The following is a 72,089-nucleotide window of genomic DNA, read 5'->3' as shown; positions in this document are numbered from 1 at the left end:
GTTAGTGTATGTTAGTGGTGAAAAGATCAGTAAAGCACAGGGTATGGAGAGGGATCTCATAAACAGTAAATGATAATATAAATAAGAATGAGAAGTAGTCATCAAAGGTAAAAATGATATAGTAATCTCTGCTGATTTTAGTAGGGTGTTTACTAACTTCCCAACGTTAGTGAAGGACTTGACTGTCCATTGTGAATATTATGTCATCCTCTCAACATCTAACTGCCTCTTCTTAGCTTATACTTACTGTGCAGTTTATAGATGGAAAAAATGTTTTCTAGGATATGTAATTCCTTTCTCTGTGCTAGGGTAAGCAGGTCTGAGCCAATCTGTGCAAGGAATTCCCTTGCCCCAGGCAGTATTTCAAGAATCGGACTTCATGAATGTGAATGGGAAGAGCCATTTCTCCTCGGAAGAGCCATTCACATCTAGACTACAGGCCATGAGAGGTTTGCTGATAATGGCTGGAAAAGTTCTCTCTCACTATTCCGGGAGAACTTTTTGAAGTGATAAATTTGTTCATTGCTTTGGATGAAGCCCAAGATAGCCCCTGTACCTGTGAGGGAAAGCAAGCCTGCTGACTTCAAGGAAGGCAGAACAGAGGGAGAAAAAAAGAAACCCGTTTCTTGATTCTGTGGCTTAGCCACTGAAATCAAACCCATCCTGAAGACTCTTTTCTCTGGACTTCGACATTAGTGAGCCAGTAATACACTTTTGCTGCTTATGCTAGTCTGAATTATGTTTTCTCTTACCTTCAACTAGTCTAAATTATACCCAGAAGTTGTCTCTTCAATCTTCATAATGATTCTGTGAAATAGATGTTATTACTGTTATTATTTTAGGAGTGAGGAGACTGAAGCCTAGAAAGATCACTTGTCCTGAACCACAGTGGCACAAAGTGGAAAAGCCAGGACTTTACATGCATAGTTGAATCCAACGACCACATTCCTAAACACTGTATTCTACAGCTTCATATGCTTTGTAGATCCAGAGACAATGTCAGTCAACCTAGAAATGTAGAAAACTTATCACTATGGTAGAAGCATCTGATCTGGCCTGTAGGTAGAACTTGAATCAACAAGAGATGGAGCTGAAGCAACAGCTTTAGAGTAGGGAAGGTAAAGTAGCTGAGGCTGGCATCTAATCTCTGTGTAGTTCCTTAAGAGGGTGATAGGGACCCATAGGAAAGCTTGGGGGTTCCACAGAGGTTAGAAGACAAAGATTGGGATCAGAAAGCCATGGCAAAATTAGATAGATGGGTTAATAAAAGGAGTCCCTGAAATGGTCAAACAGTGAAGGAAGGAGAAGCATTGAGGCTGGTACCCACTACCTGTAGTTCTTGAAATAATGGGATGGTGATGTAAAGGATGGGTTAGAAAAGTAAAAGGATCACCAGGATCTGCATACACTTAGAGTTAGTATCATCATAATCAGGGAAGAGCCATGTTTCAGTTTAGGAGAGAAGGTGGAGGGAGTATTGCTGGAAGAACTGAATCAGAATGTGTGTATAAAGGATCAGAAACACACAGTGAAGGATTGGTTACCAGGGGTATGGAGGAGAGATGTGTGAGGATAACTGTGCTGGGTGGAACACAATTGTGAGATGGCTAGTAGACTGGAAGCATGTGCGTTTTGGTCACTAATGAACAAAACTGGGAATTGCGGGAAGGAAAGAGGCTATTTCCAGCTTAAGCGGCTTCCGAGGTTGCATTTACATTCGTGGATTCCTTCACAGTTCGCTGGTGCATCATGTCCTGGCAGCAGAAGGGAACTGAGGTGGCTATGGCAACCTGAGAAACCTCAAACAGTATTAATATTCACAAACATATGGAGGCTGCAATCTTTTAAAAATAATAACATTAGCAGTGGCAGTGGCAACAGGAACAAGCATGGTAATTTGTAACTCTCACCTCTGGAGAAACACGGAGCTGCATATATTATTTTTTAATAATCAGTCACAAATTAACTAATTGCTGCAATCCTTAAACCAGCTTTTCCCTGTAACTTGTCATTATCTGCAGATGTCAAAACAAGTAAAATAAATGGACTAGATTTCCTTTAGATGTTTGTTGATAATAATTGTTTTCCTCAAAAAAATTAAAAATTGTATGTCTGGCAGCAAAAGCTTCTTCCTTGGTTATTACTTTAAAGTTTCCTTTTTATCTTTGAATATATGGTAGAGATTGTTACATTCTGCCTTCTTCCTTTTTTGAATCATCAAATTCAGTGGTTCATTTGAAGAACCACTGATTAAAATCTACTGTGTGGTTGCAATTAAAAATGCACATTCCTGGTTTCCCACCCTAGAGATGTAGATTCATTAAATCTAAAATAGGACCCAGGAATTGGTATTTTAAGTGAGCTCCCCAGGTAAGTCTGATGGAGAGACGATGAAAAAGAAAACTGTAGTCGTGGACTGCTGGTGGCTGAGGCTTATGATAGGGAGGTGTGCTTTTCTGTTTTGGAAGTTGATTTAGTTCTTTTTCTAGCCCCATTCTTTTTTCTTTATCATGAATCTTTGCCTCTGGAGACAGAGTGTTATGATGTAAAAAGCTCTGGAACCAGCCTGAGGTCTGGATCGGAGTCCCTGGTGTGGCATTTATAAAAGGTGAACCCTAGACTGGAACAAGTAAACTTATTCTGAGTCTCAGTTTCTCCATCTGTGAAAGGCCATAAGTCTTCCTCAGAGCTCTAGCAATGTTTAGAGAGTATCTTATCCCATACCTATTAGATAGATAATAAGTGCTTAAATAATACTGTTATTATGACCTTGATTTCTCTCTGGCACTAACTTGTTGCACCTGCCTCTGGAGTTGCCAGCACAGAAATGTCACCTTGTAGAGGATTACATGTGTCATGCACACACGAGGGGAATTTTTCTGTTCTTTTACTCTCCCCTCTTTCCTTTTCCTGAGGCTTAGAATAAAAGCCCATCAGTGAGGACCTGAGCCCAATGATGAGGTGAAGAAAGGGAATTGGTTCTGAAGAGAAAACAGCAGAGCAAGAGCATGCCTGCCATGAGATTCTCAGAAACCCCAAGCCTGCGCAGGGTGCTAAATGAAGTATGGTGTCTATCAGCATTTGTAGTGTCTGTTTGAGGCACTGGGTAGAGGAAGTAGATGCTATTATCTGTGTTATATCTGCCTTTTTGAAAGTTGACAAGCAGGGGTTGGTTGGGGACAGAAGTTAGAGAAGGATTCCGTTGTTAACATTATCTTTTCTGTGTTCTGCATCCCCTCTGTGTACTATAGACACAGAGAACTGGTGAAATGGTGGAGAGAGAAAGAATGCTTAAAGTTCTGTGTGTAGTGCTTGTGCATTCCACAAAACCTGTTACCCATCTGGTGTTTTGGCATGATAGAAGTTTCTAGTTTTAGAAATATCATTGAACAGGGCCTGACGGATAGGGGTAGATATTTAACTTTTGGCTTGGATCACAGATTCCATAAAGATAGAATTTCTTGAAAATTCTCAATATATTTCTTAATGCAGCAATGACAAAGGATTTTAATAGTTTTGACATAGATTGTAAATTGGTGGCTTATGGGCAAAATTTCTCTTTCAAAATATCTACATCTTATCAGTATTATATTTAAAAAATGAAATTTCTCCAACATAAACAAATAATTAAACAAAAGCAATCAAGAAATTTTGCATTTAAATTCAAATGTCTGGCTTTTTTTAAATAATCCAAACACGTGGCAATAATGGCTAAGGAGCAGGAATTGAATGTACCAGTTTGCCACAGGCCCCACCTGCTCATTATGTTTCTTGCCTGGCCTGCAGAGGCATTGGTAGCTCAAACTTGAGCACCTGCTCTAGACTCAGACTGCCCTGGTGTATAAGTCCCTGCTTTTCTAGTTATCCTATGTAACTCTGGGCAAGCTAGTTAATTTGTGTGTGTGTGTGTGCGTGCGTGCGTGTGTGTGTGTGTGCTTTGTCTGCAAAGTATGTGTGTTTTGTCTGCAAAATAGGAATGATGTCTTCATCAGTTTGGGCTGCTATAACAGAATATGATAGACTAGGAGACTTAAGCAACAAACATTTATTTCTTACAGTTCTGGAGTCTGGGAAGTCTAAGATCAAGGTGCCAGCAGATCCCATGTTTAATGGGGCACTCATCTTGCTATGCCGAAGGCCGTCTCCTCACATGGCAGAGAGAGACAGAAAGAAAAATATGGAGGAGAGACAGAGGGGAGAGGGGAGAAAGGAGAGAGAGAGGGGAGAGAGACACACACACACACACACACACAGAGAGAGAGAGAGAGAGAGAGAGAGAGAGAGAGAGAGAGAAAACACTCTGTTCACTTCGTTTATAAAGGGCACTCTCCTACTCCACTTTCATGTCCTAATTACCTCCCAGAGGCCCTACCTCCGATACCATCGCATTGGGGATTTAGGCTCCAATATACAAATTTGGGGGGTGGGGACACAAACATTCAGTTTGTAGAAGGTGATGATAATATTTACATTATAGGGTTATTAAGAGAGTTACATTAGGAAAGATGAGAGACTTAAAATACCTGGAAAAATGATAGAACATGGTGTCCATGGCAGCTAGCTGCTATTATCATGATTATTTTTGTTGTTAGATTAGTTGGGTTTTTTGCTCCTTGGGTAGCCTGGGCTGATGTATGTGGGGTGATCCTAAGCACTCAGAGAGAGAATAAATTTTCTCCAGTTAAATGAGTGAAGTTTTTTTTTTATTTTTATTTTTATTTTTATTTTTATTTTTATTTTTTTTATTTATTGCATTTTAGGTTTTGGGGTACATGTGAAAAACATGCAAGGTTGTTGCATAGGTGCATACGTGGCAGTGTGATTTGCTGCCTTCCTCCCCTTCACCCATATCTGGCATTTCTCCCCATGCTATCCCTCCCCAATTCCCCACCCCCCCGCTGTCCCCCCCCACTCCCCCACAACAGACCCCCATGTATAGTGCTCCCCTCCCTGTGTCCATATGATCTCCTTGTTCAACACCCGCCTATGAGTGAGAACATGTGGTGTTTGATTTTGTGTTCTTGTGTCAGTTTGCTGAGAATGATGGTTTCCAGGTTCATCCATGTCCCTACAAAGGACGCGAACTCCTCGTTTTTAATGGCTGCATAATATTCCATGGTGTATATGTGCCACATTTTTCCTGTCCAGTCTATCATCGATGGGCATTTGGGTTGGTTCCAGGTCTTTGCTATTGTAAACTGTGCTGCTATGAACATTCGTGTGCATGTGTCCTTATAGTAGAACGATTTATAATCCTTTGGATATATGCCCAGTAATGGGATTGCTGGGTCAAATGGAATTTCTATTTCTAGGTCCTTGAGGAATCGCCACACTGTTTTCCACAATGGTTGAACTAATTTACACTCCCACCAACAGTGTAAAAGTGTTCCTATTTCTCCACATCCTCTCCAGCATCTGTTGTCTCCAGATTTTTTAATGATTGCCATTCTAACTGGTGTGAGATGGTATCTCAATGTAGTTTTGATTTGCATTTCTCTAATGGCCAGTGATGATGAGCATTTTTTCATATGCTTGTTGGCCTCATGTATGTCTTCTTTTGTAAAGTATCTATTCATATCCTTCGCCCACTTTTGAATGGGCTTGTTTGTTTTTTTCTTGTAAATCTTTTTTAGCTCGTTGTAAATTCTGGATATCAGCCCTTTGTCAGATAAATGAGTGAAGTTTTGATGACTGTTGTTTTCTGTTAAACAGGAAGATATTTAAAACATATTCCTACTAATCTTACTGAATGAGGACAAGAGTACAATGAAAGAGAGTGAAATTGAGTGTGGATTCTTTTATTATAAAAGTTTCAAAAACACAAAACAATTTTTTAAAAGTTTAAAGGACATTTGTATGACTTCAAACCAGATTCAATAACTGACATTACATCAGATTTAATTTTTCTCTCTGTTTTTCTTGGATCCCATGATTTGCAGATTTCATAACTCTTCACCCTGAATCCTTCTGTGTACATTTCTTTAAAAAAAACTGGCCAGGCGGGTGGCTCACACCTGTAATCCCAGCCCTTTGGGAGGCTGAGGCAGGCGGATCACTTGAGGTCAGGAGTTTGAGACCAGCCTGGCCAACATGGTGAAACCCAGCCTCTACTAAAAATACAAAAATTAGCCAGGGGTAGTGACACACCCCTGTAATTCCAGCTACTTGGGAGGCTGAGGCAGGGAATCACTTGAACCTGGGAGGCAGAGGTTGCAGTGAGCCGAGATTGCACCACTGCACTCCGGCCTAGGTGACAGAGTGAGACTCAAAAAAAGAAAGAAAAAACTTCCCTACAATACTGTTGTTATATCTCAGAAGAAATAATCCCAGTACCATATTATTTGTGTAATTCATATGTAAGTTTCCTCAATTGTCCTGCAGTTATGTGATTTTTTTTTAAAGAGGGGTCCAATGTTCACGTTTAGATGAATTTTAATCTCTTTTAATCTAGAGAAGTCCCTCCATCTATTTTTTTCACGTTTTAAAGTGAGGTATAGTTGACATAAAACTGCATATATTTAAAGTGTATAGTTGACATAAAAATGGACATATTTAAAGTGTATAATTTGATAAGTTTAGACATGTACGGCAATCAAAGCAATGAACATGTACGTCACACCCCTAAAGTCTCTTGGTTCCTTTTTGTAAACTTTCTCTGTTGCCCCCACTCTACTTTCCTCCCTCATCTTCCGGCAACCACTGATCTTTCTGTCACTAGAGATAATTTGAATTTTCTAGACTTTCATGTAAAGAGAGTCATACAGTATGTACTGTTTTGTGTCTGGCTTCTTTTCCTCAGTGTAACTATTTTGAGATTCCTCCATGTTTTTGTATATGTCAATAGTTCATTCTTTTGTTGCTGCATAGAATTTCATCTTGTAGATCTATCACAGTGTGTTTATCTGTTTACCTGTTGATGCCCATCTGGGTTGTTTCCAGGATTTGGCTTTTACAAATAAAGTTGCTGTGACTATTTGTGGGCAAGTCTTTGTATAGACATATGCTTTTTTTTGTCTTGAGTCTATTTCTAGATTGGAATGGCTGAATCATATAGTAGGTATATGTTTAACATTTTAAGAAACTGCGAAACTGTTTTCCAAAGTGGTTGTAGCATTTTACATTTTTACCAGCAGTGCGAGAGAGTTCCAGTTCCTTCTTGCCAACATACTTGGTAAGGTACGTTTTTAAAAAAAATTAGCCATTATAATGGCTGTGCCTCAATCTTCCTTCTTTCTTTTTTTTCTTGCTTACTTTCTTGCTCTCTTGCTTGCTTATTTTTTTGGTGTGTGTCTATTTTTGGTTTTCATGATATTCACTTTCAAAGAGTTCGAGAAAGTCACCTTGTAGAACAACCTGTATTCAGGAGTTTTTGAAAGTGTTTTAAAGGACACTTTACTGGGCCCTTTTATTTTGCAGTCTTTGATAGATAGTCACTTTGTTGATTCTCTGGTTGTCAACTCTAGATGAGGATGGATACAAGGCAGGAGGCATCTGCCCATGGCATAATAGTGGGATTGTCTTGTGAAAATTTGTTCTGGAAAAAAAAAATCAGTATTAAATCTTAAAAAAAAAAATCTAATCCTATAAGAAAACTCAAATTTGACCCAGGTTTGGACTTCAATATAGAAGTAGAGCATCTGGAGTGGCATGCCAAAGTTCGTTGAATTGCACTTTTAAATGATATACTTCACTCTCTTAAGCTAATATGGCAACAATTTCTGAGTACAAATAGCTATTTCTGCTGTAAGTCCTCTCTCTTCTTTTTTTTTTTTTTTTTTTTTTTTTTTTTTGAGACGGAGTTTCGCTCTTGATACCCAGGCTGGAGCGCAATGGCGCGATCTCGGCTCACCGCAATCTCCGCCTCCTGGGTTCAGGCAATTCTCCTGCCTCAGCCTCCTGAGTAGCTAGGATTACAGGCACGCGCCACCGTGCCCAGCTAATTTTTTGTATTAGTAGAGACGGGGTTTCACCATGTTGACCAGGATGGTCTCGATCTCTTGACCTCGTGATCCACCCGCCTCGGCCTCCCAAAGTGCTGGGATTACAGGCTTGAGCCACCGCGCCCGGCCAAGTCCTCTCTCTTCTTTCTGAAGGAATTGACTAAACAAAAATATTTCAAAGGGCTACAGTTCCATTTGCCTAATTTCTTACATTTTGGGCCCTGACTGAGAGAAAACAATGGACCGTGAAATGTTTGACTCCATGAAAATGCCTTCCTTTTGAAACGGGGGTAATGATGACCAGCTATCTGACACGGATGCCCTTTAGAAATATTGCCATGTATGGTAGGATATTTGTAGATGAATTGATAATAAGGACATTTGGGATAATACCCCCTCCCCATTTTAAAAGCATACTTTGAGTCGTAAAAGAAGTTATAAAGGAAATGCCTATCAGAAAACTAAGAAACCTTAAAGCATGAGTAAGAACTTCTTTTCTTGTTTCCTTTTTCCGTTCTCTTTTTTAAAGGTTATAAATTCACAGTTAAAGTGAACTCTTGAAACAAATTAGTAGATATTTGAGTTTTAATATTTAAAACCTGGTCTTCTGAGGCTCTCAAGGCCACTTAGGATAAAGGTCACCTCATGAATTAGCATTCTGCAGAGGGACAGAACTAATAGGACATATGTATATATGAAAGGGAGTTTAAGAGAATTGGCTCACGTGATCACAAGGTGAAGTCCCATGATAGGCCATCTGCAAGCTGAGGAAGAAAGAAGCCAGTAGTGGCTTGGTCTGAGTCCGGAAGCCTCAAAAGAAGGGAAGTCGACAGTGCAGGCTTCGATCTGTTGGCAGAAGGCCCAAGAGCCTCTGGCAAACCACTGGTGTAAGTTCAAGAGCCCAAATGCCAAAGAACCTGGAGTCTGATGTCCAAGGGCAGGAGAAATGAACAAAAGCATGTAGCACGGAAGGAAGATGGAAGCCAGAATACTCAGCAAGCCAGCTTATTCCACCTTCTTCTGCATGCTTTGTTCTAGCCGTACTGGCAGCCAATTGGATGGTGCCCAACCACAATGAGTGTGAGTCTGCCTCTCCCAGTCCACTCACTCAAATGTCAATCTCATCTGGCAACACTCTCCCAGACATACCCAGAAACAATACTTTACCAGATAGCTATTGAAGGCATCCTTCAATCCAATCAACTTGACACCTAATATTAACCACACTTTATTTCTATTATATTCCATACTGCAGTGAACTGGAAATCAGAAAAAGCTGTTTGGCTAATTGGTATGGAATTATTTAACAAGCTAGTCATCTTCGTGAACATACCCCTATGGGATAGCCTTGACAACTGAAAACTGTCAAATCTTTTTGGGATGCAGATGATTAGAGGAAAGGCTTAAATTCTAAGAATAGATATATAACAAGAATAAACTCTTTCTATTGCAAGATGGATCAAATTTTCTAAATGGCAGAGAATCATAATATTTCATAGCTATAATGGATATCAGATACCACAATACTAAAACACCTAACAGTTATTATTTTCTTATATATCAGGTGCTATACTTTGCATGCCTTATTTTATTTCATTCTTTTCAGCAGCACTTGCCCTTTGCACTATTATTTCTCCCATCTTAATGAAGAGTCTAAAACTAAAGAGTTTAAAGAAGTTGATTAAGGTTATATAACTCATTTTCCTAACACTTTCATCTTGCAATTATGAGTTGATTAGGTACTTTCAAGGTCATTTGTAAGTAGCAATTTACTAGGAGTTATTTTTGGACATGGGATTTAGGAAGTAAAAATTTCTGGTTGTCTGACCACAATTGTTGGTCTTCAGATCTTTCATGATTTAATGTGCTTGGACAGAAGTTCTTTTTCCCATTGCAAAGGCTCATAATACATGGAGACTCCAGAGCCTAGTTTGACTTTCCTGTGAGATGCTTATTGACTGAGCCATAGAAAACACTGTGTTACTAAAGAAAAATTAAGTGATGTCTTGTGTGAATAAGTCTCATGTTAGTTGCTGAAGTAGGGGCTTACTGCTTGTTAGTTGTTTTCACCCTGTTCTGTAGGTCATGTCTACGTTTAATGTAGTGGCAGGCAAGAAAAAATGATGAAGAGAGATGTGCAGGCAGAACAAATAATTTGTCAAACAACTTTCTCTAAGCATTTAAAATTGATTAATTAAGATAAATGATATCAAGTGTCCTGCATTTAGTATGAGAACTTCATTAAAGATAATAAAGCTTTGATTAACTTTGCTGTGGAAGAGAATGTTCTGTAGGCAAAATGGGGATGCCTCCTGGTCTAAGCTCATGTTGCTTTTGGATCTTGTTGATGGGCACTTATCTATTCCCCTTAATGTAAAAGTCCCATAGGCTGTGATGGTTGTGAGAATTAGCACACATAGATATGCTCAGGTTTCGAGAAGCTTCCAGTAATAGCTATATCACAAAAAATAGAAATACCAAGAAAGTGTTTTTGGTATATGAGTAATAGTAACAGTGTTCTCTGCTCCAGGTTTTGAGCCGATACAACTCTGTAACTTGGTTATAAGGAAAATGATAATCTTTATTTGACAGGTAAGGAATAAGAGCATTAGAAAAGTTGAATAACGTGGCCAAATAACTTTGCTACAATGTACAGAGATGTGACTAAACCCCAGGTCTGCCTAAACCCAAGTCCTGTTCTCTGAATGATTATGCTGTATTTTGCCTTCCTCTTTATAGTGCCTTGAATAAAACATAAATGGTACATTTATTTAAACATTTCTCCCTTTTAAACAGAAGCTTGTTCTAATTTTCTAAGTCATAATTAAGCTGTCATGTATATAGGAAATTACAAGTTTGAGATAAATTATAGGTGCAAACAACAGAGAATTAAAAATACATATTGCATTAGTAACAATCTCAGCAGGAAAGAGATGGTATATTCATATTAGATAATTTGAGAAGAGTTTAATAAAGGTATTATTCTAAGAGTATAGGTAGGACAAATGTCTTAGTCTGCCCGGGCTGCCATAAGAAAATGCCAAAGACTGGGTGGCCTAAACAAAAGACATTTCTCACAGTTCTGAAAGTTGGAATTCTGAAGTCAGGGTGCCAACATGGCTAGATTCTTAATGAGGGTCATCTTCCTGACTTGTAGATGGCTGCCTTTTTACTCTGTTTTCAAACAGCAAGAAAAGAAATGGAAGGAGAGAGGGAGAATGAGAGAAAGTGAGAGAAGGAGAAAGAAAGAGAGAGTCAAGAGACAGAGTTGAGAGAGAGAAAAGAGAAGAAAGAGAGAGAGAGCGCACTCTGGTGTTTCTTCTTATAAGGGCACTAATTCTATAATGAAGATCCTACCCTCAAGACCTTTTCTAAACCTAATTATCCCCCAGAGGCCCCATTTGCTAATACCATCGCACTGTGGGGTAGGGCTTCAATATAGGAATGCTAAAAGGACACAATTCAGTCCACAACTATTAGGAAAACCACAGGGAAAACTTCAGTATCCTGAGACTAGAAACATTAGGAAGTTATTCTTAGATCTGAAAGAACTAGAGAGGGTTTGACCCCTACTCTGGAAAGACAGGAAATGGATGTGGTGTGGGCTACCTGAAAGGAATGTTAACCCTAGCTGGGGCATGCAGCCAGCCATCAGCAGCACCATCCTAAAAGGAGTGGGTCCCCCACAATTCTGCCTCCCTCTGATTTCCCCCTGTGTTTCTCAGTGGTGGATGCTAACTGGAAGCTAGAGAGAAAAGAAGCCCATTGCTGTTGTTGTGTTTACTGCTCTGGTTTTCATCTTATTTTCTTTTGGGTACCTGGAGAGATTATACTTCCTTCTTTTACTACGTTTGTGTGGGGTCACATAGTTTGTTTCAGCCAATGAGTTGTGAGAGAAGTGACAGTCATTTCTTCTAGACAGAAATAATCATTCATGCAATGCACTCTAAGACTATTTCTTCCCATTGTCATAATGACCAGCAATATTTAGGATGGTTGCTTGCTCTGTCCACTGGTACCAAGAGTAAAATGGTGGCCACGTGGGATGAGAAAGAAATAGAACTTTGTTTAAAAGTCTCTTTGAGATTTTGGGATGGTTTGTTACCAGAATATAACATGCCCATCCTGATGGTCCTGATTTGCAGGAAGAATGAACAAACTTGTCCCTTTCAATTTGGGCAGAACATTTGTAGAGCCTATGATTACCAAAGGAGCTAATTTACATAATTTTGAAACTTTAGCTAGTCATTGTGTCCTTATCATTACCTTAAAATTCAGAAGTTTAATATTCTATCTCACAGTAGAAGGATTTCTAAATATAACTCTTATTAATGCCAACACTTCTTTGCATATTGGAATGACACTCTAGCCCTTGAAATTGTAAGTTTGAGTGAGAACAACACATGAAAGACAGATCAGAATCAGGCAGGCAGCTTCTCCTGGGAGGATAGGAATTAATTTGAGTTTTGAATTTCTTCTTTTGATATTCTATTATGCTCAACAATAGTGAGTAATTTTAAGATGGAGAAGTGAAGCTGCCTAGGCCTGTTCTATTTTGTCATGTCTAGTTCACTCTTGTTATTCAAATATGTCTCTCATTTATTACTTTTATTTCTTGATAAATAGGCCTATAGACATGTACATTGCTTTTGTCCTGAATGTTAAACAGGAAGAAAAGGGTTCTTAGCACAGCAAATTTACAAGATTGTGAGGATTCAGAGTAGAGTGCCCCCAAACCAAGATCATGCTTTAATAGCCTATTGTACATCATCTTGCTTTGGGAAGGATATATAAATAATATAAATAATATATATATATAATAAAAATATATATATATATTTATTTCATACGTTTAAAGTTAATTCAAACAAATACAAATATTAACCAACTACAACTGTTAACCAATTTGTGTGTGTGTGTGAAATTATTTTGGGCACATTACACTGATGCGATCTTTATTTATCAGTTTCAGTGAACAATTTATCCGAGAGTGGAGGAAAGTGGATTCAGATATGAATATGTACTTCTCAATCTTGTCCACTGTGTCTCCCAACATTTTAGCAGCCAGCTCAAGAATCATATATGCAAATAGCCAAGAATTTAAAAATGAACTCTAGGATGTATGAACTATAAAAGGACTTTTCTAAGTGACATTATTAGTGAAGATTAGTGAATGAATGGATCCTTCCAAAAAGGATGAAAAGTAATTAGAATCTTACTGATTACTGGCTCAGAGAATAAGATGAATAAAATTGGAGTGGGAGAGTTGTAAATAGTGTAGGGGAAAGTCTGGCTGCTACTTAAGAAATGGACTATGGAAAAGAGAATGACTGTGTTTGTTTTGTTTGGTGGAGTTAGTGGAAGAGGGCTTTGGAAGAGGGTGTTGTTCTTGTAGGCCTCATACATAAGAAACCTAGTCAAGTAAATTCCTGTGAGGTAACTTCGTTGCATCCAAATCTGACTTATTAGACTTCAGATATTCTTTTTCAAAGTTTTTTTTTTTTTTTTTTTTTGAGACAGAGTTTCGCTCTTGTTACCCAGGCTGGAGTGCAATGGCACGATCTCGGCTCACCACAACCTCCGCCTCCTGGGTTCAGGCAATTCTCCTGCCTCAGCCTCCTGAGTAGCTGGGATTACAGGCACGCGCCACCGTGCCCAGCTAATTTTTTGTATTTTTAGTAGAGACGGGGTTTCACCATGTTGACCAGGATGGTCTCGATCTCTTGACCTCGTGATCCACCCACCTCGGCCTCCCAAAGTGCTGGGATTACAGGCGTGAGCCACCGCGCCCGGCCATCAAAGTTTTAATATTTTACTAATAGCAACATTCGTCATATATTATACATCAATTATTTTTAAAGTTCATTTATTTAATTTACAAGTTAAATTGTATATAATTACAATGGAATATATGATTTTTTGATATATGCATACATTGAGGAATGGCTATATCCAGCTGTTTACCATATGCCTTATCTCACATACTTATAATTTGTTTTTGCAGTGAGGGTACTTAAAATATACTCTCTTAGCAATTTTTAACTATAAATATATTATTAGCTATAGCTGTCACGATGTATGATAGATCCCTCAAACTTATTCCTCCTGTCTAATTGCAATTTGATGTCCTGTGGCCAACTCTGCCTGACCACAACCGACACTGTCACGCTACCAACCTCTGATAACCATCACTTTACTTTCTGCTTTTATGAGTTCCATGGATTTAGATTTCATATGTAAATAAGATCACGTGGTATTTGTCTTCTTGGTTCTGGCTTATTTAATGTAATGTAATGCCTTTAGGTTCATCCAGGCTGTTGCAAATGGCAAGAATGTCTTCATTTTTTTTAAGACTGAATAGTATTACATTGTATATACACACTATATTTTCTTTATGCATTCATCTGTTGATGCACACTTAGCTTGATTCCATATATTAGCTATTGTGAATAGTGCTGCAATGAACGTGATATTACAGATGTCATTTTGACATTCTGATTTTATATTCTTTGGATATAGACCCAGTAGTAGGATTTATGGATCACATATATGGTAGTTTTGTTTTTAATTTTTCGTGGAATCTCCATACTGTTTTTTTTATAGTGGCTATCCTAATTTACATTCCCACCAACAGTGTAGAAGGATTTGCTTTTTTCCACATTTTTGCCAACTCTTGTTATCTTTTGTCTTTTTGATAACCGCCTTTCTAACAGGTGTGAGGTGATATCTCATGTAGTTTTAATTTTCTTATTCTCTGGTGATTAGGGATGTTGAACATTTTTTCATATACCTGTTGGCTATTTGTCTTCTTTTGAGAAATGTGTATTCGTGTCTTTTCTCATTTAAAAAAGTCAGGTTGTTTTTTCACTATTTAGTTATTCGAGGTCCTTAAATATTTTGGATATTAACTTCTTATGATATGTATGGTTTGCAAATGTATTCTTCCACTCTGTATGTGAGCTCTTCACTCTGCCGATTGTTTCATTGCCTGTGCAGAAGCTTGTTAGCTCAATAGAATCCCATTTGTCTATTTTTGCTTTTGTTGCCTGAGCCTTCAAGATCATATCCAAAAATCATGCCTAGACCAAATGCCATGGAGCTTTTTTTCCCTATGTTTTCTTCTAGCAGTTTTACAATTTTGGATCTCAAATTTAATTATTTAATCATTTTGAGTCGACTTTTGTGTATGGTGTGAGAAGAAAGTCTAATTTCATTCTTTTTAATGTGTATATGCAGTGTATTCAGTACCATTTATTGAAGAGACTGTTCTTTTCCCATTGTGTGTTCTTGACATCTTTGTTGAAAATCAACTGATCCTTCACATTTGGATTTATTTCTGGGTTCTCTATTCTATTCCATTGTTTTGTATATCTGTTTGTATGCTAATAGCATGCTATTTTGATTACTATAGATTTGTGGTAGATTTTGAAATGATGCCTCCAGTTTTGTTCTTTTTGTTGACGATTGTTTAGGCTATTTGGGGTCTTTTGTGGTTCCACACAAATTTTAGAATTAAAAAAAATATTTCTATGAGCAACTGCATATATTCTCATTCCTATGACACACAGAGTCATCTTTTGAGAAATTCACTTCAACGGTTTACTTTTCTACCTTAGTTCCTGTCATCTTTGCTGAATGATCTGTTAGAGAGATAGAAGCAGCTGTTAGATTAACACAGATGGCTAGACAAGGGACTAGGAAACATAAATGGGGCAAGGAACTAAGAACTATATTTAGGATAAATATGAAGGGAATCTGACAATTCCTAGCTAGTTCTGGATTAAAAATGAGTAGAGAGGTGGGTGGTTTAATACAAACTTCTTATACTAAATGGCCTCACTTTTGGAAAGTATAAATCTTGAGAAGAGAAAGATAATATAGGCCTTCTAGTTCAAGTTTGTTGTTTTTTTTTTGTTTGTTTGTTTTGTTTTTGAGACGGAGTTTCGCCCTTGTTACCCAGGCTGGAGTGCAATGGCGTGATCTCGGCTCACCACAACCTCCGCCTCCTGGGTTCAGGCAATTCTCCTGCCTCAGCCTCCTGAGTAGCTGGGGTTACAGGCACGTACCACCATGCCCAGCTAATTTTTTGTATTTTTAGTAGAGACGGGGTTTCACCATGTTGACCAGGATGGTCTCGATCTCCTGACCTCGTGATCCACCCGCCTCGGCCTCCCAAAGTGTTGGGATTACAGGCGTGAGCCACCGCGCCCAGCTGTTGTTGTTTTTTTTAAAGAACAAACAGCTGTTTACAGTTATTACTACAGTCTACGGAATATTCTGTAGCTGGGAAAATTAGAACCAGGATGACCATGCTTTTGCAGTAATTTCACCTTCTACTTTATGATATTATGAATATTTGTGACAAGCCCTTGTCATTTTAGGTAACAGATGGGTGCTTCCCTTAGTAACTTTAAAGCCCTTGATTGACTGGACTTGTACATATTCTTTATCAATATGTATTACATACATTTAATGGAGGACTCAAAATCATTTTTCTATCTTCTTTTTAGAAGATTAAAAATACATAAGCATGCTCCTTTATATCCATAGAACAACTTAATGTTGACATCTATATTTATAGTATAATATTGCTGATCGAATTCTTCTTGAAGCCTTGTAAGATCCCCAGTCACTAAGAAAAATTAAATTATGTTTTCTATCTATCGAGTGTATTCAGAAATTGTTGAATTAAAAGATTTTCTGCCTTAATGTTTAGCTAAGAGATAATTTAGTTAAACATAGTTTCTCCATGTTTGGGCTTTCTATATAATGCAAAATATTTAGATTAGTTGATAAAATATCCAATTAAAATACAAAATGAAATTTTTGACTGTAACACACCAAGTATATATCTAACCAGTTACTTATTGTCATTAAAATATATTTAAAAGTGGTTGTTAAATATATTATTGTCACCAATTTTAATTCTTATAAAATAAGGCAGCAAATGCAGGCATTCATTCACTATACTGAAAACAGCCTTGAAATATTGGCCAAGAGGGTACATAATCTTTTATCTATGAGTGAATTAGTTATTTCATCACTCTGATGTTAGGAACCCAAGCATCAGAGTTCTACAATAATCATTTGGACTATAAAGGCAGATATTGTTTCTGTTTTTAGTCTTTTACAAAATGTAGTGCTCCGTTTACATGTTTCATAGCATGTACTTTGTTAAAACTTACTTTGGAGGTGTAGTTGGAAACTGTTATGGTTGTATAGGGATAGCTCCTTATGGCTGTGTCAGGTACCATGTGAGAATGTATAAAGTGAGTTCTTGATGAGTTGTGTTTGAAATACATTTGAAGTAAAGCTAGTTTTAGTCAGGAAAATGAAATGGATACATTTGGTGTTTGGACATTGCTTTGCTTTGAGATAGATCTGTCTCATATTAACTCTTTGCTTTGGGATAGATCTTTCTCATATTAACTCTAAAGGAGAACTTTAAAACAGCATTTGAATTAAGGGGAGGCAGAAGAAAGTTGTGATCCAGTAATACCCGACATGAGATTATCTGGAAAAACTCAGACTTTTTTTATCTACACAAAAATGGACTTTGATTGAACGTTGTTGCTTTAAGTAGACAAATTCTCTAATGTGGATGGTCCCATGAGAATGAAATAGAAGAGTTGGACTCATGATGAAAATTAAGCAGAATTAGCACTTGGCAAATAGTCTTGTTTGTTTTGAAAATAAGTAACAGCTAGATTCATTGTTCTCTTGGCCTTTTCCTTTCCATCCCTGATAGACTGATGTGTCCATCTGTCAACCTGAAGAAGTAAAGGACTGTGCATCTATAATACGTGTGTGACTATTTGACAACTCTAAGTAAAGGAGATCTATTTTTTAAGGATCTTTTAGAAAAGGTGCCCAAAATTCCCACTGAACTGTTTTTTCCTTATCATCTCCCCTCCCCCAAGTAAATGAGTTAGTAGTGGAACTTTTTTCTATGATCTACCTTTTGGAACACTAAGATGACAAAAAAAAATTAACTGTGTTATTTCCCCCTTTCATTTCATACTTCCTTTTGTGGTACATCTATGGTGTGCTACCCAAATTTCTTGCCTGCTCTTCCCCTTTTCCCCAGCATTTGCTACATTTAGCATCACGGTACTCATTCACCTAGTTGTTATTTTTAAAATTGTGTTAAGATTTATTGTATACATGTTTAAATTATTTTCTACTTATTTTATTGACATCTCACAGCTGAGTGCCTACTAAGGAGTTACTTTCAGAAAGGAATTACTTTCTTGTCCAAGATTATGTCTCCTTTTCAGGAGCATCCTATCCAAAGACAGGCCAATGTGGGGCATAAGGGCTTGGCCCTCTTGCTTTTATTTGGGACATTCCAACAACAGAGAACCCCAACTACAGATATACCCCATGGTATCAGCTGAGGTCTCTGTCACAACTGCATCACAGTTCAAGTTCTCATTTTGTCCAGTACTCTTATCTTTTCCATCACTGCTCTTGGATTTTATTTTGCAAGTATAATAAACTACTTGAAAACCTTAATCTCAGAGTCTGTTTCCTAGGAAATCTGGCCTAGGACAGTTGATATCAGCAAATTCTAAATGACAGTTATGCTCTTAAATGAGGTCTTGGAGATTGTTATGTGCAAGGCAACTGGCAATAAGGACACCATTACTGGTGGTATGTAGAATATAAATAGCCTGTGGCATGATGTAGCTGTCCAATTATTCAAACTTCCATTGGTAGTAAACCAAGATCAGTTGCTGGTAGAAGGAAATAAACTAGAAGATTCAATATCTCAGGTATTTAAGAGCTTTTGGGAAATAGTAATTGTAAGACCTGTGGAACTGAATGTCTCTTGCTGAGTGCCCTTGATACAGTGGAGAAAGACAACAAAAGGCTGAGGGTGATTGATCACTGACTTATCTGTGAAAGGCAAAGGACTTCAACAGTAAGATATAAAGAAGCTCTAATTTCTCAAATCCAGAAAAGAGAGTGCTGAATATCAGGACCTGAACTGGGCTTCCTGACAGCAGAGAATTTGAGTTCTCAAGCCCAGCAATTCTGCCATGCAAGTAAGAATCTTGGTTGAGAAGGAATGGAATATTGAATTTGGGCTGGGGACATTTGAGTCAAAGTACCTGCAAAACTTAAAACTTCCAATTTCTGGCTGGGCGCAGTGGCTCACGCCTGTAATCCCAGCACTTTAGGGGGCTGAGGCTGGTGGGTCACCTGAGGTCAGGAGTTCGAGACCAGCCTGGCCAACATGGTGAAACCTCATCTCTACTAAAAATCCAAAAATTAGCTGAACATGGTGGCAGGTGCCTGTAATCCCAGCTACTCGGGAGGCTGAGGCAGGAGAATCGTTTGAACCTGGGAGGCAGTGGTTGCAGTGAGCTGAGATCACATCATTGCACTCCAGCTTGGGTGACAGAGTGATACTCTGTCTCAAAAAAACAAAAAAAAACCTTTTGATTTCCATGAACCTTCTGGGCCTATAGAAGTAGCTCATTCCAGCTGGTCACGGTGGCTCACGCCTGTAATCCCAGCAGCACTTTGGGAGGCTGAGGCGGGTGGCTCACCTGAGGTCAGGAGTTTGAGACCAGCCTGGCCAACATGGTAAAACCTTGTCTCTACTAAAAATACAAAAATTAGCTGGGTGTGGTGGCACATGCCTGTAATCCTAGCTGCTCTGGAGGTTGAGGCAGGAGAATCACTTGAACCCATGAGGTGGAGGTTGCAGTGAGCGGAGATCATGCCATTGCACTCCAGCCTGGGTGACAAGAGTGAAACTTTGTCTCAAAAAAAAAAAAAAAAAAGAAGTACCTCATTCCGTCCCATTAAAAATTAGCACAACACACTACTTGGCAATGATACCAAAATTAATACACCTAATCAACTTTCTTTTGGTTAGTGTTGGCAAGGCATATCTTTTTTCATCCCTTTACTTTTTAACCAATTTTTGTTTACATATTTAAAGTGAATTTCTTGTAAGGTGCATATAGTTGCATCTTCCTTTTCTCTAATTTATAATCTCTGCCATTTAATGACTACTTTACATCATTCACATTTGATGTGATTATTGATATGGTTATGTTTAAATCTTTTTTCTTGCTATTTATCTTCTATATACCCATGTGTTCTTTGTTTCATTTTCCTCTTTTTCTGCTTTCATTTGGATTAATTATATTTTTTATGATTCTATTATTCTTTGCCATTTTAGTGGTTGATTAAGGATTTAAAATACAAATGTTTAAGTTATCATTGTTAACACTTAACTGCTTATATACCATTCTATTTATAGTGAAAATAGTGTAAAAACCTTAATATAGTATTCTCCTACTTTTCTGTTCCTTTTTTTTTTTTTTTTGGTTGTTTCAGGTGGGAGTATAGATTCAGTCTCAGACTTTATCTTGACTGAAATTAGAAGTTCTTTGTTTTATATATGAATATACACCAGTAAAAGGCTGTGCAGCAGTGGTACTAAACAACTAAATAGGCAACCATACTTTGAACAGCTAATGTCAAATTAGCCACTCTGGTGCTGGAAGTAGCCATGTTGGCAAAGACAGAGGCTACTCATGAGCCCACAGGTTGGGCTTCAACTCACCTACGTTAATCCAGCTATGATACTATTTATGTGTAACCTGCCAGCAATAGACAAATGCTGAGCCCTTAATATGACACCATTCCTCAAGGCTAACTAGCCGTTTGATTATATTGGACTCCTCTCATACTGGAATGAGAAGAGATTCATGTAGACTGGAATTCAAATTGATTTTGGGTATGATATAGGTTTTTGTGTTCATAGAGCTCAGGCTAGCTCCACTATCCAAGGGGTTAGAAGTGTTTGGTCTGTGAAGAATTTCACATAATGCATCAACAGACAAAGGAACCCACTTTACAGCAAAGTGTAACTGTGAGCACATGGCCATGATAACCACTGTTCTTATACTACCCAGAAAATATTGGCCTGCCAGAGTGACAGAGTGATAAATGAGCAGCTTAGTAAGGGGATAGAACATCTTATGCGTTCTTAATCGTTAACTATTATAATGTGGTGTATCCCTAATAAATGTTCTAGACTACATAAGTCTGGGAACCAAATAAGTGGTAGAAGGAGTTGACCAGTTTACTATCATTTTCAATGATTCTTTTATAGAATTTGTCTTTCTTATCCCCACAATTTTTGGTTGTATGGGTCCAGAGATTATGACTCCCAGAGAGAGAGCGCTTTCACCAGGAGACACAGCAAGGATCCTATTAAATTTATGGTTAAGGGTTTACATTAGAATCCTTGTGCCAAGAAGTCAGAAGGCAAGTACAGGAGGCACCTAGCAGTGACCACTGACCCTCATGATCAGAAAAGGATAGGACTATTGTCCTCCAGTGAACACCAGAGGATCCACTAGATGTTTCTTGGTACACCTCTGCCCAATTGTGATCATAAATGGACAAGTGCAGCAACCATAGTGTAAAAAAGCTGTGGTAGGCAGGGGCTTACATCCTGGGGTTTAGACTGGCAGAGGTGCTGAGTGTGGTGGAAATCTAGAAGTGGTAACAGAGGAAAGAGATGATGAATATCAATTGAGGCGCTGAGAAGAGCTGCCATGGTGGAGGGGCTGTCATTTATCTCACTAACCTTTCACTTGTATGTGTCCTTAGGAAAATAAAATGACCGAATCCTGGAGGAAGTATTTGCAGATGAGGTGGACTTAATTGCTACTGATGGACAGGGGTGGAACAAAGGGTAGACCCGTGAATGTGGTGGTGTGTTGCCCAGATAACTACATCAGTATCAAGGCACTCGTTCCCCCAGCTTCTGGAGGTATTAACTGCTGAGAAGGCACAGCTGAGTCCCTCCCAAAAAATGCTCTCAGCAGGAGGCCTTTGCCTCACCCACGTTTACATTTGTTCTTCCAATTACAAAGACCATCCAATTACAAAGAAGGAGTTCAAGGGCCTGGTCTCCTTGGCTCAATTCAGGACAACTTGGGAGCAGACTATTACAAGAGTAGGTTAGTTTCAGGTATCTCCAAGGGGTTGGCTACAGCCAACTTTTTCAGAGTTCAGCTTTTTCCACTGCTCACTTATTCTTTCACTTTCTTACAAATGTTGATACTGAAAGCACGTCCTAATGAACTTCATGCCTGTAAATTTCCATTTCAGAGTCTGCTCTCCAGGAAACTTAATCAATAGTGCCTTTCCTTACCCTTATATATAATTTTATGCCACAAAAAATATTCTCAGCCTTCAGTTAATATAAAATTGTATTTGGAGTATTAATATCAGATCTATAAGAAATTATCATAAATGACTTCTTTTTGTGATCCAGAATTTATTAAGCTTTCTCTCATAAGAGTATACGGATTTTCCTCTGGGGATCCACTTTTTGTTCTCTTATTTTGTGTGCTTTTGATGACACTGACTTATTCCCAGATCAAAAGGTTGACTTGAGATTTAGACCTACCCATTCAAAGTATCACTTTTCTCTTGAACTTTGGAAAAGTTCAGGAATAAGGATGTCACTCAATAAGAGCCAATAAGGCACAACAAAACTTATGTGAGCAGCGAAGGAAAGAGATATGTGAACTTTTCCTACTGGATTTAAATCTGCAAGCCTGTGGTCTGGAACTGCTGGTAACCATTTTGCACTCTGGGAGAGTGGAACCTGTAGGTGAAGGGAGTCTAGGTTTTCATGTCATTATTGAACTCTTAGATCAAGACATACCTGAAGCAAACATATTCTTGGAGTTTTAATTGTATGATTTCAGTAACTTCCTTTTTAAAAATAAGATATTTGTACTGAATTTCCTGAAAGTCTCATTGCTGAGGCAATATCTTGCTGAACTAAGTCATAGATATGAAAAATTAAATTACTAAAAGTGCTTTGGATGGAGAAAACAACACAAAGAAAAGTCTGATCTGAAAAGTATAAGGTGCCATTTTGAGCACTTCTAGGAGTTCTAAGGAAAGTTTAGGCTGATATTTTCCCCTTATCTTACAATATGTTCTATTCTTATTACCGTGATAATTACTGTAATCATATCAGCATGGTCTAAAAAGGTCATGCAGTTAATAGTAGAGAAAACAGGAATACTTTGTTATATTTTGCCTAATTGTTAAATATGGTATTTGCAAATCTAGAATCTTCTTGAGGATAGAGAACAATGCCCCATTTATGGCAGAATTGCACTGGCTAGGAACAGTCTATTTTAATATCTCTGAACCTCCTTTTCCTAATCTGTACAATGGGGAAAATTCTTCCCGCCCTACGTGAAAATTGTAAGGATAAAATGAAAGATAAACACATAGGTACTCTGTATATTATACACAGACTAAATAATTGTCTGTGGCTATTATTGGGAATTTGGCAATAAATAAATAAATGGTGCAATCTTAAATCTTCTGATTTGGAAGCTAAAATATAACATGGTATTGGCATAGCTACCTAATTTTTAACTTCTTAAGGAAAACAATAAGTTTAAATATATAGGAGAGTCATTAAGGAGTTCATTGCCTGTTTACTTATGTTTTCAATTGGGCTTATTTGCAGTTAGATGGATGAGAGTCTCTGTTCTTAAAGATTAATCCTTAGAGTCTAGGAGCAAACATTATCCAGACTTCCTTTCTGGGACTCCTTTTTTGGTTTTTATAAACTTCTGAGCATGCCCCTAAGCACTGAGTTTGTGTCAGGATAGTGAAATGATCTGCCTATACATAAATTGCTTCCACTAATCTGAGAACTCCTTGAGGCTAGAGGCTATACGTGTTTTAATATTCTGTCAATGCCAGGCAATTCACACTGATTTACACATTGCTAGTATTAAGTCTGTTTATTCACGATTTAAATTTGTTGAATTTAAATTGAGGACATTCGTTTTGTAGGTTTTATAACTCTCCTAACATTTCTGTTATTTTTTGCTTTAGCTCTACTTTTTCTACCTGATTAATCAAGTAGAGGATTAATCAAGTAGAAGAAGTCTTGATTATTAGATCAAACTTCCAGGGCTGTACCTGGACCAAAGGAAAAAGACAGATATTAAATCCATTAGTAATTATTTAAAATACTTCTTCTTATTTTTATTTTTTATTTTTGGAGACAAAATCTCTCTTTATTGCCCAGGCTGGAGTGCAGTGGTGTGATCATGGCTTGCTACAGCTTCAGCTTCCCAGGCTATAGCGATCCTCCTGCCTCAACCTCCCTAGTAGCTGGGACTTCAGGCATGCACCAACCTGCCTGGATAGAATTTTATTTTTTTGTAGAGATGGAGTCTCTCTGTGTTATCCAGGCTGGTCTTGAACTCCTGGGCTCAAGTAATCTTCCTGCCTCAGCCTCCTAAAATGTTGGGATTATAGGCAACAGCCACCATGTTAGGTGATTTAAAAAACTTGCAATAACAACAGTAATGTGTGCTTGATGGAAAATTTAAATATGTGAAATAGTAGAGTGTAAAAATTATTAACTCTCCTTTTAAGACCTTCTGTCAATCCCTTCCCTTCTCCAAAGAGAATCACTTTTTACACACACCCATATATATATACACACACACACATATATTCTCATTTGGATTCCCAATGCTATGTATATGTATATGTGTGTGTGTGTGTGTGTGTGTGTGTGTGTATGTATATATATATATATGTGTGTATATATATGTGTATGTATGTATATATGTATATATACACACATGCACACACACATATATATATACACATGCACACACATACACACACACATTTATTCTCATTCAGTACAGCCCAGGAAGTTAGATCTAATAATCTTCTAATTGATTAATCTTCTACCATAAATTAATTAAGTAGAAAAAATAGAGCTAAGCAAAAAATAATAGAAATGTTAGGAGCGTTATAAGAACTTGCTCTCTTTCTCTTTATGAACATACATACATATATGTATATGATTCCCAATGCTGTGTTTATGTATGTATATATATGCACTAGTATTAAATCTGTTTGTTCATTAAGCCATGTATAATATACATGATTCCCAATGCTATATATATATATACCTACACACACGTATATATAATATATATGTGTATACATATATGATCATATGTGACACATATATATGATTCCCAATGCTATACACACACACACACACACACATAACATTGGGAATCATATATGATGTAGAACACACACGATTCCCAATGCTATACACACACACACAAACACACACACACTCGTACAAATGCACCCTATCCACGTGAATGATTTTAACATAATATACTCTGAAGATTGTTTTGGAACTTGCTTTATTTTTTCTTTTCTTTTTCAATTAGTGATATATCTGAGCTGACTATCCAAATCAGCATATAGAAATTGTTTCATGATTTAAATGGTTGCATTGCATCTACAGCATAGTATAATCATGATTAATCTCATATTTTCCTACAGGTAAAATTTTCATTTTGTTTTAATTACAAAAAGAAACAATAATATTTTAGAATATTTATCTTTGACCATGTCAGAATTCTGTAGTGTAGGTTCCTAGAAGTGGAATTACTGAGTAAAAAGACATGCTCAAAGAATAGATGCCACATTACCCTCTAAAAAGGCTGCACCTATTTCTACTTCCACCAATGTGACAGTTTTCATCTCCATATCATTGTCAGATATGGATATTTATTATTTGTTTTAACTTTTTACCAACTGATGTATAAAAAAATCATTATCTTATTGTTATTTTATTTGCATTTCCCTAGTTAACAATGAAATTTTCTTGAACATCCAATTCTCTTTTCTTTGGAAACTCATATTCTCCAGTCCTTCTACTTAGATTTGAATCATTATTTCAGAAATTCATGCATTATTAAATCGCATTATTTTTCTAGCAAAGGATGATAAGAGCAGTGACTCTTAATCATTTTAAATCTTTGAATTATTTGACTCTGTGACTGACTGAGAAACCAAAACATATTCCCAATTACTTTCTCCATTTCTAAGCCAATTCCTATCTTCTAGATATCCTACTCACTGGGGCTCTGATTGGTAGGTATGCTGCATTTAAAGCAAGCTACTTATTTCATCTCAAAAACCTTGAGAATTAGATAGAATAGTAAGAAGAAATCATATCTACTGTTGTTCAATGAGTTTCTTTTAAATTTAAACACATAAACAGGTTTATTGCATTTAATCCTTTCGTCAGCCTTATGAAGAAGTTATTACTTATACTCATTTTACACATAGCTGAAGCTCAGAAAATTAAATCATTGTCCAAAGTTTCATAGTTAGTAGGTGTCTGACTCCAGAGCTGTGGCGATTCTATGGTTTCTTTATAGCCTCATCCTAGTCTGTCTCTAATTCATACTCCATAGACATTTCTTTTTTTTTAAACATATAAAACTTTAATAGGAAATAAAACAGAGATTATAAAATGCTACCGTTTGCTTTCTATGCAAATACTTCATTTACTCACTTGCTAAATAAAGCACACAACTCGAAATGCTAAATAATTCTGTTAGTCTAAGTCTTTTAAACAATAAAATGTTGGTGAAAACCCAAAATCATCTAGTAAGGTATGTATGACCTTGTTTATTATCTATCATAGACATCAGGATAATCCTTGGGACAGAGAGTAGAACATTTATAGGCCTTGTCAAGAAAATATGACTAAATCCTAGGTTCTTCAACACCATAGCTACCGGCTTTTATTTACTGTGTTCTGTGAGAAAATTAAGGCATGATCAGGCTACTCTTGTCTCAGTTTTTCCAAGGATGATATGCTACTAATATTCTATATACACAGGAGATAAGTTAATTCATTAAATATGATGGATGTCTTGGGCCATCAGGGCTTAATGCTCTCCTGGAATCCTTGTTGAGAAGTGCTGATAGACTATCATCTTTCATGAGTCTTTATCACTTGAGTGCTCTTAATTGTTTAAACCTTAAAAACAGACACACATGAAAAATGACTCTTAGTGCCCATGAAATAACATTTCTGTGACTTTTTGATACCTGAATGTCACTCAAGTAACAAGTCCACTTAGTAATAAACTTGTTCTACGTATTACCTGACTATTGATAATTTCAGTGGGCAAATCTGTTAAAAAGGCTTATTTTTACCTTCAACTTCCCACTACTCAAAATATAGGATTTCTAAGAAATGTCATGGGGCCACAACCATGCTATGTCTTTCCAGAATTTTATTTTTTTAAATACTTGGTCTTCATTTTATTTATAATCTACAGACTTCTTTTTCTTCCAGAATTTTTGTCAAAGATTTTGTAGTTAATAGTCCCAGGGTAAAGACTCAGAGAAATTAAGGAAATTGCCCAGTGTTCATAGCTGCTTAGTGACAATGTCTAGATTTCTGCTTAAGTCTATTGACTTCAAAGCTCTTTGCATTAAAGTGTTGTTTTTCCTAGGTAGCTAAAAAAATTGAAATAAATGCAAATGCCTTGTTTTGTTATCTTATAACTACCTTCATAATTTGAAAAACAGCCACTCAAAAATGACAATAACAGTAACACTGAAATCTAAAAACATCTGGGGAAAACACCAGCAGATGTAGTGAAAAAACAAGTAAGTGGCCGGGCGTGGTGGCTCACACCTGTAATCCCAGCACTTTGGGAGGCCGGGGTGGGCGGATCACGAGGTCAAGAGATCGCAACCATCCTGGCCATGATGAAACCCCGTCTCTACTAAAAATACAAAAATTAGCTAGGTGTGGTGGCACGCGCCTGTAGTCCCAGCTACTTAGGAGGCTGAGGTGGAAGAATCGCTTGAACCCAGGAGGCGGAGGTTGCAGTGAGCTGAGATTGCGCCATTGCACTCTAGCCTGGGTAACAAGAGAGAAACTCCATCTCAAGAAAAAAAAAAAAAATAATAATAATAATAATAAATATATATATATATATAAATATAAATAAAAGAAAAAGAATTCTGGAGAGACAAAGGTAAAACTAGAGATTGGATTCATTCCTACAACCTTGAAAGACGTTTTGAATTTGATGATAACATGAGATCAAGCTGGCAACTTGATAAAAAAGAAAGGTTTTATGAAGAGTTTATAGATGGCCAGGTGCAGTGGCTCACACCTGTAATCTCAACACTTTAGGAGGCCAAGGCAGGCAGATTGCTTGAGGTCCCAAGTTCAAGACAAACCTGTCCAACATGGTGAAACCCTGTCTCTACTAAAAATACAAAAATTAGCTGGGCTGTGGTGGCGCATGCCTGTAATAATTGGTACTTGGGAGGCTGAGGCAGGAGAATTGCTTGAACCCAGGAGTTGGAGGTTGCAGTGAGCTGGGATCCTGCCACTGCACTCCACTGCAGCCCGGGCACAGAGACAGACTCTGTCTCAAAAACCAAAAAACAAAAAAAGAGTTTATAAAAGAGCTTCTGCCCATTATGACAATATTTTTCAGTCTCCCAATTTTTCTCGTTCTTACTCCAGTTTCCCTAACAACCCATATCCCATAAGCAACTGAAGTTACTAATGAGGAGACAGTTTTCACTAGCTTTTTGATGTTTGCTTTTCAGAGAACCTTTGCACTATTGACATTCTGTGGTCTACAACCCTGCCAATTAAGTTGTGGTTTCCAAGCATTCTAGACTCCCCAGTACCTACTATAACAATTTAAATTTTATAGTTGTTACACCAGTATCAATAAATTTAAAAAATATATAATTTTCTTTGAGTGCATGTGGGGCATTAAAAAAACATACTTTCTGCAGTATTAGCCAGTCTTCAGAAAGAAGAAAAAAACCTTATTTATCTTAAAAAAAAAAAAAAAGAAAAAAAAAAAAGAAACAAAGGTAAGGAGTTATTGTGATTGTGGAAAACGGAATTTTTGTAGCACTTTATGTGGGAAAACAACGATTTCGAAAACTTCACAGTTTATCTGTCTCTTGGTTATGACTAAAAGAAAAATATACAGTGTGCACATTTAATTTTTCTGCCGTTAGAACTGTTCTTTAAGATTATTTTTGGTTATTAGGTATCTCTCATGTGAATATATAGGATGAGAAGACATCCACATGTATGATTTAACCCAAGTATCAGCTAACTTACACATTATTTATATGAAATAATATAAAATTTAGTATCTTTGTATCATTTGATCTTATTATACCATATATTGGGAATTATATTTTTAGTTTCTCTTTAAAGCTTCTTACCTCACTTGTCTCTTTCATTCAGTTCAGTTCCCTAATCTTCAATTCATGAACTGAAATTGGTAGAGGACTCACTGAACTGTCCCATACTGTAAGGAATATCAAGGAATCATAGAAGTTGTTTTAGCTTACTAGATGTAATTTCAGTGTATAATATTTGCAAGTGACAAGAATTATACTTACACTCACTGTATGTGTGGGTACCTATTGTCTATCATCATTTCATTCATTTTAGTGGTTTTATTGAGATTCTCTAATGTGTCATTGTTATCATAATTTCCTTTAATTTTTATAAACGTGGTTCTTTTAGTATTTTGAACATATCTATGATTATTGTCTGGTAGTTTTTGTCTGCTAAGTTAAACATTTGGAAACTTTCAGAAACAGTTTTAGTGAATTTTTTTTTCATTACTAGCAATTGAAATTTCATATTTCTTGTCAGATGTCATTTTTTTTCTTGTTGAAAACTGGACATTTTTGTCATATTGTAGCAACTCTGGATTCTGATCTTTCCCTAGCTGGGGATTTTTGCTGCTGCTATTTTGTTTATTTGTTTAGTAAGTTGCCTGCACTAATTCTATGAAGCCTGTCTCCCTCTTAGTGGGCTCTGCTGTCTCTTCTGAGTGAATTTTTTTTTTTCTTTTCTTTCTTTTTTTGGTTCAATCTGGCTTTCTAGGGGTCACCCTTGATTGAGCATAACTTGGTATTGGGCCAATGATTGGTCAGAGGTCGTGTCTAATCATCTCAAGCCAGTAATGGTTCCACTTTTTACTAATAGATATATTTGTGACTTGGGGAATGCATTCAGAATTCAGTCAATCTGTAAGTCTTCCCTGGTTTTCACTTTCTGCTTAGCCTGCTTGTTTCACCTCTGCATGAGTGCGTGGCCTCATGCATAGCCTTCCAGACTACCAGGGATATGTAGTGCTTATCAAGGCCCACTCACTCCCTGCATCCTCCTGTTAAATTTCTAGCTAGTCTGCCAGTTTGTTACTAGACCCTTCCAGGATCATCACATCAGGATAGTTGTGACCTTTGTTTTTTTTCTATTCTTTTAACATCACTATGGCTATTGTTTCTGACAGCGCCCAGGAACATGGTTTTTCTCCTGACCTCTGCTCCAAATTAAGATATCCCCTCCATGGGCAATAAAGCTGCTGGTTTCACAGCTTGACCCAACCTTATAGAGCTACTAAACTGATGGGTGCTGGGAAGGACAGATAGGGAGCAGCTTCAGGCTAAAACTTCACAGATTCCCACTGTTATTATCCAGGGTTTAGTTTTTTTTTTTTAATCTAAATGCCTTATTTTGTTTTATCCTTTTGCACCATTTCTAAAGAAACTGTACCTTTGGTCTATTCCAGAATCCTGAAATCTTAGTGTTAAACAATTTTGTTCAGTTTTAGAATTGCTTTTTGAGAAGAGGATTTAGTGAACTACTCTTTCCACCATCCCCAAAGTCCTGTTCAATCCAGTCACATTATAGCAGCTGTTCTGTTTAAGATTTCTTGAAAGTTTCTGTCATTGAATACAATCAATTTCTTGGTTTTCTATGCATTTGGCATATGTTGCTTGCTAGTAGTTGTCTTTTATTTGTGTAGAATTTGCTGATAGTTGCCCGAAATGGCTGTATGATGTGATGACATTTTCTTTAACATTTCCCTTATCAAATGCTAATTTATTAATGTTACATTGGTTAGTACACTGAAATTTTTCATTTAATTCTAGTATTTAGTTTTCCCTCTGAAGTATGTCTGTCTGACTCTACTCTGGAGATAGTCATGTGTAGTGTTTGTGAGATGTGGAGGTTATAAAGTGAAAATTCTCAGAGGCTCTCCTCTTTCTCTTCCTATTCATCTCTTTGGTTGATGGTTTTTCTGAATCTTTTCAACCAGTTTCTAGATCCTAATCTGTATATCTGTGTTCAGGGCTTCCTCTTACATGTTTGTTTTCTTATTCATGTTCTTTGTCTCTTTATAGTTGAAAGAACTTACACTGCTTTAGAAATTACTTTTAAACCTTTAACAATTTCTTGCTTACGTGGGATGGTAAAATGAAAGTTCTCTGTACTTATGCCTAGAAAATATGAACTCTATCCTGATTCTCCTCATCTGCAAAATAAAGAGACTAGAGTAGTTCAATTTTAGGGTTACCTCTAGCTCTATTGTTCTGTGATCCTGTGAACTTGAATTCCTATATTAACTGTGAAATATAACTATTTAATACATTTGGTCTTATACATTAAAACCTATATAATCTTTGTGTATAATAAAAGGGATAGATACATATTAATTAAGTGCTCACTTACTGAAATTGTCCTGAGAGGTGAATAAAATTTAAGAATTGAAAAAAATCTTTTTCTTTTTCCATGCCATGTTCTGAAACACAAACTGTCTTTTGGAGGTGATTAGGGCCCAGCAGCTTCCTCTTTCTCAGCTGGAGGAGCACTGAGAAGTCAGTGCATGGGCAGTCAAGGTTTTAGTGTGAGAGTCAGAAATGGGACTTCAAACACTAAATAGCCTTCCACTTCATACTCACCCATAGGGCTTTGGTCTTTCCTGAGCTTAGTGCTGATTTTAGAAACATATTTAGCCCATTTTGGGTTGTGCTAATTATTCAGAGTATATTAAATATCAGTGTGAATATTGAGACTGAAAACATTCCCAACATATTTATTGCAACTACACACCCTGAGCACATGCTTTGTTTGTAAATGAGCCACTGTAATACTTCAACAAACACCATATAACAATGTATTAAGGCCTAGTGCAGTGGCTCATGCCTGTAATCCCAGCACTTCAGTAGCCTCAGTGACAAGAAATACCCTATCTCAAAAAAAAAAAAAGATACTTATATCAAATACAACATATGTATAAGTTAATGCTAATTTTTTTTTTTTTTTTTGAGACAGAGTCTTGCTCTGTTGCCCAGGCTGGACTGCAGGGGCATGATCTTGGCTCACTGCAACCTCCACCTCTTGGGTTCAAGCGATTCTCATGCCTCAGCCTCTTGAGTAGCTGGGATTACAACCATGAGCCACCATGCCCAGCTAATTTTTGTATTTTTAGTAGAGACGGGATTTCACCATGTTAGTCAGGCTGGTCTTGAACTCCTGACTTCAAATGATCCACCTGCCTTGGCCTCCCACAGTGCTAGGATTACAAGCGTGAGCCACTGCACCTGGCCAGTGAATGCTAATTCTTATTTGAAACATTTTAAAGCAATTATGGTCATTTATTTACTTGCTATTAAAGAGGGTAAATCTATATTTTTAAATATCTTTCAAATTTTCTGCTTTTTTTTGGTTGAGATTTAGCCTTAATCTTGGCTCTTTTGCTCCACCCAAATAATAAGAACTGCCTTTTACTGACCATCTACTATGTAGTAAGCCCCATGCTTTACAAGGAGGATATCTGATTCTTGAAATAATTCTCCAAGGTGGGACTTGCTTTGTGGATGGGAAAACAGGCTAAAAAAAGTGACTCAGGCACTCATAGCTTGTAGGTGGTAGAAACAGTTTTCAAAGACAGAATTCTGCCTCCAAAGCTTGCATCGTTTCCATTACCCCACATATATCCTCCCTACCTACCTCCCCTGTTGGCTGTGGTAAGGGATATATGTGGATGTTGGCTACTTTTTTATTTATTTTTTGATCTGTTCTGCATCTGTTCATTTTAGGAACTGTATTTCCCCCCACCCTGCATCATGCAATTCTTTTTCTTTTCCTTTTGAGACAGGGTTTAGCTCTGTTGCGTAGGCTGGAGTGCAGTGTGGTGTTATCTTGGCTCACTGCAACCTCCACCTCCTGGGTTCAAGTGATTCTTGTGCCTTAGCCTCCCAAGTAGCTGGGATTATAGGCATGTGCCACCATGCCCAGCTAATTTCTATATATATATTTTAGTAGAGATGGAGTTTCACTATTTTAGCCAAGCTGGTCTCGAATTCCTGGCCTCAAGTGATCCTCTTGCCTCAGCCTCCTAAAGTGCTGGGATTACAGGCGTGAGCCACAGGGTCTAGCCCCCACATCCTGCAATTCTGAAAGGGTTCTTAAATTCTGAAAGTGGTCCTGGCCAGGCGTGGTGGCTCACGCCTATAATCCCAGAACTTTGGGAGGGTGAGGTGGACAGATCATTTGAATTCAGGAGTTTGAGACCAGCTTGACTAACTTGGTGAAATCTCATCTCTACTAAAATACAAAAATTAGCCGAGCATGGTGGCGCCCACCTGTAGTCTCAGCTACTCAGGAGACTGAGGCAGGAGAATCACTTGAACTCAGGTCGCGCCACAGCACTCCAGCATGGGTGACACAGCAAGACTCCCTTAAAATAAATAAATAAATAAACAAATAAATAAAGATTTTTTTTTTTTTAAAGAAGTATATGGTCCTGAGTTTCCTACCAAAGCCTGGGCATGTGAAGCAAATAGGGATGGTATAGTCAAAGAACTGACATAGACACTCAAGGGAGCTGTTTTTTATTGAATTTGTAGGCTCTGAGGACCACATACACATTATCTCTGTCTTTATGTGGTGCAGGTTTAACTAGAAAAGTAGAGATTAGGCAAGGAGTGAGATATATGATGACATTGTTTGAACCTGTCAACTATCTGTGCCCAAGGCCACCTCGGCCTACTGTCACTTCCAGGATGAGTGAAACAATATATTTCTGCTGTTGCTTAAACTAGCTTCCTTGAGTTTCTGATATTTGCAACTAAAGAATTCTAGCTGAAAATTTCTAATGCATTCTTACCCTGAAAGGCCTTGAATAGTATGCAAGGCTTGCTCCTGATAGCCTTGGTTGATTTTTTTTTTAATTGTACTTTAGGTTCTGGGGTACATGTGCAGATCATGCAGGATTGTTGCATAGGTACACACATGGAAATGTGGTTTTTAAATCAACCAAGGCAAACCACATTGCCTTGGTTGATTTAATACTATTTGGTGGTGGCATGGCTGTTACAGGTGACTGGCCCAAGCTCCTCATGCTGGAGCTTCAGCAAGGGAGCCATTCTCTTTCCCCCTCAGGTATGTGAAATGAATGCTGGCTAGGTTGAGATGCCGAGTCATCTCACACAGTTGAGAAGGGAAATCTGAGGGAATAAGATGCAAATGACTTCAAAATGATAAGCCTTCTTAAGGTTACATTAAATTTGATGTGCCAAAGTTTCTGTTCTTGGTGCTGAATATTCATGTTTAGTGAGGTGTCTCAGAGGCTTCAAAACAGGTGTCACTTTCTAGAATTTCAGAGTGAAGAGAAATGTGCTTTCTGCTGATAATGTGCCTGAGGAGGAATTATAGGTAAGCTGGTGAATCTTTTTTAACCATTTAAGTTCTGATAAGCCATTTTTTTTAAAAAGCCGACAGGCTGGGCGTGGTGGCTCATGCCTATAATCCCAGCACTTTGGGAGGCCGAGGCGGGTGGATCATGAGGTCAAGAGATCGAGACTATCCTGGTCAACATGGTGAAACTCTGTCTCTAATAAAAATACAAAAACTAGCTGGGCATGGTGGCGTGTGCCTGTAGTCCCAGCTACTCGGGAGGCTGAGGCAGGAGAATTGCTTGAACCCAGGAGGCGGAGGTTGTGGTGAGCCAAAATCGCACCATTGCACTCCAGCCTGGGTAACAAGAGTGAAACTCGGTCTCAAAAAAAAAAAAAAAGCCGACAATTCAGAAAATATTGAGAGTGCCACAAAGGCTTTTATTCAATTCCTGGTAAACTTGTTTTTAAAGGAGGATACTTGAAGAGCAAAAAGGCATAAATAACCCACCTTTTAATAAACCCTGATTAAACTCAGTATGAGGTACATGCATTATGTTAAAGTTATTAACTTCTAGACTCAGTTTAAAGTGCAGTAAATCACATCTGGATGAACAACTTGGCCACTCTCTTCGCTCTGTGGTAACAGGGTTAATGCCCATCAATGATAGACTGGATAAAGAAAACGTGGCACATATATACCGTAGAATACTATGCAACCATAAAAAAGGATGAGTTCATGTCCTTTGCTGGGACATGGATGAAGCTGGAAACCATCATTCTCAGCAAACTAACACAGGAACAGAAAACCAAACACCACATGTTTTCACACATAAGTGGGTGTTGAACAATGAGAACACATGAACACAGGGAGATAATCTCACACACCGGGGCCTGTCGGGGTGGGGGGCTAGGGGAGGGATAGCATTAGGAGAAATACCTAATGTAGATGACGGGTTGATGGGTGCAACAAACCACCGTGGCATGTGTATACCTATGTAACAAACCTGCATGTTCTGCACATGTATCTCAAAACTTAAAGTATAATCAAATAAAAAAAAGTAAATGGAAGCCAGATGAAATCTTGATTCATTCAAGTTGATAGAATTTATCATCACTCTCTGTTAGAATGCAAAGCCTTGCTGTCTTTTTATTTGCCAGCATTTTTAGTCCTACTACAGGGAGATTTCTTAATAAATATTATTCATTTGGATTTGGCTTGGGAGAAGCAAAGTCAGCCTCAGGAAAAAGTAAACATGGTTAGATTAGAAAAACAAAAGAAACCGTCCTACCTGAGACAATTAAGAACAATGGGTGGTGGATTAATTGAGAAGGTTATTTGGAGAGGGAATAATAAAAAATCAAGCACACACACTCAGTGGAGTTAGGTCCTAATAAACTTACAGTAAATCAGAAATATTGCAAGTCGAAATCCATTTAATACCCTGAAAGCTTATTGGAAAGTTGAAAAATTGTAAGTTGAACCATCCTAAAAATGGGACATTCTCTATTCCTTTGCCAATTTAATTAAAATAATTTGAGGCCTTCCTTTGAGATGAGCATCAGTGATTGACGTTCTGCATATTTTTTGTGGCTAAACTACACCCATGATGCTTTGTCTCTTACATCCTGTTTCCAGATTCTAATTCTTCAAAAAAGGTCAGAATTTAAAAATTTTGTGGAACTGCTGGCTTCCAGTCTCCATCTAGACTTTTGTGGTTGTGATGATTCCACCTCATTCACACCTAATTCAATAGCAATTTTCGATAGTGGTCACATTTAGAATATGTTTTTGAAACATCCAATTTAGTTTTCATAGCAAAACACCTTTTTATTCTTTTTGAATTCATATTTCAGTGGTTTTATGTAATAGTTAATACAGTATTTTGATTACTTCAAGTGCAGCTAGTAGAAAGGCAATAGGGACAAAAAACACCACAAATAACTCCTACAGCCCACCTGATGGGCCCATAATTGGGTAGGATGCTAGGAGGATGCCTTGGTATTGTGATATAATAAGAGAAATATATTTGGTCTCTGTTTCTTGTTCCTAGCACGCAGCCTCTAAAACCCTTGAAGTCTCCAAAGTGATGTCTTTGAACACTAATAAGATGATTGGTGGCTGGGGACCCCTACATAGCTTCATAATGGGGGCTAGTCACCAGAAAGAAAGGGAGGATTAGAGGGTTGGAACTTTCAGCCCAACAACCCAACTTTCAGGGAGGAGGCAGGAGCTGAAAATTGAGTCAATCACCAATGGCACATGATTTAATCAATCTTATGTATGTAAGGAAGCCTTTATAAAAACCCAAAAGAACTAGGTTTGAAGGGCTCAAGAACTTTCAGGTTGCTGAACACATGGAGGTTCCTGGAGTGTGAGGTGTACAGAGAGAGCATGGAAGCTTCTTACTCCTCCCTCACGCCTTGCCCTCTGCACCTCTTCCATCTGGCTGTTTATCTGTACCATTTGTTATATCCTCTAAAACAAACCAGTCAGTGTAAGTGTTCCCTGAGTTCAGTGAGCCACTCTAACAACATAATCAAACTCAAGAACTGGGTCATAGGAGCCTTGATTTATAGCTAGTTGGTTAAAAGCACAGGTCACAACCTGTGGCTTATAAGAACATCTGAAGTGGGGACAGTCTTGTGGGGCTGAGCTCTTAATATGTGAGACCTAGTAGTATACTACCTCCAGGTAGGTAGTATTGGAATTAAAGTGAATTATGGAACAACCAGTTGGTATGTACTATAGAACTGATTGTGGTGGGAAGAAATCCCCCAAAACACTTTCATGACCAGAGGTGAACTGTGCTATGTTGAGTGTGTGAGAAGAGGAAAAACACTTTGGTTTTCTTATGTCTTAAAGACTCCTATAATTTTATCATCACATGGATATTAGACAGTTTCCTGAGTTATCAGAGGGAATAGAGTAGGTTTGTTAATCTAGTCAGTATTTTAGTTGAAAGTTAGTTAAGAGATTTTTTCCAGAGGAAAGTATTCATAGAGAAGGAACTGGATTGCATTTTGTACTTATTTATAGATTTTTTAAAAATGGCTGGACTTTTCCTCAGTGCACAAGTTAATTAAAACACAACTTGTATCATGAAAATAGATTCCCTTACTGTGTCTCTGCTCTCAGAATGAATAAGCCAATTAGATGTGAACTCTGGTTTCTGAAGTAGCCACGATGGGCAGGTTGGGAAGGTAATAGATGAATCCTTGCTTCTGTTTAAACAAGTGAAAGGAAAAGGCTGTAAAAAGTCTGAGATTGCTGGGATACACACTGTTAAAAATTCTGCCTTGAGACCTGACTCAATCCCAAAGACATTCTCCATTGAACTTGTTATCTCACTATGTCATTGCCTATTCCCCAATGGGGAGGAGTGTCATGATGATAGAATTAGAAAGTGCGTGCTGCCGTTGTAACTGTGTATCCAACTGTCTGTTGTAACTGTGTATCCAGCATTCTCTCAGTCAAAATTTCACAGCCCTTCTTTGTAATCAGGTCCCAGTCCCATATCCAAGCAAGAGAAGCTGAAAAATGACAGAATTGCAATAGTAAATGTTTAGTGGCTTAAAGTAGCCTGTAGGCCTTCAATCATTAATGCCTTCTTTTTTTCTACTAAGCAGTGTTGCCATTAGAATTTATAGAAGCATGTTTTTAATGCATTATTGATGAATGGGGAATAAAACTCATATTTTTTAATGGAAAATACTGTTTGGGTATATTTGGGCCTACAGAATTGTTGAATATGTCATCTACTGAATATTTAATGGCTATAACCTTACTGGAGGGTAGAGTGGAAAGCAAGAGGGATAAGAAATAATGTTCGCATTTTGGTAGATGTGGAGTGGTAACTAGCTTCTACCATTTATGCCATGAACAACTGCTGGGGTTTGCTACAGGGACATGACAAGCTGCTGTCACTATTCATACTACAAATGGAAACTCAAAACCATTTCCATTTATCTTGCTTTCTGAATGTTGCCTCATCATCGGAACACAAATCATAAATAATGAAATCTAAGCCATGGGTTTCTCGGGAGTTGTGGAATTGCGTTCCTCCTGATAAAAAAGATAGGTTTCAGATAAACAAGACTTGTTCTTATGTGTGATCAAGGCTAAGGATTCTGTATATTTTATGCACTTCCCAACCACGAAAAGGATGTGAAGCGTGAAGAAGTGGATCCTGGCCATGGGTGGTGGCTTATACCTGTAATCCCAGCACTTTGGGAGGCTAAGGTAGGAAGATTGCTTGAGGCCACTAGTTCAAGACTAGGCTGGGTAACATAGAAAAACCCTATCTCTATTTTTTTTTTTAGATTAGCCATGCATGGTAGCATGTGCTTGTAGTCCCAGCTACTCAGGAGGCTGAGATGGGAAGATTGCTAGAGCCAGGAGTTTGAGGTTATAGTGAGCTGTAATTATGGAACTGCACAGTGCAGCCTGAGCAAGAGAGTGAGATCCTGTCTTAAAAACAAAGAGCTGGAGCGGGGGCTGAATCCTGAAGAAATGCTTCTAATATTAGTGAAAGTCTGTTTTACGTATGACATTACTTTGCATTTATAGTATTAGATGACATTATGTAGAGAGAATTGTTTGCTATTAATATGGATAAGAAAATTAGGTACTTTTTAATAGCTTGTTTCAAGCTATTAAAGACTTCCTGAGTCATTTCCCTTCTCACTTTGAGTTCTAGCTCTGACTTAGCCTGAAACTTCTAGTTAGGAAAAAAAATGAGAAAAACTACATTTGGTTCTTTAAATAGAAAACTATGGTTAAAACCATTAATGCATTTGTATTATTGTATTTTACATGTGGAATTATAAATCAGCTAATGATAGTGAGTCCAGTTATATTTCTAGTTGTCTCTGATGCTGTTCCTTATGACACAGGTATTTTAAAATGTAAAAATATGCCAGGCGCGGTGGCTCACGCCTGTAATCCCAGGACTTTGGGAGGCCGAGGCGGGTGGATCACGAGGTCAAGAGATCAAGACCATCCTGGCCAACATAGTATACCCTGTCTCTACTAAAAAATACAAAAATTAGCTGGGTATGGTGGCGCATGCCTGTAGTCCCAGCTACTCGAGAGGCTGAGGCAGGAGAATTGCTTGAACTCAGGAGGTGGAGATTGCAGTGAGCCGAGATTGCGCCACTGCACTCCAGTCTGGTGCCTGGCAACAGAGTGAGACTCTGTCTCAAAAAAAAAAAAAAATGTAGAAGTGTTTGTTTTTAGTAACTCTGGAGATTAATACAGATAAGCTGGTTAATGTTAAAAAAGTCTACTGAACTTTGCATTTGATCTTTAGCATTGAGATGTGGTTGTGGGCACACATATAAAATGAGATATTCTCACTTAGGTTAATAAAAGTGTTATTGTAACCACTAAACATGGCTAATACAAATCTTCTCCTGATGCCTTCATTAAAAAATAAAAATTGGGTCTTAAATAATTGAAGAAATATTAATGATTCATGCAGGTTAGAACACTTGAAAAGCTCAACATGTCCTTTAAGACACCATGTCTTGTGATTGTCAGGTAATTGCATTTCTTTCAAATTACCTGTGTTGATTTTCCAAGGACATGCACCTCATGCAGATTTATCTATTTATTAATGACTCAGCAAGTGAGGTACCAAAAAATGACAATCTTGCCTATTACATAATGACATTCTCCCTTTCAGAGTGAAGTATTTTATATTTTCATTTGACCATACTGAAGGATAGGCTACCATATGATGGATAAAGTCTAGGTTCAAGTTCTAAAAGCTTTCAATGTTTGGAAGTAAACAATTTAATTTTGTTCTGCCAAAAATAATTGTTCTGCTTTTAGGGAAACTCTTTGTCTGCTAATTTGGAAAGAGAGGAGTAATATATCAGAAGCAGAAGAATGACTGATTCTCAATAATTCACGAAAATAAAGTAATTGCCGGCTTTGGTTCAGCCATAATTTTGTGGCCAAATGTGAAAAGTTTTCATATAAGTGTCTATATATATGTTCATAAATATAGATAGTAGTAGTTTTATATATATATATATATATCAGATATTCTTAAATAGGGCAAAAATGTTTTTATATTTAGGGGTGCTATTGAATATTGGAAATATGACATATATTCTCATATGAGAATACGCCATATATACTTCTAGTTTATGGAAAAATATACTTAAATTTTACAACTGCTTGTGTAGTTTCAGTATTTCATTTTTTTTTTGTTATTAGCTTGTCAGAATGAGAAATGCAAAACTCAATTGTTCTCAAGGGCTTAATGGCCAATCCTGTTCAACTTTTCCTATATAATTGATTTATTTTGGACGTTAATCAAGTCTGAACCTGATCTAAGAACTTGATGCTTCAGCATTCCAGGGACTTTGACCTGAAGTGGGACAGTAGGCAGTTAATCACCTTTGGATGCCATCCAGATGTGCACCATTTAGTAGCATTATCAGTTTTTGCAGGCTTTGAAAATATCATTTCAATATCAAATTTATATAACTTGGAGACTGTTAAGTCAAATTGTTTGGGAAAGCTGATAAAGATATGTCATCATTGACCATATCAGACTACAATTGATTGCCTCATCCTGTAGCTCAGACCTCAACTATGATCAGAAGGAAATTATATATCACTGAGTTATACTATTATTAATCATATGGCTAATACTAAAAATAGTAAGAGTAATATACTAAAGTGGAAGAAAGTTTTCAGACTTCAGACCTTCATTTATTATTAGGAAGCATTTGAATGCAAGATGGTTTTGATTGATTACATATCTGAATATTAATTTTTTGGTACTTTTCCTTTCCAACTAATTTAGTCAGAATACCTTTCTGAAACCGTGTTTAGTACTTGGATCCAACTAAAATCCTCTATTAAAGGCTATTGGTGTAAAAACAAAATCATGATGTATTTTTTCTTTCTTGTTAAATAAAATGTAGATTTTTAGGATTTTTTTTTTTTTTTTTTTTTTTTTTTGAGACGGAGTTTCGCTCTTGTTACCCAGGCTGGAGTGCAATGGCGCTATCTCGGCTCACCGCAACCTCCGCCTCCTGGGTTCAGGCAATTCTCCTGCCTCAGCCTCCTGAGTAGCTGGGATTACAGGCACGCGCCACCGTGCCCAGCTAATTTTTTGTACTTTTAGTAGAGACGGGGTTTCACCATGTTGACCAGGATCTCCTGACCTTGTGATCCACCCGCCTCGGCCTCCCAAAGTGCTGGGATTACAGGCTTGAGCCACCGCGCCCGGCCGATTTTTAGGATTTTTGAAGTCTGGTAGAATCTAGTACATTTGTTGCTACTACATACATGAGCTACTTGCATCTTTATCTACTTATCCTGACATCCCTTCTTTGACTATGGAAAAACTATCTGTTCTCCTGTCTGAGACAAACACTTCCTCTGGTACATTAGCTCCCATTTTCCTGTGATTTTTCAAGGATATTATCTAGATGTTTTTCTCTCTCCTGTAAATAATTTTTTTCTACTTTAATTTTTGATCAGCATAATCACGTGATGATGGAGAATTATCCATTAAATATATCTCTCAGTTGTACTTCCTCCTGTCACTCCTATCCCATTCTTCAGGAACTCTATAACAAAACGTCTAAAAATACCTGTTTCTATCAGCTGTGCCCAAGATTTCTCCTCTCATTCACTCTTGGCCTTTCCACCTTCAATCCATCAACATTATGCTTGTCAAGATCATCAGTGATTTTCCCATTATTTAGTCTAATGTTCAGTCCCCAGTTCTTATTTCATTTGACCTTTCAGATCATTTGACACAGGTGTTAATGCCCTAATTTTCAACTTAGTTTTGTGGATACCAGTTTTCTTGGTTCTTTTTGTACCTCACTGGGCTCTTTCAGTCTTTGCTGTTTCTCCTTATCTCCCCAACTTATTTGTGTTGCCTCAGGGCTAAATTCTTACACGGTGACTTTTCTGTATTCACACTGCCCTATTTTGTGAATCTTTCAGGTCTCATGACTTTAATATCTCCTAAATATTAACAAATCCGAAATTTGTCCCAATCTCAACCTCTTTCCTCATCTCCAAACTCATATATTCAAATGCCTACTTGTCATTTCACTTTGATGTACTATAGACATATTAAGCTTAGTATTATATATTCTAGAGTGAATTCCAATTTTGCTCTTTCTTTTCCAACATTACTTTTCTAAGAGTCTTTCTTACTTTAATAAATGGAAACTCTTTCCTTCCAGTTGCTCAGACAAGACAAAACAAAATTTAAAAAAAAATATTAAAAAGCCCCAAAGTAAGCAAAACAAAAGAACAAAACCAAAAACCATGCAAATAAAGATATCCTTTATTTCTCTGTTTTTAAAAAATCCTACTTCTAAGCCTTCAAGAAATCCTGTTGGCTCTATTGTTAAAATGCACACAGAATTGATCTCTTTCATGTCCCTTTCATCATGACCATCATAGTTCAGCCTTCCCACGTTACTGCTTTCATCATCCAACTCATCTTCCTGCTTTCACACTTCTTCTATGGTCTATACTCAACACAGCGGCTAGAATATATTTTTTAAACATAAGTGATATCATGCCCTTCTCCTCAGAATCTTCAACTGTCCTCTCTTTTCATCCAGAATAAATACTAAAGACTTTGCAATAGCTTCATAGGTTTTCAAGATCAGCCCCTCCACTACTTCTTTAACCTAATTCTCTACTCCTCTCCATGGCACTCAGCTTCACAGTCATACTGGTCTCCTTGCTGTCCCTTCAGTACCCCACTTAAGCTCTTGCTCCAGAGACTTCCCTGATTCTTCTTTCTGGTACACCCTTTCTTCATATATCCCATGACTTACTACTTCCTTTCTGCAGGTCTTGTTCAAATGTTACCTTATTAATGGAACCTTTTCTTGTTACTGGATATAAAATAATATCACTTGTCCTAAGTTGCTACTACTTTGATATATTTTTTTCTGTATAATATTTATCATTATTTGTTATACTATGCATTATTTATTAATTTGTTTATTGTCTATTTTCTCCCACATAGAAAATATATGTTCTGTGTGGCCAGTGTTGATGAACATATGAACTAAACATTTGTGTAATACTGACTGGTGCTTCTGAAACCTGAAGGATCATCACAATCATCTAAGTAGCTTGGTGTGTTAGTTAGCCCATTTGCGTTGGTATAAATCAGTAGTGTCCAAACTTTTGTCTTTCCTGGGCCACACTGGAAGAAGAAAAATTGTCTTAGACCACACAAAAAATACACTAACACTAATGATAACTGATGAGCTAAAAAAATTGCAAAAAAATTCATGTTTTAAGAAAGTTTATGAATTTGTGTTGGGCCATAGTCAAAGTCATCCTGGGCCACATGTGGTCCATGGGCTGTGGGTTGGACAAGCTTGCTATAAAGAAATACCTGAGACTGGATAATTCATAATGAAAAGAGGCTTTTTTGGCTTATGCTTCTGCAGGCTGTATAGGTAGTAGTGTGGTGCCAGCATCTGCGTCTGGTGAGGGCTTCAGGAAGCTTCCTATCATGTTGTAAGGCAAAGGGGCAGCTGGTGTATCACACAGTGAGAGAGAGAGAAGAGGAGAAACCAGGCTCCTTTAAACAACCAGCTCTCCAGTGAACCAAGAGAGTGAGAACTCACTTATTACCATGGGAGGGCATCAAGCTATTTGTGAGGGATCTGTATCTATGACCCCAAAACCACTCATCAGGCCTCACCTCTAACACTGGGAATCACATATCAACATGAGATTTGGAAGGCATAAACATCTAAACCATACTACTTGCTAAAAGTGAAAACGTCCAGATTTTTTTTTTTTTTTGCTTCATCACTGCAGCATCCAAATGGCCAGTAGAAAAGTGCTTGCTGCACAGTAGATGCTCAATAAATATTTGTTGAATGAATGAAGGACTGAATGTGTGAATGAAATGCACTCCCCACTGTCCCGGGTGGAAAATATATGGTTTTATTTCTATTTTTAACTAATGCAGCTCTTATTCTGTGCAACAATTAGTGCAAGACACCAAAGCAAGTAGAAAGATATACTTTCTTTAATTTTTTTTCTAGTTAAAGAGATTACCATCATAGCTACAAAAATTAAGACTTTATCTATTTGCTACAATTCCATAGAACAATCTTCTCCAATATTTAGCCATTGAGTTCCACTGCCACCCCTTTTACATATTATTTATGTCTAAATTACCATTATATGAAATAAGTAGAATGAAAATATTAAATTTAGAAGAATTCTTGGTGTCTAATGGAAGAAAGGATTCTGACAGGGCTCTTTTACTTAATTTCCTGTAGGTGGCTTTACCCCGATTACTTCTTAAAAGCTGCTTTGAAATTGAATTCTAGGCAATATTTTTAAATTAAGCATATCACATTTATCCATTTCATATAATTCCCCAACTAAAATAATCTCTACACCTGTCATGGATGTAGGCTATTCTGTAAGTAATATTACTTTAGAAGATAGAAAATATGCCAGAAAATGGAAACATATCATTACCCCCAAGCTTAGTTTCTGTCCTCTAGAAGCTAACAAATCTCTGATTATGAGGTTAGAAAATGAGCAGGCTAACTAAATATTAGTGCAATATAGATCAGTGCTTCTAAAATATAGAGGACCACAACAATCCAAGTAGCTTGTTAAAAATGCAAATTTCTAGATTTTTTTTCTTTCAGAGACTGATTTAATAAGTCTGAAGTCGAGCCTGGGAAGCTGGATATTTTAAGTTCCTAAATGGTTCTGATGGACTGGGAGATGTTTGAACTATTGCTCTAGGCAATAAAGGTTAATGAACTAGAGTATGGCTGTCTTCCCTTGGAATGAGGTTTTCAGGTATCAAAAAATGTCATTGGACTTTGATTAATATATAGGTCAGGTTCGGATAGACAAACATAAGTTGGAGTGGGAAATAATGGATTTATGGAGTAGCATAATTAGACATGAAACAGTTATGGTGCTCTTAACTGTAACATAAGATAAAACTAAAAGAAGCTGAAATCATGAGGATATTTATTATCCATTTAACAAAAAATCTAGATATGGGGACAGATTTTAGGATTAGCTAATTCAGCAGCACAATGATTCCCTTATGCTTTTTTATATCTCTTGGTGAACTACCGTTCTCGGTGACTTAAGTTTTACTATTGGGACCACCCTATCATGGTTGCTACGTGATTTCTAGAGCTCCAGGCATCATGTCCTCATACAATTACACCCATGAAGTGTATATGAAAGAAAGGATTCATAGAGTTTCCTTTCATGTCTTTTAATTAGGAATGAAAACCATTCCTAGAACCTCTTAGCAGAATTCCCCTTATATTCCATTGAGCAGGATTGTGTTTTATACCCAAATCTGAACTTCAGGGGTATCTGAGAAGGTGAGTATCTGATGTTTTCAGCCTTTGTACTGCAAGGCAGTCTCTGCTAGCAAATAAGAAAACAGATAATGGCTGACGAGTGAGCACCCAAAGCGTTAGAGCAAAAATGGTGACTTCCTGGTATAAAAATAGGAGAGTGCATGTTTATAATTTAAATTTGTGCACATGGCTCTCTCTTTCACTTTTCCTGCCAAGGCAAAGCCTTTCTCTATCTTTCAGGTGTATGGTAGAACATTTTTGTAAGTAAAAGAATGAAGACTTTAACACTCCACTGTCAATATTGGACAGATGAACAAGACAGAAAATTAACAAGGATATCCAAAACTTGAACTCAGATCTGGACCAAGCAGACCTAATAGACATCTACAGAACTCTCCACCCCAAATCCACAGAATATACATTCTTCTTAGCACAACATCACATTTACTCTAAAATTGACCACATAATTGGAAGTAAATCACTCATCAGCAAATGCAAAACAACAGAAATCATAACAACCAGTCTCTCAGACCACAGTGCAATCAAATTAGAGCTCAGGACTAAGAAACTTACACAACTACATGTAAACTGAACAACCTGCTCCTGAATGACTACTGGATAAATAATGAAATGAAGGCAGAAATAAATATGTTCTTTGAAACCAATGTGAATGAAGACACATGTACCAGAATCTCTGGGACACATTTAAAGCAATGTCTAGAGGGAAATTTATAGCACTAAATGCCCACATGAGAAGCGAGGAAAGTTCTAAAATCGACACCCTATCATCAGAATTAAAAGAACTAGAGGAGCAAGATCAAACAAATTCAAAAGCTAGCAGAAGACAAGAAATAAATAAGATCAGTGCAGAACTGAAGGAGATAGACACACAAAAAACTCTTCAAATAATCAATAAATCCAGGAGCTAGTTTTTTGAAAAGATCAACGAAATAGACCACTAGCCAGACTAATAAAAAAGAAGAGAGAATAATCAAATAGATGCAATAAAAATGATAAAGGGGATATCACCACCGATTCCACAGAAATACAAACTACCATCAGAGATTACTACAAACAACTCTATGCACATAAACCAGTAAATCTGGAAAAAATGGATAAATTCCTGAACACTTATACCCTCCCAAGCCCAAACCAGGAAGAAGTTGAATCCCTGAATAGACTAATAACAAGGTCTGAAGTAGAGGCAGCAACAGCCTACCTACCAAAAGAAGTCCAGGACCAAAAGGGTTCACAGCTGAATTCTATGAAACATACAAAGAGGAGCTGTACCATTCCTTCTGAAACTATTCCAAAAAATGAAAAAAGAGGGAATACTCCCTAACTCATTTTATGAGACCAAAATCATCCTGATACCAAAACCTGGCAGAGACACAACTAAAAAAGAAAATTTCAGGTCAATATCCATGATGAACCTTGATGCAAAAATCTTCAATAAAATACTGGCAAACTGAATACAACAGCACATCAAAAAGATTATCCATGATGATCAAGTAGGCTTCATCCCAGGGATGCAAGGCTGGTTCAACATATGCAAATCTCTAAACATAATCCATCCAATAAACAGAACCAAAGACAAAAACCACATGATTATCTCAATAGATGCAGGGAAGGCCTTTGACAAAGTTCAACAGCCCTTTAAGCTAAAAACCCTCAATAAACTAGGTATCAGTGGAACATATCTCAAAATAATAAAAGCCATTTATGACAAACCTACAGCAAATATCATACTGAATGGGCAAAAACTGGAAGCATTCTCTTTAAAAACTGTCGCTAGACAAGGATGCCCTCTCTCACCACTCCTATTCAATATAGTATTGGAAGTTCTAGCCAGAGCAATCAGTCAAGAAAAGGAAATAGAGGGTATTCAATTAGGAAAAGAGGAAGTCAAATTGTCTCTGTTTGCAGATGATGTGATTGTATATTTAGAAGATCCCATCGTCTCAGCCCAAAATATGATAAGCAACTTCAGCAAAGTCTCAGGATACAAAATCAATGTTCAAAAATCACAAGCATTTCTATACACCAATAACAAACAGAGAGCCAAATCATGAGCAAACTCCAATTCATAATTGCTACAAATAGAATAAAATACCTAGGAATACAACTAACAAAGGATGTGAAGGACTTCTTCAAGGAGAACTACAAACCACTGCTGAAGGAAATAAGAGAGGACACCAACAGATAGAAAAACATTCCATGCTCATGGTTAGGAAGAATCAATATCATGAAAATGGCCAAACTGCCCAAAGTAATTTATAGATTCAATGCTATCCCCATCAAGTTACCACTGACCTTCTTCACAGAACTGGAAAAAACCACCTTAAACTTCATATGGAACCAAACAAGAGCCTGCATAGGCAAGACAGTCCTAAGCAAAAAGAACAAAGCTGGAGGCATCATGCTACCTGACTTCAGACTATACTATAAGGCTACAGTAATCAAAACAGCAAGGTACTGGTACCAAAGCAGAGATATAGACCAATGGAACAGAACAGAACAAAGGCCTCGGAAGTAATACCACACACCTACAACCATCTGATCTTTGACAAACCTGACAAAAACAAGCAATGGGGAAAGGATTCCCTGTTTAATAAATGGCTAACCATGTACAGAAAGCTGAAACTGGACCTATTCCTTACACCTTATACAAATATTGACTCCAGATGGACTAGATTTAAACGTAAGACCTAACACCATAAAAACCCTAGAAGAAAACCTAAGCAATACCCATTCAGGACATAGGCACAGGAAAAGACTTCATGACTAAAACACCAAAAGCATTGACAACAAAAACCAAAATAAACAAATGAGATCTAATTAAACTTAACAGCTTCTGCAAAGGAAAAGAAACGATTATTAGAGTGAACCAGCAACCAACAGAATGGGAAAAAATGTTTGCAAGTTACCCATCTGACAAAGGGCTAATATCCAGAATCTACAAAGAACTAAAACAGATTTACAAGAAAAAAACCAAAGAACCCTATCAAAAAGTGGGCAAAGGATATGAACAGGCATGTTTCAAAAGAAGACGTATATGAGGCCAACAAACATATGAAAATATGCTCATCATCACTGGTCATTAGAGAAATACAAATCAAAACCACATTGAGATACCATCTCATGCCAGTTAAAATGGCAATCATTAAAAAATCAGGAGACAACAGATGGTGGAGAGGATGTGGAGAAATAGGAAGGCTTTTATACTGTTGGTGGGATTATAAATTAGTTCAATCATTGTGGAAGACAGTGTGGCAATTCTTCAATGATCTAGAAATAGAAATTCCATTTAACCCAGCAATCCCATTAGTGGCTGTATACTGGGTATATATTACTGGGTATTTATAATCCCAAAGGATTATAAATTGTTCTGTATAAAGACACATACCCACATATGTTCATTGTGGCTCTGTTTACAATAGCAAAGACTTGGAACCAACCCAAATGCCCATCAAGGATAGACTGGATAAAGAAAATGTGGCACATACACACCATGGAATACTATGCAGCCATAAAAAAGATGAGTTCATGTCCTTTGCAGGGACATGGATGAATCTGGGAATCATCATTCTCAGCAAACTGACACGAGAACAGAAAACCAAGCACCACATGTTCTCACTCATAAGTGGGTGTTGAACAATGAGAACACATGGCCACAGGGAGGGGAACATCACACACTGGGGTCTATTGAAGGATGGGGGGCTAGGGGAGCAATAACACTGGGTGGGGAGGTTGGGAAGGGATAAAATTAGGAGAAATACCTAATGTAGGTGAAGGGGGGTTGGATGCAGCAAACCACCATAGCATGTGTATACCTATGTAACAATCCTGCATGAGCTGCACATGTATCCCAGAACTTAAAGTAAGTTAATTAAAAAAAGGAAAAAAAGAATGAAGATAAGAATGTGTTCTTGAGGAGTCATTGCTTTAGTAAGTGTAGCTGTCTGTATAAGTTTTACTAGCCTTTTTCTTCCATGTCTAATTGGATTTTATAGACGTAGGGTTTTCTATAATGTAGATAGGATTTTTTTTTCCATAAAGTAGCCACTGAAAATATTTATTTTTAAATAAACTTTTAACTTTAAATTTATTTTAGATTTGTAGCAAAATTGTGAAGATGTTAATAGTGTAGAGACTCCCATATGCAATACAGATACTTGGGTTACATTTTTATTAATATCTTAAAGAAATATCATATATTTGTCACTATTTGTGAATAAATATCAATAAATTATTAACTGAAGTGCATAGTTTATTCAGGTTTTGTTTGTACCTAATGTCTTTTTTTCCTCTTCCCAGATACCACATTGCTTGTCTTCTTAGGTCTGTTTGGCTATTAAAGATTCTCAGACTTTCTTTATTTTTTAATGTCCTTGACAGTTTTGAGGAGTACTGGTTGGGTAATTTCTAAATTGTTCCTCAATTGGAATTTGTTGATATTTTTCTCAGGATTAGACTGGAGTGGTGTGTTCCTAGAGAAACCACAGAGGTAAAACGTGATTCTCAGCACATTATATCCAGGGAACATGCTATCAGCATGAGCTATCACTGTTGATATTCACCTTACCACCTGGCTGAGATAGTGTTTGTTTGGTTTCTCCTCTGCAGAGTTACCTTTTTTTTTCTCTTTTTCATACTCTACTCTTTGGGAAAGAACCACTTTGAGTAGCCCACACTTAAGGACCGAGGAATTATGCTCCATCTCCTTGAGGGGTCATTATCTACATTCACTCTTCAGAATTCTGAACAGATTTGTCTATTCTCCCCCATTTATTCACTCATTTGTTAATATCAGTATGGATTGATGAATGTTTATTTTATACTTTAGGTGGGAGAATAAATCCCTATGTTTTTAAGCCTCCGAGTTTGTGTTAATTTGTTACAGGGACCCTGGAAAATAATACAGTTTAAGTTTATGGCTTTAGCATCTTCTGTGTAGCTAAACAGGTCCTGGCTTTGTCTCTTTGGATAAGTCTTTCTCTTCAGATTTTGGGATGGCAGTTCACTCTGCAAATTCAGTTCTCTAAAGAGTCCAAGAAAAGTCATTGATTTGCAGTGTGTCCTTATGTCCAGCTTTTTTGGGTAAGGATAGATATAATGACTTCCAAACTTACAACATGGTAGAACCAGACATGAAGTTCTAGGTTGTCATTTTTAGGTCTATTTATTCCCCCATTTGGGATTTCTTTCCACTGTAGGGCAAATGTTCAATGGAAGATATGAGTTCGTTTACCTCTATCATGAATAGTCTCCTACTCCTTCAACTTCTGGCAATATCATACTTATTCAAGTCCTAGATCAGAATGTCAGCTACTTGAAACTTTAGGTTTCCCTTCTCTGCCTAAGTACAACAAATCTTTCTCTCCACTCTCTTTGTTCAAAAAGCACTTTGAAATTTCCTTGATTATGGTGCTTGACAAATAATAAGTATTTCCTTACTCAAAATAAGTGTTCTTAGCATATTTTACATATGTGATGCTTTTATTGCTATTATAATTTAACAATTATTTTTAATTTTTTTATATTTATTTCTCACTTTAGAATATTTTCCTAAGTGAAATATGTGTACTTATTGTTCAACACTGTATCTCTGTTCATTTGTTGAACAAATATTTTTTAATATTTACTAAATGTTAGGCATTAATCTAGGAACTGGGGATATAAGTAACAGGAAAAATGTTTCCCAGCCCTATTCCAGTTCAGTAGTAAACAAATAATACACACACACACACACACACACACACACACAACTATGTAAATAGAAGCACAGCGAAAGAAATAAATAAGACTTAAGAATTAGGACTAACTGTATGTGTTAGGGGTTAGTCTGCATAGACTTCTCTTTGGAGGTGACATTTAAGCTGAGATCCAAAGGATGAGAAAGAATGAGAGAACAGAAGATAGTAGAATTGTGATTCAGCTTTCAGACTGAGAAATCATATGCATGACACTAAGGTAGAAAGGAGTTTGAATTATTTCACACTGAACTCCTGAGAGAAGGACTATTTCACACGACTTTGTATTCATTATGTATACATAGCAGCGCATTTTGTTTGTTTTTTGTTTTTGTTTTTCAAGATAGGGTCTACCTCTGTCTCTTAGGCTAGGCTGAAGTGCTGTGTTGCTATCATGGCTCACTGATCATACTTGTGGACTCAAGTGTTCCTCCTGCCTCAGCCTCCTGAGTAGCTGTGACTATAGGTATGCACCTTCACATCCAGCTGATTTAAAAAACTTTCCCTTTGTAGATACAGTGTCACACTATGTTGACCAGGCTGGTTTTGAACTCCTGGTCTCAAGGGATCTTCTCAGCCTGAAGGGTTCCTCCTGCCTCAAGGGAGCCTCCCAACTCACCATCCCAAAATGCCATGATTATAGGTGTGAGTCACTGCACTTGGCCAAAGCAGAGGGGTTTTTTGAGTAGGTTGGCATTTAGTAGTTGTCTGGTAGCTGTCAAACCCCATAGTGGACTCACATATTATTTCATTTAATTCTACAATGGTCTTGAAAGGTATTATCACTTTTATGTAGAAGAGGAAACTGAACCTTTGAAAAGCCAGATTTCTTATTCAAGGCCATAGAATGAATAAGTGGGAGAGGTGAGGAGAAATTAACAGACAGGTGTGTATATATATATACTGATTTTTTTTGCCTATTCACGATACCATGTTGCATCTAAACAATAAATGACTGCTGTTGAATAAATGAATAAGTTAAGGCTGAAAAGCCTTTTAAATGTGGACATGTAAAACACCATTATACTATAGTAGATTTAGTCTTTTATCATAAATATCTTTGACCGGGTATTTTAAGTTGTCTAATTTTTTGTAACTAAATTGTTCTAGCTATATTTTGCAATTCTCTGCTCATTTCTATGGCAACCATTTATAGTGAACCAATGCTTATCATGCCTAGGATTGTCAGAAGCTCAGGTTTTCAAGCTGGAAGTTTATGCCATAGAAGTAGGAGAGAAAACATCAACCTGTGGACAACCATTAAGCAGCAGATGTTATACCCTAACCCAATATAGAAATGCATCACTTTCAGATGAACAAAACAAAATGCATTTTAATTTAGAAAATGTTTGGTGACATTTTATCCTCAACAGGTTCTAAAATGTGAGACCCTTTTCACCCGTAGCCTCTGCAACTGATAGCCTTCTGTTCACCAGCATGGAAAAATATGTCTCATATTAAGTGATGGCAGAAGCATCTGTTTCTGTCATTTTGGCTGTACATCAACTTCTCACATAGACAAATGATGTACGCTCTTAAAAAAGAGACACTTGGTATAATTGACTTTGTACTAAAGGGTGTGAAATGTTTTGTTTTTGTTTTTGTTTTTGAGACACAGTATTGCTTTGTTTCCCAGGCTGCAGTGCAGCGACACTATCTCTGCTCACTGCAACCTTTGCTTCCTGGGTTCAAGTGATCCTTCTGCCTCAGTCTCCCAAGTAGCTGGGACTACAGGTGTGTACCAACAGGGGTGTGAAATGTTATTCCAGACTGTGCTTTATCTGGTGGGTAAACTTTGAGTACAATTCTTGACCAAAGACTTGGGAAATCTGATCGCTTCAGGGAATGCCAAAGCTAGATTAAAAATATGGAGAAATGGGCCGGGCGCGGTGGCTCATGCCTGTAATCCCAGCACTTTGGGAGGCCGAGGCGGGTGGATCACGAGGTCAAGAGATCGAGACCATCCTGGTCAACATGGTGAAACACCGTCTCTATTAAAAATACAAAAAATTAGCTGAGCATATTGGCGTGTGCCTGTAATCCCAACTACTCAGGAGGCTGAGGCAGGAGAATTGCCTGAACCCAGGAGGCGGAGGTTGCGGTGAGCCGAGATCGCGCCATTGCACTCCAGCCTGGGTAACAAGAGCGAAACTCCGTCTCAAAAAAAAAAAAAAAGAAAAATATGGAGACATATAATGGCACTTTTTTTATGCTAAATAGGGAAAATGGTTAATGTAGTATGTAGAACCTGGGCTAGGGTCAGAAAATCAGTTTCCAAGCTTTAGTTTATTCTCACCATTTATGTGAACTTGAGCAGGCTGTTTTTTTGTTCCTTATACAGTTTTAGAATCCCAGATACAAGGGCTTCACCGTTTAGGGCAGGGCATTCCAAAATTAGAAAGGTCTACTACTGATGATATATAAGATGATTTTAAGCAGAAATATGGCACGACATTCAATACCTGTGAATCTTATAATTTAGTTTCCCTCTTGTTTACTCAGATTTTCTTAGGAGGAGGAAGCCTGAGTTTAGGCTAGTATGTCCTTGGACCTCTCTAGTACTTTGTAATCTTTTTTTTTTTTTTTTTTTTTTTTTTTTTTGAGATGGAGTTTCCCACTGTTGCCCAGGCTGAAGTGCAGTGGCAACATCTCAGCTCACTGCAACTTCCGCCTCCCAGGTTCAAGTGATTCTCCTGCCTCAGCCTTCCGAGTAGCTGGGACTACAGGCACGTGCCACCACGCCCAGCTAATTTTTGTATTTTTAGTAGAGATGGGGTTTCATCATGTTGGCCAGGATGGTCTCGATCTCCCGACCTCGTGATCAACCTGCCTCAGCCTCCCAAAGTGCTGGGATTACAGGCGTGAGCCACTTTGCCTGGCCATAATTGTCTTTTTAATAGTGTGAGGCTCAAGCTCAGAGTCTTTGACCAAAAAAAAAAAAAAAAAAAAAAAAATAGCTAATTAGACTGCAATAATACTATTTTGTTTTCAACATATTAATTTTTAGATTACCTTCTATTTGTGGCTAATGCTACTGTTAATTAGTTACTTCCAGAATTTTCTCACTTTAAATATAACCATTTAAGTAACAAAAGCATTTAATTTAAATAAAATAGTAAGCAATAGTAAAGTGGTACATAAATGAAGCAATTATTCATTCAATCAGCAAATATTATATATCTACTAATGCCAGTCTCTATTCTAAACATTGAGGGATATAGCAAAAAATAAGCTAGATATGATTCCCTTTAGAAAGCTTAATTTTTTTTTTTTGAGACAGAGTCTTGTTCTGTCGCCCAGGCTGGAGTGCAGTGGCACGATCTCGGCTCACTGCCACCTCTGCCTCCTGGGTTCAAGTGATTCTCCTATCTCAGCCTCCCAAGTAGCTGGGATTACAGACACGTGCCACCAAGCCCAGCTAATTTTTATATTTTTAGTAAAGACAGAGTTTCACCATGTTGGCCAGGCTGATCTGGAACTCCTGACTTCAGGCGATCCACCCACTTGAGCCTCCTAAAGTGCTGGGATTACAGGAATGAGCCACCACACTTGGCCAGGAAGCTTAACATTTTGAGGAAAAAGAAAATAACAAAACAAATTGAGTAAATATAAAATATTCTGTGTTGTGATAAATTACATGAAAATAAGGCAGGGTAAGTGATGGAGAGAGAAAGTGTGTCTGTGTGTGTATGTGTGTGTGTGTGTACTATTTTAGTTAGGATAGTCAGGAAACAGTTTTCTTAAGAGGAATGGAATAAATGGAAGGAGTAATCTATGCAAAGGTCTTGGGGAATGTGACTGTATCCAAAAAGAGTAGCAACTCTCCGTGCCGGAAGCAGAATAAACTTGTTATACCAAAGAAACAGCAAAAAGCCATGTGGCTAGACTTGAGTGAGTAAGCAGATAATGTAGGAAGATGAGGTCAAGGAAGAGGAAAAGTGAGAGCATTCAGGGCCTCACTGGCTGTCATAGGGAGTTTGCATGGTATTCTGAGTATCATGGAAAGTCTCTGGAGATGCTTTAGTTGGTATATGCCACAATCTACTTTATTAAAGAAAACATTTTCATGACGCTGTTAAAGAAGACTTCTATAATGGGGGTTTTGCACTAAGGCAGATAAAGTGAGTTCAACTCCAAATATAAGGACAAGTGATGATTATAGCCAAGGAGCAGGGTGGGGGTCAATGAATAGGTGGCAAATTACTCAGAAGAAGCATTAGGAGTAAGGAGGACTCTGGCTTAATGGACTTGACAGGATTCTTGCAGAACTCACACCAGAGTAATAAGATGTCAAGAGAGATCAGATACCAAAGGTGGGGGATGAAGAATTTGATCAGATATCAGTGGTGGGGGATTTCTGATAAACTGACCCAGCAGGATTCATGGCTAAAATTGGACTAAATGGGCCAAGAATAGAGCCCAAGTTTGAGGCCTACTGGAAAAAAGGGCTAAGAGGATCTTGACTCTCGTTTGGACAAGGAGAGGGTCTTTGTGTGCTTTATAATTTAGAAATACTTTTTGGAAGTTTTATAGGGACCTTAATGCAGGGAGACACCTTTTGAAATGACAAGATGAACAGAAATGACTGTAGTGTTCTAGGCAGGTGATGATGGCGGCTCTGACTCAGGGCCACTAAGTACAGTTACGTAGGTTGAGAATCAAGTAAGGGCTGAAGTATATCTAGAGATCTGTCCTTCAAGTGCCTTGACACAGGTTATATTCCACTGAAGGAAGCAGAGTCTTTTTAATTTAATTTAATTAAGTTCCAGGATACACGTGCAAGATGTGCAAGTTTGCTACATAGGTAAACAGTATGCCATGGTAATTTGCTGCACAGATCAACCCATCACCTAGATATTAAGCCCAGCATGCATTAGCTATTTTTCCTGATGCTCTCCCTCCCCACAACCCCTTCTCTGACAGTGAGAAGTTGTTGTGTGTCCCAATGTATGTTGTTCCCCTCCCTGTGTCCATGTATTCTCATTGTTCAGCTCCCACTTATAAGTGAGAACATGGAGTGTTTGGTTTTCTGTTCCTGCATTAGTTTGCTGAGGAGAATGGCTTCCAGCTCCATCCATGTCCCTGCAAAGGAAATGATCTCATTCCTTTTTTATGTCTGCATAGTATTCTATGGTGTATATGTACCACATTTTCTTTATCTAGTCTATCATTGATGGACATTAAAAAAAATCTTTGCAAAGTCATCTGCTGCTAAGCCATGCGTCCACAGAAGGACAATATTTTTCTAAATCTCTTAGATGTCTCACTTTCTCATCCAACTATATACCTACCCCAAGTGGGTACCTTTAAACTCTTGGCATGATGACAATTTTAAACTAATGGCATCCTTGCTTGTACTAGGGCTGTGCTGATGGAATTGGTGAGGAAAAAAATGGATTCAGATTACATTTCAAAAGTTTAACCAGTAAGATTTGCTAATGGATTGGATGTGTGGGTCGAAGAAAAGAGAAACATCAAGAAGTTTTTCAATACTATTGGCTTGAACTACTGGATGATAGGTAGTGCCATTTACAGACTTGAGGAAGCCCAAGGAAAGAATAAATTTGAACACTTTAAGGGGGCAAGTTTTTTGTTAAAGAGTTTCATTTTGGACATATTAAATATGAGATGCCTATTAGATATCTCAGTGTTGATGTTTAATAAAAAGTAATACATATGAATTTGGAACTCAAAAGTTTACAAATGAATATATGTTTAAGAGCAAATGTATAGATGATATTTAAAGTCAAATGGATGATTAATGAACAAGTGTAGATTGAGGCCAAACATTGAGTCCTGGAACATTTCAACTTTTAGAGATCAGGAAGAGAAGAAACTGTCAAAGACTGAAAAGGAGTGACCAATGAGGTAGGAGAACATTTCAGGATAATGTGGTGTCCTAGAAGTTTGGTGAATAATGTGCCTCAAGATGGACAGAGTGATCAACTGTAGTAAATACTGCTATCACTTTAGGAAAATGGAAACTGAGAATTGGTCATTGATTTGGCAAGATGGAGATAATTTATTACCTTGACAAATATAGCTTACTGGCATATAAGAAACAAAAAGCCTAATCAGAACTGATTGAAGAGAAACATGGAAGTGAAGAAATGGGATCCAGAAAAAATGGAAAAATAATTTTTTGAGCAGTCTTACCATAAAGGGGACTATAAAAGAAGAGTGGTAGGTAAAAGGTGATGTTGGATTGAGGAGACTCGGTAATCAGTCATGCCCATTGGCATATACATAAGTAGCAACAACATTCCCATCAGTGAATCATGAAGATGGGATGTGAATGACTGAGTTTTGAGAAACTTTTTCCTATTCTAATATTCCTCTGTTTGTAGGTAGAGATCTTAAAATCCAGGAGGTAAAGTGGGTTGTCCACATTCTGCAACTTGCTAGTAGGCTAAGCTTTCTGATTCCTACCCCAGAATTACCCTAGCCACCTATGTTATTTGTGTGTGTCTAATCTCTGGGCTAGGGTACTTGGGAAAGGACAGGGAATGTATTATTATCTATGTTCACATTGTCTTTAAGCACTCAAAGATGAGAAAATTTCACAGAACAGTGGATATCCAATATCAAAGTACTGAATAGCTGAATTTGTGAATAGACACTGAGTTCTGTTGGCATGCAAGGAGAGAAGAGTGATGACTGAATCATTGGTGAAAAGAATTTTGGGTCAAAAGAAAAACATAAATGGCAGACATTCAAGAATGATGCGGATGTCTTTATAAGACAATAAAGTGGGTAAATTGATTTGCGCCAAGGGCGAGAAATGGGTAGCATCTGAAAATGAGATTGGTAGATAGGTGATTCTAGGTTGTTATTAAAGGACTCTGGGTTCTTGGCAGAAGTTTCAGCCTACTGTAGTAGGAAATGGAGAGCTACTAGAGATTTCTGAGGTGAGGAGTTGGATGACCAGAAACTGATTTTATTTGTGGAAAGGGATGGAAGAATTCCTAAAAATCTGAAGGTGAAGTCATAGTTGGCTACTAAGATGACAGCAACAGGAATTCATGAAGGAAGGAAAGGTCTTAGGGGATGTTCTATTTAATTTGAATGATGGGCCAAATATAGAAGAAATTTTCAAGAGACTTTTGAAATCAAGTGTGGAGCGTAAATGAATGGGAGGAATTAAAGGTAGAATTTTATGAGGCTATTGGATGAAGTTGAGCGTTGAGTCTACAATGCTTAGTACAAGAGTTCTCTTGGAGGATGAAAGAAAAACAGGAACTCAAGACAGTTATTGAAAATATTCATACTCTAATGCTTTGAATTTCCATTTCTGCTACTCTGAACTGTGGTTAGTATTACCCACCCCACCTACCATACTCACAGTGGTTGAGAGGCTCTCATGGAGTGAGGGATGGCATTCTTTGGAAAAATGTGGTGTTATTTCAGATGCAGTGTGAAATTTCAAAGACAAATGATATAAATGTGATCAAGCAGGATTACATTACAAGTTATTTTTTAAAAAATAATGAGATAGAGAAAAGGTAAAATTATGTATCAGTATAAAGGACTTTCATATATTTCAATGAGACTGGGTCTTGGATACTCCTGCACGTAGGAGTTCCAACACTTAGTTCCAAACTTGAGTTGGAAAATGTAAAAACAACTGTTAAAGAAGAATTTTATTTTTTCTAATTCAAATTGAGAGAAAGCAAATTGTGTAACTGTTGCTTTAAAGAAGCAGCCGGTAGCATATGTCAAGACAATTTGCAGCTATTATCACCTCTTAAAGATACTGAGAAAATTGAATTGCTGACTAATGTGGTTGGGGGTGAAGGTCACCTTTCAGGAACTCAGTGACTGCAGTATCATCTTACTTTAAGATTCTGTCTTACAAAGTTGCATTTGAAAAAAAGCTTTCCTCTTACAGTTATGTTTTAAGATACATCAAATTTGACTGTGTAAATAAAAATGTATATGCATATATTTACATAGTATGTATTTATGTAATAGAAGAAAATACATCCTCCCGACCCCAGCTTATAGAAACCAGTTGTGGGGAAGTGAGAGATTGGAAGGAATTTGGATGAAGATAAAAGGAAAAACAAACTAACAGATCATTTCAAAGCTTTTTTCAAAAGTCATTTTTTGTACCTTACGAGGCAGCTATCTTTGTTGCTTGTACATGTACCATTATCTGCTGGTGTCTTGTGCAAAGAAAGCCTGACTTGGTGTGAGTAAGTGTATACAGGGGAACTGAAAACTGCTTTGCATTAAAATGTAAAATGCTGTCTGCCCTGTGGGTAGGGGAAATTTTTGCAGATTACATTTGGGAAAATATTGTCTTTCTTTGGGAGTGTGTTTTCATATACATGTGTATATGCATTGTGTTCTGAAAGTTGAAGTATGATGTGGCATATCTTCACCTTATGCTGGTGGTGACCCTTCAAAATACATTGTGCTTGGCATGTCCTAGTGACACAATAAACACTGTATATTTGGAGAACTGAGTAATGAAGGGGTCAAATATATTTAAATCCATCAAGATCTACTAGATTTGGAGTGTCAAAAGTTTCCTCCGCTGTGCAGTGTTTTGCTGAAGCCTTCTGTGGCCTTTTTCCATATTGAATAATCAAATCAGAAAATGTACTCAAATGCTTAATTGTGTATCACCACGATATACATTAACCCAAAGTGACCATCGATGACGTTTTACTTCTATGCTTTGCCCTTCACCTTGAAGTTCCTTCTCCTTTCTCTTTATCCTTATTGTAAACTCATCACCTTTTCTGTTCCTAAATCAAAATAAACGTTTCTTCATTACTCTCCATGCAGTTGTTAGGTTATCTGACTTTAGTCAGCCTCTCTACCCTGTGTAATTTAGCACCCACCTTCAGTGTTTCTTGAATATTATCTAGGCCAGGTAAGCCCCTGAGGCACCTTCAGAAACAAGTGGGAGGTGCGCTAAGCTCCTCACTCAGATTCAGTTGAGTTTGCTAATTATTGGTCCTGGGGTTGAATCAGGATTCCAGAGAAGAAAAATGCTAACTCTTTTAGGACTCACAAGCATACTGCAGCCTATGAAATATCCATGAACATAATTTTAAAAGTAGTTCAGTGCATTCTCCCACACTGGAAAAGTACATTTTCAAAAGGAAATAAAAGTTAAGGCTGTTTCTTACTATAATCAGAGCCCTATTATCGAGGTGAAGCCAATTTTAAAATATAAGGATTTTTAGATATAGTAAACCCTAGAAAATTTTTATTTTAAACCTTTCTGTTCCTCACCTTTCTGGCTTTAAAGATAACCTTCAGAATATAAATTGATGCAGCAAGGGTTGAAGCCCAGAACCAAGAGTTCTGATGCAATATCTCAAAGAATGTTGCAGCTTTCTCTTCTGTATAGATTGCTAAGAACACTGTAGGAACTGAAAATGTAAAAGCAGTCAGGCTTTGTTAGACATTAACTCAGTACTCGCCTTGAGAATTTAAACTCGGCTACCATTTAAAGCACTGCATAGGCTGTTTTACCTCAAACACCCGCCTCTTTTATTCTTGCATTTGATGGAAGATTTCAGAGAGTATATGTCTTATACACTTCAAATGTATAAAGCAGAATAAAGAGGTGCATAGTTATGCATCCTAGAAGAAATAATTGGCTTGCAGCTATTTTTAACTTCAATTCCATTTACAGGAATTGTTTAGCATGTAATATGTACAAAGATTAAATGCAAAAACATAAAAATCAACATCTTCAAGGAGCTCACCGTCTGATGAGGATGGGTAGGACAGTTATGTAAAAATCATTACCATATGTATTATAAAAGTAATATATATATCAGTTCAGAAGTAGAAATGGCCCTGTCATTATTACTATTATTATTTATTTTAAATAATGATTATTTCTCAACAATAGCTATAATTAACTGAGTATTTTGTGTTGGATACTATCCTAATGGCTTTATTTTGTATCAGGTAATCCACCTAATGACCTGTGAGGTAGGTACACGTTCTATGTAGGTTAGAAAACAGCCTGAGAGGAGTTAAGTGGCTTGTCCTAGATCCTACAGTTCATAAGTGAAAAAGGAAGAATTTAACTTCTATTCCATCTGATTTTAAACCCTTTGCCTTAAATACTTTGTATAATTGCTTCCCTAGAAAGGTGAATGCTGATGTGGGATCTGGGAGATGAAAATTCCAGAAAGACAGTTTCCGAAATCTCAAAGAACTAGAGATGATAAGTTTTTGGAGATATTCTTTGTTATATATTTTTTTTCTTTACACACTAGAGATTTCACAGCAACAGGCTTATTATGACCACAACTGAAGAACACAAACAGAGTTAAGAAAATTTTTAGACTATAAACAAGTTGCTAATTCATTGCAACCTATTGATAGCTACTCACTCCATGTAGGAGTCTGAACATATATATGTAAAAACAAATAGAAAACATTTTGCAGATTTTGAACTGCAAGATGGTTTAAATGTTACCTTACACATGAATCAAATAAGTTTTGTTTTGCCCTCTGTTGGAAGGATCTATCGTAAATAGCATTTGGCTTTTCTTGGTATTTGGTTAATTTTAAGTAGAACACTGAAAAGGAACCATTTATGTGTGGTTAATTTAATTTACTCAAATCTAATGAAAAGATGTATTCATTTCCATTTCTTTAATATCAACAGATATAAATGGTAAATGTAGCTAAAACAATTTAAAAAGCCTACTTTTAATGGGTCTTTAGAAGTTAAAACTGTAATATGTATGCTGTCTTACCACTTTTAAAATAGCTTATTTATTCAGTTATTCTCTACTAGTTTGTTATTCACTCCAATATGAATTTTAAAGATATATACATATGAATATTAGACATTTTTACATTTAGTGGGAAGCAAAAGTTGGTTACCTTTATTATCCTTTAAACTTCAAATTCTACTGATTATAACACCATTACTTACCTACCTTATAAGATAAAGCATTTTTAGTAACCTTGCTTGAAAATGAAACATTCTTATGGTGGATAATGATATCATTATCCACCATTTTCCTTAAATAATAATTTAGTTTTGGCCTACAAATAGAATGGAATTCTCATTATTAGAGTCTTACTGTCTTAAATTTCCATCTCATAATTGTCATTATTTTGATAATTGTACTTTTATTTTCCTTTTGGCAAGTATCTCTTCTCACTTTTTAACCCACATAATTTGGATAAAGTCGACTCCTATCTCCTGACTTGTTCAGAATTGGGTACATTATTGGGTAGGTACATGGTACTCAATTCCAGAAGTGTGTAAGAATGTATAGTTGGGAGAGAGAAGCTTGGAGGTGCTGAGAGCTTTCAACTGGGAGGAACTCATCAAATGATGATGCCAACACAGAGAAGAACTGTACATGCTGTAGAAGAGTTGATGTCTGACAACATTGTTGGAGCACTTGGATCTAGCTGTGTCCAAAGGAAGAATGATTCATTGAATTCTTCAGTTCTTGAAGCCAAAAACCCTTCCTTTCTCCTTACCCTCTAAGGCAGTTTGAGTTGTTTCTGTCACATGCAACTCATAATGTTGACCAAAATATCATGTTATGTGGAAATAACATGGGAAACAGAAGACCTAGAGTCTTCCCCAAAGTAATTTACCATGTAGTAGGATAAAGAAGATAGACAGGCATGCAATAACTAAAAAACAGTATAAAATATGTTATTAGATGTCAGACTATGAAATAGTCTACACATCTCATGACATACTTTCAGTAGATAGTATGAAATTTCTACTTAATATGTTGAACCTCTATTCAATCTTTTTTTAAACCTCTATTCAATTTTTTTTTTCTTGAGATGAAGTCTTGCTGTGTCGCCAGGCTGGAGTGCAGTGGGGTAATCTCGGCTTACTGCATCCTCCACCTCCCGGGTTTAGGGAATTCTGCTTCAGCCTTCTGAGTAGCTGGGATTACAGGCATGCACCACCACATCCAGCTAATTTTTGTATTTTTAGTAGAGACGGGGTTTCACCATGTTGGTCAGGATGGTCTTGGTCTCTTGACCTCTTGATCTGCCTGCCTTGGCCTTCCAAAGTGCTGGGATTACAGCCGTGAGCCACTGTGACTGGCCCAATCTTAAGTTACCTATTTGATATTTGAAAGTGCTGCCCCAGCTTCAGAGTCAACAGGTATGAAGACAGAGTACCTGAAATGTGGCACAAAAGCACATGTACTTTGCATTAGATAAAAAAATTACAAGAAAATATCAAGAAAAATAAAATTGCCACATTTTGCAATAGATAAAATACATATAAGAAATTATAAGAAAATTAAACAACCAATACTTCCACAAATAGCAAAACCAATGACACAAATAAAAAAATTAAACAAAACAAAAAATAGAGAAATATGTTTCTAAAACTGGCTATGTTAAGATTTTCCTTTGGTTCTTAATTGCCACTTGGAATTCTCTTGTCTAAGTTATTATCTATCATCTCTAACCTAGAAACTAAATCCATTTCAAACCTCTCTGATTCCAACTTACTTTATTCATTCCTATGTACACAGGTAGGCCGGTATGGCAGTCATATAGAGCAGAACAGTAACAAGTCTGACTGAGGCCTAGAAATTCTAAAAGAGCTCCATGAATAGGTTTTTGGGCATCTGTGGTTCTCCAGAGGCTGTTCGTTGAATTTGGGGTAAATGTGCTTTCTTCCCCTAAGAGAATTCAAACTCTTATCAGTCTCTCAAAGGAATCTATGATCCAGAAAATGTTGGAATTTCCTTCCAATTTAGAGTTATTTATAAGAAATGATTTCTCTTAGTTACATATTAATATATAATATCATATTAAATTTTTGGCCTGTTTAAATGAACTATGGACAGTGCTAATGTCCTAAATCAATCTTAGAATTTAATACATTTTTTTTCCCTTGTAAAACATACCATGCAGACCTCAGACTGTATTCATTCAGGTTCAGTCAAGTAATAATTGTTTCCATATGTTTAGCTTAAAAATGTGTGACAGTATTACCTATTTCAAAATTATATTTGATCAATTTACATTTATCAACTATTCCTGCTTTTCATGGATGTTAGCTTTATTCTCCTTGGGGGCTTTCCTCCATTTTTAAGGAACAAGATTTCATATAGCTCTTGACCCACACATCTCTCAGCTTTTTCACTATTAAAGTTCTATTTCTTTTTGAAATAAGCCTGGCACAGAAAGATACAATTTCTAATTCAAAAAAAATCCTAGGGAAAACATTTGGTTGGCCTCACATGCCCTCCCCTGGTTTTCTGTGGCCAAGGGAGTAGATATATGGCTAGCAGTTCTAATTAGAATGTGTTTGGAGTGAGAAATGAAGATAAAAGGGTATCCCCACCCCCAAAAGTCCATTATTCACAGGAGATACTTGGTGTGATGGGAAAATAATAAATACTGGCTGGAAAAGTGCATTTTAAGAAGTAAAATGAAATATGCTACCAATATTTGAAATGGCATGGAAAGGTGATAGTTCAGTTTGAGCAATAGTGTTCTTTCTGGGATATAAGAAATATAGGTTAGACTGAAAAAAGCAAGCAATGGGGAAAGGATTCCCTGTTCAATAAGTGGTGTTGGGAAAACTGGCTAGCCATATGCAGAAAGCAGAAACTGGACCCCTTCTTGACACCTTACACTAAAATTGACTCCAGATGGATTAAAGACTTAAACATAAGACGTAACACCATAAAAACACTAGAAGGAAACCTAGGCAAAACCATTCAGGACATAGGCGTAGGCAAGGACTTTATGACCAAAACACCAAAAGCATTGGCAACAAAAGCCAAAATAGACAAATGGGACCTAATCAAACTCCACAGCTTTTGCACGGCAAAAGAAACAGTCAATAGAGTGAATCGGCAACCAACAGAATGGGAAAAAATTTTTGCAGCCTACCCATCTGACAAAGGGCTGATATCCAGAATTTACAATGAACTAAAAAAGATTTACAAGAAAAAAACAAACAAGCCCATTCAAAAATGGGCGAAGGATATGAACAGATACTTTACAAAAGAAGACATACATGAGGCCAACAAACATATGAAAAAATGCTCATCATCACTGGTCATTAGAGAAATGCAAATCAAATCTACATTGAGATACCATCTCACGCCAGTTAGAATGGTGATCATTAAAAAATCTGGAGACAACAGATGCTGGAGAGGATGTGGAGAAATAGGAACACTTTTACACTGTTGGTGGGAGTGTAAATTAGTTCAACCACTGTGGAAAACAGTGGTCTTGAACTTATGACCTCAGTGATCCACCCGCCTTGGCCTCACAAAATGCTGGGATTTCAGGTGTGAGCCACCATGCCCAGCCCTATCTTCTTGACAATATATCAGAACCTCTTTGAACTTTTCCATTCTATTCAGCTATACAACTGTAAGCCTGGACTTTCCCTTCATTATCATCTAGGAGGATTCTTGTCATCTCTTACTTGGACTGGCCTCTCTATTTCCTGGATCCTATGACTTCTTTATTTTGATGGAATATCTCTAGTAGTAACTATTTCCATGAAATGGTGAGTAGGATATTTTTGGAGACCTTGCATATCTGAAAATCTCTTCAGTCTATCAACATGCTTAGTAGATAATTTGGGTTGGAATAGAGTTCTAGGTTGGAAATAATTTTATGTCAGAACTTTGAACTTATTATTTCATTGTCTGTTTCCAGTATTGATTTTGAAAAATCTGATGTCATTCTTAAACATGAAACTTAATAAGTAATCTATCTGTTTTTCTACCCCTCTCTGGAAGCTTTTTATATTTTTTCTTTCTCTCTAATGTTCTAAAATTTCAGAGGCATGCCTTGATTGTTTTATTTTCATTTATTTGTTTCTGAACAACTTACGTGTTTTTTAAAGTTTGAGACTCAAATCTCTCAGTATGGGAAAATTTTCTTGAATTATTTTGTTTACATATTGCTCTTCTGTTATATATTGTTTCTCTGTTTTCCTTTTCTGCATTTTCATTATTAGATATTGAACCCCATGAATTGATTTTTGAATGTTTACAAATCTTTTTTCTTCAATATTTTGTATTGTGTTTTTCTATATATATATATTATTTATTTATTTATTTATTGCATTTTAGGTTTTGGGGTACATGTGAAGAACATGCAAGATTGTTGCATAGGTGCATACGTGGCAGTGTGATTTGCTGCTTTCCTCCCCTTCACCTATATCTGGCATTTCTCCCCATGCTATCTCTCCCCAACTCCCCACCCCCCGCTGTCCCTCCCCTATTTCCCCCCAACAGACCCCAGTGTGTAGTGCTCCCCTCCCTGTGTCCTTGTGTTCTCATTGTTCAACACCCACCTATGAGTGGGAACATGCGGTGTTTGATTTTGTGTTCTTCTGTCAGTTTTATACCCGTAGGAGATTTTATCAATATTATTGATCAACTCTTTATTGAGTCTTTCATTTCTGTTATTGTATTTTTGGTTTCTTGAACTCTCTTGGCCCATGGAAAAAATATATACACACACATGTATATGTAATATATATAAAATTATGCTATTTTTGTTTCAGGGATGCAAATTCATTTTATTTCTCTGAAGATATTAGTGATAGCTTTTGAAGCATTTGTTTTTTCTGCACAGTTTGTTTGCTTTAAATAGGTTTTTTTTTTTTTTAGTTTCTGTCTTTGGGCCTATATATTTTATATATTTTAAACTTTCCTCAGATGTTTGGTGATCTTTCCCTTTCTGTACACATTTAGGAGTGAAACACTGAAATGCTGATTGGAGGATCTGCCTGTGTGTGTTTGTGTATCAGTGTGTTCAAATGTAAGCTTCATTTCATTGGTCAACACCTGATGTTTGTAACTTTAGACCTTGTTTCTTGAACTTGTTGGATGGCCCAGTAAAGATTCTTCCTAATTCCTGCTTGAATGATGTAAACAGCATCTAGTATTCTAGAAGCTGAACAGGGGAAGTGGCTACGCATTTTAGTGTTTTATTAAAACTTTTATTTAATTCCTTGGATTTCCTTATTCTTGTGGCCCTTAATTGTGACCAGCCCAGAAGCTCAGTTTCGCTTTTCCATAGAGTAAACTTCCAGTGTTTTATTAGGTTGGGGAAGAAATCTAAAGGCTTCCTATACAGAGTCTACACATTCTCCAGTTTTCAGCCATACTTTTACATTCACTTTAAAGAGTAATATGTGCAAACAACGTAGGTATTTTTTGAGGGATTTTGCAGTCCCAGTCAGGTTGTTTCTCAGCTGCCTCTATCTTGGCTTAGGAACCAGTTTCTTTGTGTATGTTCTTTATCCTTCTGCCCTTAGGTTTCTAGAATTTGTTACTCTTCCTTTATTTTTTTATCTTTTTGTATTTACACTTTTAAAAATTATTCCTTTTTCATTTGGCAGGAGAGAGAGAAGAAGAAGAAATGAGTGCTTTTAATTGATAGTCCTTAAGTAGAAGGTTTCTGATACATTTTATTGCTCGATTGTCACAGCATGAATACCACATTTTACAAAGGAGATTGGGGTTCAAATTCCAGCTCAAATATTCTGTAGCAGTGTGGCTTTAGATGGGTAACTCCTCTCAATCTCATTGGCAAAATAGACATAAATCTAATTAATATTTGGGAGACTTTGTAGAAACTTCAGGTAACTCAAGCAAACGATATTAATGGAAAGTCTTCTTCCAGTTCAGGAAACCAAAAGGAAGATTGGAGAATGGTTTGGAACAAAGCCTTTTCTGAAGGGTAGAAAGTGAACTACAGGACTCACCTGGTAGTAGAAACAGTCTGTAGTAGAAACACTATTAGAGTGAATAATATCCAACCACATTTTTCTTCCATTCTTGCATTAAAGATTAAAATTTCCATGAGAGCGCATTTGTTTGACTTGGCTTAGGTCATACTTTCAACTGCCTCAGTGTATTAGGAGAGTGTGAAATAAACCAGCCAATTTGGTTTCATAATGGCAGACATCTTAATTTAAAATCCCTCCTAGACTACACATAATTGGAGACAAATAATTTTCTAAAAAGAAATAATGGTGTTGTTAGAATGGTGGAAATGCAGCTGGAGAGCCCCCAAATGATAAACATCTACTCTGCTTATCTCTTAGAGCAGGAGTGTTCAATCTTTTGGATTCCCTAGACCACATTGGAAGAATTATCCTGGGTCATACATTAAAAATGCCAACACTAACAATAGCCAATGAGCTAAAAAATTGCAAAAATATCTCATAATGTTTTAAGAGAGTTCACGAATTTGTGTTGGGCCATATTCAAAGCTTTCCTGAGCTGTATGTGGCCTATGGGCCATGGATCGGACAAGCTTTTCCCAGAGTATAAAGATTCAATGAGATGATGCATGTGAATGTAATCTGTACAGTGTAAATTCTTATGTTAATAATTGCTGAGGTTATGACTCTAGGACAACTGTGACTACAGTTCCTTCCAGTCATCAAAGAGTTTGATTGAGGCAGCTATAGGAAGTCAAATAAAGTAGGAATTTAGGACTATAATATTTGCTAATATCAGATTGTCTGTATACATTTCAGCCATTTATATACTCTCTGTCAAATGAAGTTTTTATACTTATTTTATTAAAAAGTACCATCCTTAAAGGGTTTCTGTTTATTTGTTTACATTTTTGTCAGCTCTTCATTAGAATGTAAATTCCATTAGACCAAGGATATTCTCTGTTTTGGTCATTTTTCTCTTCTTTGCATCATAGACAATGCCTAGAATATTGCAAGTGTCCAGTTAATATTTTTAAATAAATATTGAATACAAAGTCAACATAAGTGCATTTTGGTCCCAGTGGAAAATAAATGGACTTCCCAGGAAGAGCCAGCAAGGGATTTAACACAGCCTTTGTCTAATCAGCTGAGCTAAGTAATGTGTAGTGACTTCCTTCTCCTCACTTTATTCCTAATTGCATGATAAGCACTGTCATTTTATTTAGAGATTCTACCAATTTATGTACATATTTAGGTTTAAAGAATCTAGAGATGTGTTTGAACTATCCATCCTTTTAGACTCTTGATTCTTGTGCTTATAATGTTTATGTACTTCTTTTAACTTAAAGATAGAACTTGGTTTTCAGCACTTAGAAAAATTTCTAACACATAGAGCCTCCATAAATTTTGCTGAATGCTGAGCTATATATATATATATGTATATGTGTGTGTGTATATATATATGTATATGTGTATATATATAATATATATTATATATATTTTAGAAAATTTTAAAATTTATTTTTCAAAATTTATTTTTCTGTAAGTTATTGGGGTACAGGTAGTATTTGGTTATATGAGTAAGTTCTTTAGTGGCGATTCGTGAGGTTTTTGTGCACCCATCACTGGAGCAGTACACACTGCACCCTATTTGTAGTCTTTTTTCCCTTATCCCCTCCCACTCTTCCCCCAAGCCCCCAAAGTCCATTGTATCATTCTTATGCCTTTGCATCCTCATAGCTTAGCTATGAGGCATTATATATATCATTATTCCTTTGCGTCCTCATGGCTTAGCTCCCACATATCAGTGAGAACGTATCATATTTGGTTTTCTATTCCTGAGTTACTTCACTTAGAATATGGATCTCCAGGTCACTACAAATGCTGTTACTTCATTCCTTTTTATGACTGTATAGTATTCCATCACACCCACGTGTGCACACACAGACACACACACACACATATCTCACAGTTTCTTTATCCACTTGTTGACTGATCGGCATTTGGGTTGGTTCCACAATTTTTCTGTTGTGAATTGTGCTGTTATAAATATGCCTATGTAAGTATTTTTTTCGAGTAATGACTTCTTTTCCTCTGGGTAGGTACCCAGTAGTGGAATTGCTGGATCAAATGGTAGTTCTACTTTTAATTCTTTAAGGAATATCCATATTGTTTTTCTTGGTGGCTGTACTAGTTTACATTCTGATCAACAGTGCAGAAGTGTTCCCTGTTCACCACATCCATGACAGCATCTACTGTTTTTTGATTTTTTGATTATGGCCATTCTTGCAGGAGTAAGGTGGTATCACATTGTGGTTTTGATTTGCATTTCCCTGGTCATTAGTGATGCTGAGCATTTTTTTATATGTGTGTTGGCCATTTGTATATCTTCTTTTGAGAATTGTCTATTCATGTCCTTAGCCCACTTTTTGATGGGATTTTTTTTTTTCTGACTGATTCATTTGAGTTCACAGAGCAGTCAGACAAGAGAAAGAACTAAAGGGCATCCAAACTAATAAAGGGTAAATCAAACTGTCACTGTTTGCTGACGATATGATTGTTTACCTTGAAAACCTTAAGGACTCCTTCAGAAAGTTCCTAGAACTGATAAAATAATTCAGCAAAATTTCTGGATACAAGATTTATATATACAAATCAGTAACTCTTCTATACACCAACAGTGAGTAAGCAGAGAATCAAATCAAGAACTCAATTCCTTTTACAGTAGCTGCAAATATATATATATATATTTGAATATACTTAACTTAGGAGTCAAAAAAACCCTAAAAGGAAAACTGCAAAACACTGCCAAAAGAAATCATAGATGACACAAACAGATGGAAACATATCCCATGCTCATGGCGGGGTAGAATCAATATTGTAAAATGATGATACTGCCAAAAGCAATCCACAAATTCAACTCAATCCCCCTCAAACTACCACCATCATTCTTCACAGAATTAGAAAAAACAGTTTCAAAGTTCATATGAAACCAAAAGGAGCCTACATAGCCAAAGCAAGACTAAGCAAAAAGAACAAATCTTGAGGCATCACACTACCTGATTTCAAACTATACTATAAAGCCATAGTCACCAAAACAGTGTGGTACTGGTATGAAAATAGGAACATAGACCAATGGAACAGAATAGCAAACCCAGAAATAAACCCAAATACTTATAGCCAACTGATCTTCAACAAAGAAAGCAAAATCATAAACTGGGGAAATGATCCCCCTTTCAACAAATTGTGCTGGGATAATTGGCAAGCCACATGTAGGAGAATGGAACTGGATCCTCATTTCTCACCTTATACAAAAATCAACTCAACATGTATTAAGGACCTAAACCTAAGATCTGAAACTGTAAAAATTCTAGAAGATAACCTTGGAAAAATCCTTCCAGACATTGGTTTAGGCAAGGATTTCATGACCAAGAACCCAAAAGCAAATGCAATGAAAACAAAGATAAATAGCTGGGACCTAATTAAACTAAAGAGCTTTTGCATGGCAAAAGGAACAGTCAGCAGATTAAACAGTCAGCCCACAGAGTGGGGAAAATCTTCACAATCTGTATATCTGACAAAAGACTAATATACTTCTTATACTTTTTCTTGGAAATGTATTAATGCTGTTAATATATATGAAGAGTGTATTTTGCTGTGTATTTGGGTATTATATCTCTGTAAAAGTGTCTCTAGAAGGTCTTATTGGAAGTTTTAAACTTTTACTTAGGATAATATGTGACATCTCATTGAACAGTGAATTGCATATGGACTTAATTGTCTGGAGGGCTTAATTAGTCAATATTACAGAATTTTTAATAGATTCAGTTTATATATATTTTAACTTTGTTTTGAAAAGCTTTTTATTGGTAGCATTTTAGGAGATATAACTGACAAGGAACAGAATTTTTGGTGTACTGCCTTTTAGAAGACAGTAAGAACAAATTATTATTTGAGGCTCAAGCTCACAATTTCAGA

Source organism: Aotus nancymaae, unplaced genomic scaffold (genome assembly GCF_030222135.1).
Source record: "Aotus nancymaae isolate 86718 unplaced genomic scaffold, 86718_ANA_hifiasm-v0.15.2.pri h1tg000015l_0, whole genome shotgun sequence".
Taxonomy (NCBI): Eukaryota; Metazoa; Chordata; class Mammalia; order Primates; family Aotidae; genus Aotus; species Aotus nancymaae.
The sequence above is the reverse complement of the archived record's forward strand: the minus strand, read 5'-3'. Positions refer to the sequence as shown.